General features: G+C 48.0%; 2 protein-coding genes across 5 annotated transcripts in view; both read left to right on the forward strand.

The window, feature by feature from the left end:
- Positions 1-22443: 22443 nt before the first annotated feature.
- Positions 22444-56824, forward strand: LOC123457619 (kynurenine--oxoglutarate transaminase 1). Of its 4 annotated transcripts, XM_045141517.1 has the most exons (14): positions 22502-22569; positions 39152-39345; positions 41349-41407; positions 50935-51082; positions 53251-53400; positions 53474-53560; positions 53773-53901; positions 54302-54422; positions 54722-54798; positions 55306-55395; positions 55513-55699; positions 55785-55864; positions 56180-56266; positions 56347-56824. In XM_045141517.1, exons 2-14 carry the CDS (start codon positions 39250-39252, stop codon positions 56410-56412), a joined length of 1377 nt encoding a protein of 458 aa, XP_044997452.1. In that variant the 5' UTR covers positions 22502-22569; positions 39152-39249; the 3' UTR covers positions 56413-56824. The 4 variants fall into 4 exon arrangements, with proteins under 4 accessions (XP_044997451.1, XP_044997454.1, XP_044997452.1 ...); XM_045141519.1 differs by lacking the exon at positions 39152-39345 and having other exon boundaries at positions 22473-22569; XM_045141518.1 differs by lacking the exons at positions 22502-22569; positions 39152-39345 and adding an exon at positions 41152-41226.
- Positions 56825-66063: 9239 nt separating this feature from the next.
- Positions 66064-70383, forward strand: part of LOC101612455 (putative methyltransferase C9orf114) — a 7776-nt gene continuing 3456 nt past the window's right edge. Inside the window, exons 1-7 of the mRNA XM_045130009.1 lie at positions 66064-66165; positions 66403-66448; positions 66647-66775; positions 67522-67681; positions 67960-68049; positions 68156-68205; positions 68378-68508. Of these exons, the coding sequence (XP_044985944.1) occupies positions 66064-66165; positions 66403-66448; positions 66647-66775; positions 67522-67681; positions 67960-68049; positions 68156-68205; positions 68378-68508 (708 nt within the window). The remainder of the gene's footprint in view (positions 66166-66402; positions 66449-66646; positions 66776-67521; positions 67682-67959; positions 68050-68155; positions 68206-68377; positions 68509-70383) is intronic.

The following is a 70383-nucleotide window of genomic DNA, read 5'->3' on the forward strand; positions in this document are numbered from 1 at the left end:
TATGGACATTCTTTATGCCATTGAGGCCCAGGGCAAAATTGCTGCACCCACTGCAGAAAGAATGAGGTGTGTCTGAGTCCAAACGTGTATTCGGAGGGTTTGGGTGTCCACTCGCAGTCTCTGGAGGACCATCCTGACCCGACCATGGGAGCAAGGGCAATAAAGGGGCAGAAGGGTAAGTATTGGATAATCACAGACGTGCCCCTTCTTCATTGGGTCATGTTCACAGATATCAATGGCAGACTGTAAGTACATAACACACGGTCCACTGTGAACCCAGTTAGAATCTCTTGTGGCCTTCCATGCTCCTCACAGTCATGAGAAGTTCCCATGTGACGTAGAAGAAAAAGAGCAGGCAAGTCTATGCTGTATGGTGACATTGCAGAGGACACTGCACACCAGCGTCTCCGGTTTTCCACACAGGTTCCTGCCTTTGGCACTGGAATGATATCTTGACTTGCCAGATAATGATAGCAATGTCTTTGTGTCAAATGGAAGTCACATACATATTTCTCTCTTGGATATCCCTATTGAAGTACAAACATTTAGGCCTCTTTGTATCCTTTGACCCACCTGGCATAGTGTGCATTGAATGTCCGATTTTCAATGATCAGAGCAGTTGAGTATCATCCAAAGGGGGTGCTTGAAGTAGGGCCAGGTGCCTTTACTGCCAGCAGAGATGAGAGGATGTACGTGACAAGGCAGCCACCCTGTGGCTCCATCCTGAATGCCAGCACACCCGGTCGTAGAATTCAAGCCTCGCTGGAGCAAGACAGGGCAAGGGAAACCAGCCACGGGAATAGTGGGAAACAGAAGATGGCTTAGAGGTCAGAGCCTTTGACTGTGACTGTGAAGTCAAAGGACCCCGGTTCGAATCTCTGGGATGTAGGCAAGCCCGAGACACCAGGGGGCGCTCATATGCTTTTGGTCACCTGCTGGACCCATTCCCTCAATGGGTCCTTTTCTCTTCTCAATCTCTCACTTTCTCTCTTATACTTAAATAAGTCGAATACTTTTTTCCCCCTTGCGTGGGGCAGGGTGGGTGGTGTATGTCTGCCATGAAACCGTGCTCAACACGGGTTTGTGAAGAGAGAGGGCTTCCTTGGGCGGCAGCTGTCATGTGTACTTTGCCATTTCATTCAGATACAAGTTAAGCAAATCAATTCCTATGCAAGACAGGTCAAGAAGGAATTGCAGAGCCTGTCGGAGTGGCGTTTGACCCACAAGCAACAGTCCTCGCACCTCTGTCATTGGGGGGAAGAAAACCCCGCTCCTTTGAAGTCCTGGACTTGTCAGGCTCTCTCTAAAGACACCCCGACCAGCATCCCCGCACGTTTCAGAAGAGGTGGCGCCTAATCATCACCAGTGACAAGGGTAAGTGAGCAGTCCAGGAACGTGGACTCAGACGATCTGGATGCTTTTGGAATCTCTGAACGTTTGATATGTGTGGTGGGCTCTCCTGCTCTACCAGCCGGCCTGGCGCTCGTGGAGGCCCTCCTCCTGCCGCCAATTAAAGACACTTTGCGGAGCTGTCTCATTCCCAGAGAAACACACCCTCCGCGCCCTGCTCCCTCACATTTCACACAGTCCCGTTCCACTAGGCTCCCCAGTTGTAAGTGCGTGGGTTGAACCTGCAGAAATTGCTCCCTTTCCACTAGAAGGCCTCGGGCTGGCCCATGGCCCTGCGTCGGCCATCTTTGTGAATTCTATAAATCTGACCCTTTTTCTGAAGAGAGCCGATTCTCTAACATAGGGTGATAGCGTTCGCTCTCACCCTGGATTAGAGAATCGAGAGCTTTTTGGCCAGAGAGAAGGCCAGGAAGAGGCAGGAGATCTCAGTGTGCTAGGGAAAGGAGGCCCCTGACACAATGTGACTCAAATGGTCACATCCGCATGGGACATGCAGAGCTTCCAGGTGAAGTGAGAAGCTACCAGGGAGTCCTGTGCCCCTTTCTACCAGGAGGAGCGACATCTTTTTGAGGCAGTAGACACACAGGAGTCTGTTGAAAATAGGACTGACATCAAACCCATAGGCAGTTATGGACATTCTTTATGCCTTTGAGGCCCAGGGCAAAATTGCTGAACCCATTGAAGAAAGAATGAGGTGTGTCTGGGTCCAAACTTGTATTTGGAGGGTTTGGGTGCCCATTCGCAGGCTCTGGAGGACCATCCTGACCCGACCATGGGAGCAGGGGCAATGACAGAGCAGAAGGGTAAGTATTGGATAATCACGGATGTGCCCCTCTTTCATTGGGTCACGTTCACAGATATCAAGAGAAGACGGTAAGTACGTAACACATGGTCCACTGTCAACACAGTTAGAATCTCTTGTGGCCCTCCATGCTCCTCACAGTCATGAGAAGTTCCCATGTGACATGGAAGAAAAAGAGCAGGCAAGGCTATGCTGTATGGTGACATTGCAGAGGACACTGCACACCAGCGTCTCCGGTTTTCCACACAGGTTCCTGCCTTTGGCACTGGAATGATATCTTGAATTGCCAGAAAATGATAGCAATGTCTTTGGGTCAAATGGAAGTCACGTACATATTTCTCTCTTGGATATCCCTATTGAAGGACAAACATTTAGGCCTGTTTGTATCCTTTGACCCACCTGGCATAGTTTGCATTGAATGTCCGATTTTCAATGATCAGAGCAGTTGACTATCATCAAAAGGTGGGTTTGAAGTAGGGCCAGGTGCCTTTACAACCAGCAAAGATGAGAGGATGAACGTGACAAGCAGCCACCCTGTGGCTCCATCCTGAATGCCAGCACACATGGTAGTAGAATTCAAGCCTCGTTGGAGCAAAACCCGGCAAGGGAAACCAGCCACGTGATTAGTGGGAAACAGAAGAAGACTTAGAGGTTACAGCCTTTGACTGTGACTGTGAAGTCAAAGGACTCCGGTTCGAATCTCCGAGACATAGGCAAGCCTGAAAAACCAGGGGGCGCTCGTGTGCTTTTGGTCACCTGCTGGACCCATTCCCTCAATGGGTCCTTTTCTCTTCTCAATCTCTGACTTTCTCTCTCATAGTTAAATAAGTCGAATATGTTTTTTCCCCCTTGCGAGGGGCGGTGGTTGTGGTGGTGGTGGTGGTGTGTGTCCGCGATGAAACCATACTCAACACGGGTTTCTAAAGAGAGAGGGCTTCCTTGGCCGGAAGCTGTCATGTACACTTTCCCATTTTGTTCTGATACAAGGTACGCCAATCAATTCCTATTCAAGACAGGTCAAGAAGGAATTGCAGAGCCTGTCGGGGTGTTGTTCGACCCACAAGCAACAGTCCTCGCGCCTCTGTCATTGGGGGGAAGAAAATCCCGCTCCTTTGAAGTCCTGGACTTGTCAGGCTCTCTCTCAAGACACCCCGACCAGCATCCCCGCACGTTTCAGAAGAGGTGGCGCCGAATCATCACCAGTGACAAGGGTAAGTGAGCAGTCCACGAACGTGGACTCAGACGTTCTGGACGATTTTGGAATCTCTGAACGTTTGATATGTGTGGTGGGCTCTCCTGCTCTAGCAGCCGGCCTGGCGCTCGTGGAGGCCCTCCTCCTGCCGCCAATTAAAGAACACTTTGCGGAGCTGTCTCATTCCTAGAGAAACACACCCTCCATGCCCTGCTCCCTCACATTTCACACAGTCCCATTCCACTAGGCTCCCCAGTTGTAAGTGACGGGTGAACCTGCAGAAATTGCTCCCTTTCCACAAGAAGGCCTCGGACTGGCCCATGGCAGTGCGTCGGCCATCTTTGTGAATTCTATAAATCTGACCCTTTTTCTGAAGTGAGCCGATTCTCTAACCTAGGGTGATAGCGTTTGCTCTCACCCTAGGTTAGAGAATCGAGAGCTTTTTGGCCAGAGAGAAGGCCACGAAGAGGCAGGAGATCTCTGTGTTCTAGGGAAAAGAGGCCCCTGACACAATGTGACTCAAATGGTCACAACCACATGGGACATGCAGAGCTTCCAGTTGAAGTGAGAAGCTATCAGGGAGTCCTGTGCCCCTTTCTAGCAGGAGGACTGACGTATTTTTGAGGCAGTAGACACACAGGAGTCTCTCGAAAATAGGACTGACATCAAACCCATAGGCAGGTATGGACATTCTTTATGCCTTTGAGGCCCAGCGCAAAATTGCTGAACCCATTGCAGAAAGAATGAGGTGTGTCTGGGTCCAAACGTGTATTCGGAGGGTTTGGGTGCCCACTCGCAGGCTCTGGAGGACCATCCTGACCAGACCATGGGAGCAGGGGCAATGAAGGAGCAGAAGGATAAGTATTGGATTATCACGGACGTGCCCCTCCTTCATTGGGTCACGTTCACAGATATCAAGGGAAGACGTTAAGTACATAACACATGGTCCACTGTGAACACAGTTAAAATCGCTTGTTGCCTTCCATGCTCCTCACAGTCATGAGAAGTTCCCATGTGATGTGGAAGAAAAAGAGCAGGCAAGTCTATGCTGTATGGTGACATTGCAGAGGACACTGCACACCAGCGTCTCCGGTTTTCCACACAGGTTCCTGCCTTTCGCACTGGAATGATATCTTGACTTGCCAGAAAATGATAGCAATGTCTTTGTGTCAAATGGAAGTCACGTACCTATTTCTCTCTTGGATATCCCTATTGAAGGACAAACATTTAGGCCTGTTTTTATCCTTTGACCCACCTGGCATAGTTTGCATTAAATATCTGATTTTCAATGATCAGAGCAGTTGAGTATCATCCAAAGGGGGTGCTTGAAGTAGGGCCAGGTGCCTTACTGCCAGCAGAGGTGAGAGGATGAACGTGACAAGGCAGCCACCCTGTGGCTCCATCCTGAATGCCAGCACTCCCGGTAGTAGAATTCAAGCCTCACTGGGTCAAGACAGGGCAAGGGAAACCAGCCACAGGATTAGTGGGAAACCGAAGATGACTTAGAGTTCAGAGCCTTTAACTGTGACTGTGAAGTCAAAACACCGGTTCGAATCTCCGGGACGTAGGCAGCCCGAGACACCAAGGGGCGCTCGTGTGCTTTTGGTCACCTGCTGGACGCATTCCCTCAAAAGGTCCTTTTCTCTTCTCAATCTCTAACTTTCTCTCTCATAGTTAAATAAGTCAAATACTTTTATTCCCCCTTGTGTGGGGAGGCTGGGGGGGTTTTGTTGGTGTGTGTCCGCGATGAAACCGTGTTCAACATGGGTTTCTGAAGAGAGAGGGCTTCCTTGGGCGGCAGCTGTCATGTGTACTTTGCCATTTCAGTCTGATACGAAGTAAGCCAATCAATTCCTATTCAAGACAGGTCAAGAAGGAACTACAGAGCCTGTTGCAGTGGCGTTCGACCCACAAGCAACAGTTTTTGCGCCTCTGTCATTGGGGGGGAAGAAAACCCCGCTCCTTTGAAGTCCTGGAATTGTCAGGTTCTCTCTCTAGACACCCGACCAGCATCCCCGCACGTTTCAGAGGAGGTGGCGCCTAATCATCACCAGTGACAAGGGTAAGTGAGCAGTCCATGTACCTGGTCTCAGACATTCTGGACGATTTTCGAATCTCTGAACGTTTGATATGTGAGGCAGGCTCTCCTGCTCTAGCAGCAGGCCTGGCGTTCATGGAGGCCCTCTTCCTGCCGCCAATTAAAGGACACTTTGCAGAGCTGTCTCATTCCCAGAGAAACACACCCTCTGCGCCCTTCTTCCTCACATTTCACACAGTCCTGTACCACTAGGCTCCCCAGTTGTAAGTGAGGGGGTGAACCTGCAGAAATTGCTTTCTTTCCATGAGAAGGCCTCGGGCTTGCCCATTGCCATGCGTCGGCCATCTTTGTGAATTCTATAAATCTGACCCTTTTTCTGAAGTGAGCCGATTCTCTAACCTAGGGTGATAGCGTTCGCTCTCACCCTAGGTTAGAGAATCGGGAGCTTTTTGTCCAGAGAGAAGTCCACGAGGAGGCAGGAGATCTCCGTGTGCTAGCGAAAGGAGGCTCCTGGCAGACATGTGACTCAAATGGTCACATCCGCAGGGGACATGCAGAGCTTCCAGGTGAAGTGAGAAGCTAAAAGGGAGTACTGTGCCCCTTTCTAGCAGGAGGACTGATGTCTTTTTGAGGCAGTAGACACACAGGAGTCTCTCGAAAATAGGACTGACATCAAACCCATAGGCAGGTATGGACATTCTTTATGCCTTTGAGGCCCAGCGCAAAATTGCTGAACCCATTGAAGAAAGAATGAGGTGTGTCTGGGTCCAAACGTGTATTCAGAGGGTTTGGGTGCCCACTCGCCGGCTGTGGAGAACCATCCTGACCCGACCATGGGAGCAGGCGCAACGAAGGAGCAGAAGGGTGAAGTATTGGATAATCACGGACGTGTCCCTCCTTCATTGGGTCACGTTCACAGATATCAAGGGAAGACGGCAAGTCCGTAACACACGGTCCACTGTCAACACAGTTAGAATCTCTTGTGGCTTTCCATGCTCCTCACAGTCATGAGAAGTTCCCACGTGACGTGGAAAAAAAAGAGCAGGCAAGGCTATGCTGTATGGTGACATTGCAGGGGACACTGCACACCAGCATCTCCGGTTTTCCACACAGGTTCCTGCCTTTCACACTGGAATGATATCTTGAATTGCCAGAAAATGATAGCAATGTCTTTGTGTCAAATGGAAGTACGTACATATTTCTCTCTTGGATATCCCTATTGAAGGACAAACATTTAGGCCTGTTTTTATCCTTTGACCCACCTGGCATAGTTTGCATTAAATATCTGATTTTCAATGATCAGAGCAGTTGAGTATCATCCAAAGGGGGTGCTTGAAGTAGGGCCAGGTGCCTTACTGCCAGCAGAGGTGAGAGGATGAACGTGACAAGGCAGCCACCCTGTGGCTCCATCCTGAATGCCAGCACTCCCGGTAGTAGAATTCAAGCTTCACTGGATCAAGACAGGGCAAGGGAAACCAGCCACGGGATTAGTGGGAAACGGAAGATGACTTAGAGTTCAGAGCCTTTGACTGTGACTGTGAAGTCAAAACCCCGGTTCGAATCTCTGGGACATAGGCAAGCCCGAGACACCAGGGGGCGCTCGTGTGCTTTTGGTCACCTGCTGGACCCATTCCCTCAATGGGTACTTTTCTCTTCTCAATCTCTAACTTTCTCTCTCATAGTTAAATAAGTCAAATACTTTTTTCCCCCTAGCGTGGGGCGGGGGGTGGGGTGCGGTGGTGGTGTGTGTCCGCGATGAAACCGTGCTCAACAAGGGTTTGTGAAGAGAGAGGGCTTCCTTGGCCGGAAGCTGTCATGTACACTTTCCCATTTCGTTCTGATACAAGGTACGCCAACCAATTCCTATTCAAGACAGGTCAAGAAGGAATTGCAGAGCCTGTCGGGGTGTTGTTCGACCCACAAGCAACAGTCCTCGCGCCTCTGTCATTGGGGGGAAGAAAACCCTCTCCTTTGAAGTCCTGGACTTGTCAGGCTCTCTCTCAAGACACCCCCACCAGCATCCCCGCACGTTTCAGAAGAGGTGGCGCCGAATCATCACCAGTGACAAGGGTAAGTGAGCAGTCCAGGAACGTGGACTCAGACGATCTGGATGCTTTTGGAATCTCTGAACGTTTGATATGTGAGGCAGGCTCTCCTGCTCTACCAGCCGGCTTGGCACTCGTGGAGGCCCTCCTCCTGCCGCCAATTAGACACTTTGCGGAGCTGTCTCATTCCCAGAGAAACACACCCTCCATGCCCTGCTCCCTCACATTTCACACAGTCCCATTCCAGTAGGCTCCCCACTCGTAAGTGATGGCGTGAACCCACAGAAATTGCTCAAAATCAACAAGAACGACTCAGGCTGGCCCATGGCCGTGTGTCGGCCATCTTTGTGAATTCTATAAATCTGACCCTTTTTCTGAAGAGAGCCGATTCTCTAACCTAGGGTGAGAGCTATCACCCTAGGTTAGAGAATTGGGAGCTTTTTGGCCAGAGAGAAGGCCACAAAGAGGCAGTTCATCTCCGTGTGCTACGGAAAGGAGGCCCCTGACAGACATGTGACTGAAATGGTCACATCCGCATGGGACATGCAGAGCTTCCAGGTGAAGTGAGAACCTACCAGGGAGTCCTGTACCCCTTTCTAGCAGGAGGACCGACGTCTTTTTGAGGCAGTAGACACACAGGAGTCTGTCGAAAATAGGACTGACATCAAACCCATAGGCAGGTTTCGACATTCTTTATGCCTTTGAGGCCCAGGGCAAAATTGCTGAACCCATTCCCGAAAGAGTGAGGTGTGTCTGGGTCCAAACGTGTATTTGGAGGCTTTGGGCGCCCACTCGCAGGCTCTGGAGGACCATCCTGACCCGACAATGGAAGCAGGTGGAATGAAGGAGCAGAAGGGTAAGTAATGGAAAATCACGCACGTGCCCCGCGTTCATTGAGTCACATTCACACATATCAGGGGAAAGACGGTAAGTACAAAACTCACGGTCCACTGTGAACACAGTGACAATCTGTTGTGGCCTTCCATGCTCCTCACAATCATGAGAAGTTCCCATGTGACGTGGAAGGAAAAGAGCAGGCATGACTGGGCTTTATGGTGACATTGCAGAGGACACTGCACACCACCATGTCCAGTTTTCCAAACAGCTTCCTGTCTTTGGCACTGGAATGACATCTTTCCTTTCCAGAAAACGATAGCAATGTCTTTGGGTCAAATGGAAGTCATGTACATATTTCTCTGTAGGATATCCCTGTTGAAGGACATTTAGGCCTGTTTGTAACCTTTGACCCATCTTGCATAGTTTTAATTGAATCTCCAATTTTCAATGATCAGAGCAGATGAGTATCTTCAACACACGGAGCTTGAAGTCAGGGCAGACCCCTTTACTGCCAGCAGAGATGAGAGGATGAACGTGACAAGCCGCCCTGTGGCTCCATCCTGAATCCCAGCTCACCCGGTACTAGACTTCAAGCCTCGCTGGAGCAAGCAAGGTCAAAGGACACTGGCCACAGGCCTGGCAAGAAGCAGGAAATGGCTTAGCGGTTAGAGCTTTTGACTCTGAAGTCAACAGACCCCGGTTCGAACCTCCCGGACGCAGACAATCCCGAGACACAAAGGGGGCGCTCATGTGTTCTAAGCCACCTGTTGGGCCCATTTGCTGAAGGGGTCCTTATCTCTTGTCAATCTCCCACTTTCTCTCTCATAGTTAAATAAGTCAAATAGTTTTTTTCCCTTCTTGCATGGGTGTGGGGGGACACGATGAAAACGTGCTCAACACGGGTTTGTTAAGAGAGAGGGCCTCCTTGGCCGGCACCTGTCGCGTACTTCGCAATTTTATTCTGATGGAAGGTAAGCAAATCAATTCCTATTCAAGACAGGTCAAGAAGGAATTGCAGAGCCAATGGGAGTGGCATTCAACCCACAAGCAAGAGTCCTCGCGCCTCTGTCATTGGGGGGAAAGAAAACCCCCCTCCTTTGAAGTCCTGGAGTTGTCAGGCTGTGGTGGTTTGATTCAGGTGTCCCCCATAATCTTATGTGTTCTTAATGCTAGCTCCCCAGCTGATGAATATTTGGGAATTAATGTCTCCTGGAGGGACTGTATTGTTTGGGGCAGGCTTATGGGCTTTATAACCAGGTTCCCCATGCCAATATTTGGCACACCCTCCTGTTGCTGTGGTCCACCTTATGTTGGCCAGGGGGTGATGTCGACCCTCTGCTCATGCCATCATTTTCCCCTGCCATCGTGGAGCTTCCCCTTGAGCCTGTAAGCCAAAATAAATCTCTTTTTCTCAGAAGCTGCTCTTGGTTGGGTGCTTTCTAACAGCAATGTGAACCGGACTGCAACAGTAAAGTGGTACCGAGGATTGGGATTGCTGCTAGACACCTGACTATGTGGCTTTGGCCTTTTGGAGCTGAATTTCAAGAGGAAAGTGGAAGGAGTTGAAACCTTGGCCTAAGAGATGCCTTGCGGTGCTGTAAGTACAGCTTGATGGACTAATCTGGTCAGAGCTGAAAGACCCAAAGACAATAAGAACTATTGACTGTGTGGTTTGTTTTATGAGGGTGAGAAAGAGCTTTGCCTGGACTGGGCTAGCGATTTGTGTGAGAAGCTTGCTCCTATGCCCATGTCCTGAGAAGTTGTGCATGGTTGCTTTGCGTAGAAATGAATTGGTATGAGCAGAGGGATGTGGCACAGAAAGAAAAATCTTTGGGTGAACTGTTGCCCGTTCAGCTGCAACTGAGAGATTACAACCTTTGAGACTGGGCTAGCTGACCTGCGCTGTGGCAACAAGAAGAATGTAAACTCTTTTGAAGGGGCCTGAGTACTCAAGGAATGTCCTGTTCTTCAAAGTCTGCTTTATTCCCCCCTGGATTAACAAATTGGCACCCTTCCTGGTATTGTGGAGTATAAGAAATACTGGAAAGAGGGTCATTGAGTTTGCAACACGGTCTTGTGTTTTGGAAATGGCCATGGGCTGTGTGAAGCGGGTTTGCCTGCATAGAGACCCCATGGGGCCATGAGGATGAACCGTGTCTTGCAGCGGACACCCAGTGGAGATGCTGGGACTATGAGATGGCTGCCGAGGTGCTGCCGGCCCCGATGAAGTTTTCCAGGACTGTGAGTAGCCTAGCTGGAGAGGCGGAATTGGAATGCCAGAGACTTGTTGTTGGTTAGAATTATCGGACTTGGAGATTTGTCACTGGCTAAAGTTGCTGGACTTCAAGCTACAGAGTTTGATGTTTGCCCTGGTTGTTTTAAATCTTGTAATGGTTGAATGTTTCTTTGCTATGTCCAATGCCATCTACTGCAGTGTGAATATTTATTCTGTGCCACTATGGGTTTTTTGAGTTTATTTTTTGGTATTATGGCTCAGTTAAAAGATCTTGAACTAAGGGGATGTATGAACATCATTGGAATTGATAAAAACTATGGGGACTTTTAAAGTCATACTGAATGCATTGTATTTTACATCATGTATGGATATCAGTTTATGGGAGCCAGGGGCAGAATGTGGTGGTTTGATTCAGATGTCCCCCATAAACTTAGGTGTTCTCCCCAGCTGATGGATATTTGGGAATTAATGCCTCCTGGAGGGAGTGTATTGTTGGAGGCGGGCTTATGGGCTTTATAGCCAGTTTCCCCATGCCAGTGTTTGGCACACCCTCCTGTTGCTGTGGTCCACCTTCTGTTGGCCAGGGGGTGATGTCCACCCTCTGCTCATGCCATCGTTTTCCCTGCCATCATGGAGCTTCCCCTCGAGCCTGTAAGCCAAAATAAATCTCTTTTTCCCAGAAGCTGCTCTTGGTTGGGTGCTTTCTAACAGCAACGCGAACTGGACTGCAACACAGGCTCTCTCTCAAGACACCCCAACCAGCATCCCCGCACGTTTCAGAAGAGGTGGCACATAATCATCACCAGTGACAAGGGTGAGTGAGCAGTCCACGAACGTGGACTCAGACATTCTCGACGATTTTGGAATGTCTGAACGTTTGATATGTGAGGCAGGCTCTGCTGCTCAGGCAGCCAGCTTGGCGCTCATGGAGGCCCTCCTCCTACAGACAATTAAAGGACACTTTGCGGAGCTGTCTCATTCCCAGAGAAACACACCCTCCATGCCCTGCTCCCTCACATTTCACACAGTCCCATTCCAGTAGGCTCCCCACTTGTAAGTGAGGGGGTGAACCCACAGAAATTGCTCAAAGTCAACAAGGACGACTCGGGCTGGCCCATGGCCGTGCGTCGGCCATCTTTGTGAATTCTATAAATCTGACCCTTTTTCTGAAGAGAGCCGATTCTCTTCAGAATCGGGAGCTTTTAGGCCAGAGAGAAGGCCATGAAGAGGCAGGGGATCTCCGTGTGCTAGGGAAAGGATGCCCCTGACAGACATGTGACTCAAATGGTCACATCTGCATGGGACATGCAGAGCTTCCAGGTGAAGTGAGAACCTACCAGGGAGTCCTGTACCCCTTTCTAGCAAGAGGACCGACGTCTTCTTGAGGCAGTAGACACACAGGAGTCTGTCGAAAATAGGACTGACATCAAACCCATAGGCAGGTATCAACATTCTTTATGCCTTTGAGGCCCAGGGCAAAATTGCTGAACCCATTCCAGAAAGAATGAGGTGTGTCGGGGTCCAAACGTGTATTTGGAGGCTTTGGGTGCCCACTCGCAGGCTCTAGAGGACCATCCTGACCCGACAATGGAAGCAGGTGGAATGAAGGAGCAGAAGGGTAAGTATTGGATAATCATAGACGTGCCCCTCGTTCATTGAGTCACGTTCACAGATATCAAGGGAAAAACAGTAAGTACGTAACACATGGTCCACTGTGAACACAGTTAGAATCTGTTGTGGCCTTCCATGCTCCTCACAATCATGAGAAGTTCCCATAATTCCTTCTACATCTCTCTCTCTCTCTTTTTGGTTTTGCAAGTTATGGTCTCGCTCTAGCCCAGGCTGACCTTTAATTCACTGTGTAATCTCAGGGTGGCCTCAAACTCAGGGCAATCCTAACTCTGCCTCCCACGTGCTGGGATAAAGGCATGTGCCACCACACCTGGCATAAATCTCACTTTTTAGTGGAGGAATGTATTTTGCTGTTTTGTTTTGTTTTGTTTTTCTCCCCTAGGATGCTATGCCGCCATCTTCACTGGAAGTCTCTAATTTCTTAATACAGGCACTTAAAGCTGTAAATTTCCCTTTTAGGGCTGCCTTCATTGTATCCCAAAGGTTTTGGTATGTTTTCTCATTATCATTTTAATTCTAGGAATTTAAAAAAAATTTTAATTGACAACTTCTGTAATTATAGACAATAATCTATGGTAATTCCCTCCCTCATTCTAGGAATTTTTTAATTTCCTTCTTGATTTCTTCATTACCTCATTCATCATTTAGTAGTGTATTGTTTAGTTTCCATGATTTTGTGTATCCTCTATAGCTTTTGTTTTGCTGTTGATTCGTATTTTAATCCCATTGTGATCAGATAGACTACAAGGAATTATTTCAATTTTCCCATATTTGTTACGGTTTTCTTTGCGTCCTAATATATGGTCTATTTTAGAAAGTGTTCCCTGTGCTGCTGAAAAGAATGGGTGTTGTACATTTGGATGAAATTTTCTGCAGATGTGTTAGGTCCATTTGTTCTATGACCTCATTTAATTCAGATGTTTTTTTTCTGTTTATCATTGGCCTGGAAGACCTGTCAATTGATGAGGATGGAGTGTTGAAATCACCTATTACAACTGTGTTTGGTGTTATCTATGACCTCAATTCCAATAATGTTTGTTTGATGAAATTGGGAACCCCTATGTTAAGTGCATATATTTGGAATTGTAACATCCTCTTGTTTAGTAAATATAAAGTGACCTTCCTTATCTTTCCTAACTAATATGTTGGTTTGAAGTCTACTCTATCAGATATTAGGATAGTGACACCGCTTGTTTTCTAGGCCCATTTGCTTAAAGTACTGTTTTCCAACCTTTCATCCTAGGATCATGTCCATTTTTTATGAAAAGGTGAGTTTTTTAGTGGGTTTTTTTTTTTGTTGGTGGTGGTTTTTTGTTTTTTTTGTTTGTTTGTTTGTTTTTTTTTGGTTTTTTGAGGTAGGGTTTCACTCTAGCTCAGGCTCTCCTGGAATTCACTATGGAGTCTCAGGGTGGCCTTCTACTCATGGCGATCCTACCTCTGTCTCCCGAGTGCTGGGATTAAAGGCCTGTGCCACCACACTCAGCTTAGGGTGCTACTTTTTAACCCAGTCTGCAATCCTGTGTATTTTGTTTGGGGCATTGAGGACGTTGATATTAACAGTTATTATTGAAAGGGATGTATTTGTTTTGCCATTCTTTGTGTTTTGTAGTGTTTTTTTTTTTTTAATTTATTTGAGAGCGACAGACACAGAGAGAAAGACAGATAGAGGGAGAGAGAGAGAATGGGCGCGCCAGGGCTTCCAGCCTCTGCAAACGAACTCCAGATGCGTGTGCCCCCTTGTGCATCTGGCTAACATGGGCCCTGGGGAACCGAGCCTCGAACCGGGGTCCTTAGGCTTCATAGGCAAGCGCTTAACCGCTAAGCCATCTCTCCAGCCCTGTTTTGTAGTTCTTTATTCTCTTGTATTAACTATTGTTTTGAGGATGGTTTATTTTTTCCCATTTCCTTATGTGTGTAGTTTTCTTTCTCTTCAGCATGGAGTATCCTTTCAAATACTTTCTGTAGAGCTGATTTAGGGTTCATATATTCCTTTAACCTATTTTTGTTGCAGAATGTCTTTAGTTTTTGGTCTATTTGGATGGATAGCTTTGCTGGATAAAGTAATCTTGGTTGACAGCTGTTATCTTTCAGAACTTGGAATACGTCATTCCAAGCCCTTCTGGCTTTTAAAGTTTGTGCTGAGTAATCTGTTGTGATCCTGATGGGCTTGTCTTTGCATGTCACTTGATTTTTTTCTCTTTAGTTGCTTTCAATATCTGTATTGGCATCAGTTTCCCTATTTGGGGGATGCTTTCTTATACAATTTGTGTTGAAAGTACCTGCTATGCCTTTGGAGTGAAATTCTTCTCCTTCTACCATGCCCTGAATTCTTGTTTGTTTGTTTGTTTGTTTTTCACCACCACCGCCAGCTTTTTTTTTTTTCGGGGGGTGGGGAGTGAGGTAGGGTTTTTGCTCTAGCCCAGGCTGACCTGGAATTCACAATGGCGATCCTCCTACTTCTGCCTCCCAAGGGCTGGGATTAAAGGCATGCACCACCACACCCGGCTAACTCTTCTGAGAATATTGCTATAAGACACTTTTTTTTCCGTACTTGTAACTTGTCCTGAAGTTACCCACATAAATCAATGTGATGAGGTTTCCTCTGCCTTGGTGTACCTTTGGTCTAAACAGCACAGGTGACCAATATTGACAAGCAACGTTTAGAAATGCAGACTGATCTTTAGCTGTGCTCTTTGCCCAATGTCCTCGTTGGCCTGGTTAGACTCTTGACCCAGAACACATGTTTGTCCAAGCATGTGTGAGAAGTGCTGACAACGTGGTCAGTAATGAACTGCCCCTGATCTGTTGAAGATAAGTGGCCTTAGTGCGTCTGCATCTGTCCATGGAGTGTGCGTGCGTGTGTTCTGGATCAGCAGTGTCCCATAGATCATACGGCTAAATCCCTTCCTTTGACACGTTTAAGGATTGTTCAAAGCCAAAAGTTCCTTGTCCTTTGTCCATGCAATGTTCAACTTGTTCACATATGATATTTTTGTCTGTTCAATAAAAACACCAATGAGCCGGGCATGGTGCCGTATGCCTTTAATCCCAGCACTGGGGAGGCAGAGGATCACCATGAGTTTGAGGCCACCCTGAGACTACATAGTGAATTCCAGCTCAGCCTGGGGTAGAGTGAGACCCTACCTCGAAAAACCAAACAAAAAACCAAAAACACCAACGAGAGCCTGGAAGCGAAAGCTATAGCTGCAGAACATCAGAGCTGCAGCGGCAGCAGAGGCACTGGGCTCAGCCTGGTTAGATACTCGGAGGCCGTTGTCCTCCCTTCTCCGGGCTGTGCTGTAACAAGCAGGCAGCCCACTTTTCGGTAACTCTAAAGGTTAGCTTCCTATTTATTCCTCAGGCTCTGCTCCTGGAAGCAGCTAGCCTGCTCTTAGGTAAATGACTCCAAGGGTTAGTTTCTATATCTCCAGGACTGTGCCCCCTAAGTGAGAACTCTGTTGCAAAAAATGAAAAGAAAGAAAAAAGTAAAACAGAGCTGGAGAGATGGCTTAACAGTTAAGGCGCTTACCTTCAAAGCCAAAGGACCTCGGCTCGATTCCCCAGTACCCATGTAAGCCAAATGCACAAGGTGGCGCATGCATCTGGAGTTCGTTTGCAGCCTCTCTCTCTCTCTCTCTCTCTTACTCACTCAATAAAAATAAAATATTGAAAAAAAAAGAACAAAGTAAAACAAAACAACAAAAACTACAAATATTAGACTAGGGAAATGCCTCAGTGGATAAAGTACTTTCAGATTCCCAGATCCCACAGCCAGAAGCTGTGGTGGATTTCTTTAATCCCAGTGTGCCACAGTGAGGGGCAGCAGAAAAGGGAGAATTTCGTGGACATTTATGATGGAACACTGAACAAGAGACCCTGTCTCAAATGAGGTAGACTGACCAAAAAGTTGTCCTCTGACCTCCACACTCACACACACACACACACACACACACACACACACATACACTGTGGCATGTGCACACCACCACTTATACACTTGCACACACACACATCAAGTAAAATTTAAAAACTACAAAAACCAGTTTTTCATAATTTTGGGGGTGTCTGTACATAGTGTGCATGTATGCATATTTGTATGTGTGTGGGTGCACGTGTGTGCAGGTATGCATGCATGTGGAGATCAGAGGACAACCTCCAGTGTTATCCTCAGAAATACCAAGTACCTCATTTTGAGACAGTTTTTTTTTTTTTTTTTTTTTTTAGGTAGGATCTCACTTAGTCCAGGCTGCCCTAGAACTCACTATGTAGTCTCAGGGTGGCCTTGAACTCATGGTAATCCTACCTCTGCTTCCCGAGTGCTGGGATTAAAGGCATGTGCCACCATGCCTGGCCTCTTTATTTTTATTTTTTAATTTATTTGAGAGAGAAAGAGGCAGAGAGAGAATGGGCACACCCAGACATCCAGCCACTGCAAATAAGCTCCAGATGCATGCACCACCTTGTGCATCAGGCTAACATGGGTCCTGGGGAATCAAACTGAGGTCCTGTGGCTTTGCAGGCAAATGCCTTAACAGCTAAGCCATTTCACCAGCCCCCAGACTGAGTATCTTATTGGGCTGGAGTGCACCGATGAGACCAGCAAGCCAACAAGCTCCAGAGACCCTCCTTTTTCCAACTCCCCATGTTGTTCCTATGCCTGGCATTTTTACCTGGCTACTGGGGATCAGCATCAGAGGCAAGTACTGTACCCACTGAGCTACCTTCCTAGCCCAAATGTAACCAAAGAGACTGGTGTCCCATAGACACATCTGGGGAGATGTGTTACAAGTATCTTTTTTGGCAGTATACACTGATAACATCTGAAGAGGGAAGAAGAGGGAAACCAAACAAAGGTTCTAGCTGGGTACAGTGGCTAAAGTAGGAGGATCATAGTGAGTTCAAGTATACCCTTGGCTGCAGAATGAGTTCCAAGACAGCCTTAGCTAGAGTGAGACCATGCCTCAAAAAACAAATAAACGGGCTGGAGGGATGGCTTAGCGGTTAAGGCACTTGCCTGCAAAGCCAAGGGACCCAGGTTCAACTACCCAGGACCCACGTAAGCCAGATGCACAAGGAGGCGTACATATCTGGAGTTTGTTTGCAGTTTGTTGGTACACCCATAATCTCTCTCTCTCTCTCTTTCTCTACCTGCCTATTCCTGTATCTCTCTCTCTACCTGCCTATCCCGGTATCTTTCTCTCTACCTACCTATTCCTGTATCTCTCACTCTCTCAAATAAATAAATATAAATAAAATATTTTTAAGAATAGAATATGATTGAGATGGGGAGGTAATATGATGGAGAATGGAATTTCAAAGGGGAAAGTGTCGGGGTGGAGGGAGGGAATTACCATGGGATATTTTTTTATAATCATGGAAAATGTTAATAAAAATTTAAAAATTAAAAAAAAAAAAAAAGAATAAACAGAGCCGGGTGTGGTGGCGCACGCCTTTAATCCCAGCACTTGGGAGGCAGAGGTAGAAGGATCACCATGAGTTCAAGGCCATCCTGAGACTACAGAGTGAATTCCAGGTCAGCCTGAGCTAGAGTGAGACCCTACCTTGGAAAACCAAAAAAAGAAAAAAAAAATAGAATAAACAGCCTGGTGTGGTGTCATACGCCTTTAGTCCCAACACTTGGGAGGCAGTGGTAGGAGGATCGTTATGAGTTCCAGGACACTCTGGGAGTACATAGTGAATTCCAGGTCAGCCTGGGCTACAGTGAGACCCTACCTTGAAAAACCTAAAAAGAAAGAAAGAAAGAAGAGAGAGAGAGAGAGAGAGAGAGAGAGAGAGAGAGAGAGAGAGAGAAAGAAAGAAAGAAAGAAAGAAAGAAAGAAAGAAAGAGGGAAGGAAGGAAAGAAAGAGGGAGGGAAGGAAAGAAAGAGGGAGGGAGGGAGGGAGGGAGGGAGGGAGGGAGGGAGGGAAGGAAGGAAGGAAGGAAGGAAGGAAGGAAGGAAGGAAGGAAGGAAGGAAGGAAGAAAGAAAGCAGGCAGGCAGGCAGGCAGGCAGGCAGGCAAGAAAGGCATGGTGGTACACATCTTTGATCCCAGCACTCAGAAGGGCTGGAGATGACTTAGCAGTTAAAGTGCTTACCGGTGAAGCCTAAGGACCCAGGTTTGGTTCCCCAGTACCTATATAAGTCAGCTGTACAAGGTGGCACATGAGTCTGGAGTCTGTTTGCAGCAGCTGGAGGCCCTGGTGTATACATTTTCTCTGTCTCAAAAAGAAATAAATAAAATATTTTTAAAATCAGAGGTTCCATGTAACTGCACTGGGTTTTAAAAGCACAACAATGGCTGGGCATGGAGGCTCATGCTTTTAATCCCAGCACTCGGGAAGCAGAGTATCCCACTCTGAGTTCGAGGCCAGCCTGAGACTACATAGTGAGTTCCAGGTTGAGCAAGACCCTGCCTTGAAAAAAGAAAGTACGGCAATTAGGTGCCACTCAGCTATCCACTGTATAACGGACTATATCCAGCCCCTCTTTGTTCCAGATGTCCTGGGCCTGTCATGAGGACCCAAAGGAGGTAGAGATGGAGACGGAGATGCTGCTGGCCTTTGCCCCCTGCCGCACTGTGGCAGGCAGCTGAGGGAGACAGGCGTCAGGCTCACTTCAGAGCAGCTCTGCTGGCTGTGTGCACGGGGTCCTTTTCTGCATGGCTGCTGTCACCCTAGAGGGGAGTAAGAGGTACTGTTAGTAGCCACATATGGAACTCTGAGGAGCCTGTGTGCTACCAGTGGTCACAGAAACCTGGTAGTGCGTGGGCATGGCTCTGGGGCAAAAGGAGCTACTGGGAAAGGGTGCCTGCCCCACACACCCTGGTTCTCTGAGTCTCCAAGCAGTGGGAGGTGAGGCTCTGCTGGGGATCCAAGACCAGAGTCCCAGACCAGAGCTGTCAGTAGAGGCTCCTGGAGAAGCAGGGACTCAGTGACCTCTGGGTAGGGAGGAATGGGAGGAGAGCAATTCAGGCTGGAGGCAGAGCAGGGGAGAGAAAGTGGCATCCAGAGAGTGCTGCACTCTCCTCCCTGGCCAGATCTAGTCCTGGAGGAAGAAAATGACTGAACAGGATTGACGAGAGAGTGAGCTGGGCAGGCACACACCCTCTACAGTCAGCATGCACACAGGGAGCACTGGCCATGTGCAGTCTCTTGGTGCTGTTCACCTGAAGGCAAGCTGGCACTGTGGAGAAGTATGGGCACCGCTGTAGACTTGTTGATGGGGGGAGTGTGGTGAAAGCAGCCTGAGCCTGAAGTATGGCACAGGTAGGGGAGAAGGCTGAATCACTGACAGGAGTGAGTCAGAAAGTGGGAGGACATTAGCATTTGAATGGTCTAGGAAGGATCAGGACCCAAACCAAAGCCAGTCTCTGGACTCTACATATCAGCAGGCAGTCAACATGCCACAAGGGAACCCACAGCCAGGCAAGAAAGCGCCTAGAGCCAGAAAGGTATTCAGGCCATCCAGGCCACCTCTGTGTCATCTTCTTCTTCAACCAGGAGAGGAGTGCCTTCCAAGTCTACACAGTCACTTGTTCATGGAAGAACTGGGACCAGACTGGGCTTCTGTACTCAAAGGATCTTCTCTGAGCACCCTTGTGCATTCACCCAAGCCTACCACTTTTGTCATTACAAAACCCGGCCCTGCGCTTTTGTGCCCTGCTGTCAGTCTCCTTCCAGACTGCAGCTCTGACAAGGCTGCGGACATGTTTCCTAGCCCCAGTCCCAGGAGGCAGGCCATTACTGAAGACAGTTGAGTGAATGAGTTCAGTGATGGAGAGGTAGGTAGTGTACTAGGCTCCGGGAACCCACATCCATTCCCCTGAGTTCCCATCAGTCTGGTCTTCAGTGTTCCCACGTGAGAAGCTGGGATCACCTCCAGTCTCAGGAGAGGGTGTCAATATCAGGCTGGTTCCTTCATTCTGCTTCCTCTAGGCACATTACTAAGCCCACCCACCCACCCCACTGGGACAATCCTCAGGACCCTGCTCTCTATAAAGGCCACTTAAAGTTGTAAGGGAACAGCTTTTTAACAAGTGTGCCCTTGGTGCAGTGAAGAAATTCATGTAATTGATTTCTGGATAGTAGTCACATCCTCCCCTCCAAGAGGAGGGAGGGAGAAAGGGAAGAAGAGAGGCAGGGAGAGGGAAAGAGAACACTGGCATGAAGACATGCCAGGATCTCTTGCAGCTACAAATAAAGTCCAGGTGTATGCACCACCAACTTGTGTATCTGGCTTTACCTGGGTACTGGGGAATTGAACCCAGGCTGGCAGGCTTCGCAAGCAAGCACCTTAAACCAGAAAGCCACCTCTCTAGTGTGGGAGAGGTTACATATTTCAGTCCCTTACCTATGCTCCACGGACCCAGAAAAGGGCAAGTGAGGTCCACCATGCCATTACACACCAGCCCAGACAAGCACTAGGACTAGGAAGACAGGGAATCAGGGCTGCCATCACTCCCAGCATTTCCACTGCAGGTCCTCCATTACCATTCATCTGTTCTTGCTTCCCCTGGACAGCTGTATGAGGACTTGACCTTCACCATGAGAACACTGTTATAGTCCAAGTGAGAGAATTACACCACCACAATTCTTAAGCCAATTGAGAGTCCTTTTATTAAGCTGGCAACCAAGAGGGGCTAATGCCAGAATTTTCGACTCTGAAGCTCAAGGGTATAGTTTATAAAGGCAAAAACCACATAAACCATGATATCAATGTGAGATGTAGGTTAAGGTAACCTTGGAATAGCTTTTGGTTTTTTTTCTAGGTAGAGTCTTGTTCTAGCCCAGGCTGATCTGAAATTCACTATATATCTTGGGGTGACCTTGAACTCACAACAATCCTCTTACCTATGCCTCCCTCCTGAATGCTGGGATTAAAGGCATGCGCCACCATGCCCGGCAGCCTTTACTATTATTATTATTATGACTACACATCTGTCATTATGTTGGTTATACATGTGGAGTTACTTTGGTTATACATTCTCTGGTTATTTTGGTTATACATCTGGGCCATGGTCAGAGTCATGGAAAGCCCTGAATGTGTTGTCAATGCTGACGTGGCTGTCTGGAGGACTTGTGGCTTAAAAGTGCCTGAGCAGGCACAAAATGGAGTCAGGGCCTAATCAGGACAAGATGGCATTACCTTAGTGATTTCAACACCAGTGTGACTGGTCACTGGCACCACCTTGAGCCTCTGCACACATTCCCTCACCCCTTCCTCAGCAGTTAGTATCCCCAACAGCCAACTTCCTCCCCTTTCTGCTGTGTCTGTCTGCCAGCTTGGCACGGGTTAAAGGTGTTACTAATGCCTTCCAAGGAGGATAAGGTCCTTGGAATTTACAACCCTTCTCCATGCTCTATCATTTAGCTCTTAATTTTCTTGCTCTCAGAAACTAGCTGTTATTTCCGCCTGGGAGCTACAGTTCACTCATTCCAGGGCCTCACTAGATCGGACACTCTTGTTCTTTGGATGCACGGGACAGGACACGGACAGAACCTGGGAGTTTCACGTCAAGAGCAGGTCGTCCAGGAAACCTCAGCCCACACCGGTACTGCCCCATGGCAGGGAACTGTCCAGGGTAGATTAAGAGGAGGGAGGAATCCGAGGGTAGATGGTGGCGCCAGGAAGCTGGGAGTTCAGAACTGGGAGAATCTAGGGGCTTGAGGGCAGTTGTCCCGAAAGGGCCCAAGGTGGAACCTCTGGAAGCCAGGGACTGTGTCTGGAGGGGCACGGATCACCGGGGACCGGGACGATGACCGTGGGGTCTGCGGGAGCCGGGCGGAAACTCCGGGTAAGAGGAGCACCGAGACACGGGGGTGCCCGGGAGGGGTCTGGAGCCCGGGCGCCGGCGGGAACCCGAACGTGTGGAACGGCCGCGCAGGGCCGGGGAGGACCGCGCCGGCGACCAGAGCCTGGACCGCCCAGGGCGTGCGGGGCCGGGCAGGTGGCGGGAGCGCATCGGAGCGGGTTTCGTGACGAGACAGCTCGTGTCCTCGGCCCCCACTCGTCCCACTCACCTGGGCTCGCCGCCCCCGGCCGCGGAGCAGGCAGCCCCAGCTCTCTGCTACGTCGTCTCACCACCACCAGAACACCCACTTTGGCGCTGCGTTTTGTTTTGCTTTTTTTTTCTCACTGCGCCACTTAGCACCCTCCCCGGAAGTGACGTCGCGCATGCGCGAACGCGGCCGCCGGGACGTCGCCATCTTTATGAAGGGATCGCGACTGTTTCCCGACCCCTTCCGAGGGTGTTTGGCGCCATGTTTCTTCCGGGCGGAAGTCGCGCGGCGAGGGACCGGCCTCTTTAAAGAAACAGGAGCCTCTGCAACCTTGGGGAATTCATTTGCGGTCGATGTGGTGGAGCGTCTGGGCTTGAAGTAAGTACTTGGTTGCGGGGATGTGGTTGCCCCGAGGTCGTGCGGCTTGGTTGAGACCGGCAGCTTTTCCTGAGGGTTCTGTTAGCCCCTTGATGTGTTCTGTGCTGTTCGTGGGTGTCGTGTGGCTTCTCGGCAAGATTGATCCGTCCCCTGGGAGCAGCTTGCGCGCGCCGTTGGCAGCTCTGCACTCGGGCGCGGGGACCCGTCGGGCTTGCTCCTCTCCCTCCCCACATCCACGCTCCCGGCCGAGAAGATGAAGCCCGGGTGACCGCGAGCTCGGGGCCGAGTTGCGCCTGGAACCGGAGTCCCAAGTCCTCAGTCGCCAGCCGTGTATCTATCTCCGTGGATCCTTTGGGGGCCTCCCAGCGCACGGCACACACGCTGACAGCAGTCGTGGCTGTTGATTCAATCGTAATTCACACTTTGGAAAACGATGTGAAACGGGACCGGTGTGGTGTGCATTAACATGGGACGACTTGCGAGATAACTTGGGCGGAAAACCGCTGCTTCAGAGCAGCCTTGAGCGGGGCTTCTGTTGGTGGGGGTGGAGATATCTCCCGCGTACGCACCTCGCTTCTGCTGAGATACGCGCTCACCGGAGGTTTCACAGAGGCTAACCGGGGTCCTGTGTACCCGGGAAGAGGAGGGACTTAAAGTCGCGGGCCCCGATGTAGATTAATCAAAGTAAAAGGAAGAAGTAACCTGTTGAGTTAGTACCTAGTGTCAACTCTCCTGTGTGGCGGCGACAGGCTGAGAGCAGCCGGGGAATTTAGGGAAGCACAGTCAGGATGGGAATAAGCAGGAGTTTGGGTGCTAGGGGATTTTACACTAAAGCTTGAGACCTAGCCTACCTGCCCCCTCCTAAGAAGCTCTTTCTTTGTTGTCAGACTTCCAAAAGCCATGTTCCTCTATGATAGGTGAGACTGAGACAAGGTGAAGGAGAGAGTGAAAAACAGAAAACAGGGGCAGAGCCCACGATGAAGTCCAAGGCCACACTGCCCTTTTTCCAACCGCTAAGGGTCTGTTGGTGAACAAGACACACACACTATTCCAGTCTTGGGAGGGTAGCCAGGTAACTCAGCAGTTGGCCATGTGTTGACAAACTTAGCACACAGGAGGAGAGATGGGCCCAAGTTGTCTGGAGTCAGAGAGGGCTTCTTTCAGGAGGTGACCTTTTTTTTTAGTAGTAAATATTGTTTTTCTTTTTTTCAATTTTTTTGTTATTTTTATTTATTTACTTATTTATTTATTTGAGAGAGACGGAGAGTCAGAGAGAGGAAAGAATGCGCGCGCCAGGGCCTCCAGCCACTGCAAACGAACTCCAGACGCATGTGCCCCCTTGTGCATCTGGCCAAAAATTTTTATGAACAACTTCCATGATTATAAAAAATATCCCACGCCGGGCATGGTGGTGCACGCCTTTAATCCCAGCACTCGGGAGGCAGAGGTAGGAGGATCGCAGTGAGTTCAAGGCCACGCTGAAACTACAGAGTTAATTCCAGGTCAGCCTGGACCAGAGTGAGACCCTACCTCGAAGAACCAAAAAAAAAAAAAAAATCCCATGGTAATGCCCTCCCTTCCCCCATTTTCCCCTTTGAAACTCCATTCTCCATCATATCCCCTCCCCATCTCAATCAGTCTGTCTTTTATTTTGATGTCATGATCTTTTCCTCCTATTATGATGGTCTTGTGTAGGTAGTGTCAGGCACTGTGAGGTCATGGATATCCAGGCCATTTTGTGTCTGGAGGAGCATGTTGTAAGGAGTCCTGCCCTTCCTTTGGGTCTTACATTCTTTTTTTTTTTTTTTAATTTTATTTATTTATTTGAGAGCGACAGACACAGAGAGAAAGACAGATAGAGGGAGAGAGAGAGAATGGGCGCGCCAGGGCTTCCAGCCACTGCAAACGAACTCCAGACGCGTGCGCCCCCTTGTGCATCTGGCTAACGTGGGACCTGGGGAACTGAGCCTTGAACCGGGGTCCTTAGGCTTCACAGGCAAGCGCTTTAACCACTAAGCCATCTCTCCAGCCCAGGTCTTACATTCTTTCTGCCACCTCTTCCACAATAGACCCTGAGCCTTGAAAGGTGTGATAGAGATATTGCAGTACTAAGTACTCCTGTCACTTCTTTCCAGCACCATGGTGCCTTCTGAGTCACCCCAAGGTCACTGCCATCTGAAAAGAGAAGATTTTCTACCAAAAGTGAGGATAGCATTAATATAAGGGATGAACATTAAGAGGAGTGCTTACTGAGCAGTTTGATAAGACAGCAGCAGGGACCTCCCTGGCCAACAACTCACTGGAAAGTATCCCATCCCTGGCACTGAAATTTTTTTAACAACGATCTATGGCTCCTGAGTATTCTATTAGTAAATATTTTTAAGTATATTTTATTTATTTATTTGAGAGAATGGGCATGCCAGGGCCTCCAACCACTGCAAACGAACTCCAGACATATGTGTCCTCTCGTGCATCTGGCTTACGTGGGTCCTGGAGAATCGAACCAGGGTCCTTTGGATTTGCAGGCAAGCGCCTTAACTGCTAAGCCATCTCTCCAGCCCCCCTTTCCATTTTGTCCCCAGGGCAGCACTCCTTGGTGAGTCAAGAAAGGTGCAGGTCTCAGGACAGGAGGCTCCCCCTGTCTTCCTGGCTATTTTCACTGGCTGGGGTTCTCAGAATGCCATGGTGCAGTGACACACCTAGCTACCAGAGAAGAGGCTGACCTCTGTGTCCATAGCCAGGCATATCACTGTGGCTTAGCAGGGGAGGAGTCTCTCTCATGCTTGTCCCAACAGATATGGGTCACAAACCATTCCTGGGGAAAAAAAAAATTCCATAACTGTGATTCTGCCTTCTCATTGTTCCTGAGGGCAAAAGCAGAGACTTGGACTCACTGCTGGGGACCTTGTGTGCTTTACTGGGACTTTGACTTTGGGTAAGTCATTTCCATGCTTTGAGTCTTTCTGTACCCAGAAAACTAGTCTACAGTTCCGCAAAGTTCCTGCTGGGCTCCGTATCTCTTGTGGGCTTTTCATTTGTCAAGCTGGCCTGGGGCTCTTCAAACTGTAGAAGGGAATAAACAGTGGGGTGCCTGCTGTTTGTCACACTCAGGATCGCCATTTGTCATGTGCAGGATCTCCATTAACCCCTGGTGATATCATAGCCACAGAAGTCATTTTTGTTCTCAGTCAATTCCAAGGCCTTGGGGATAGGGTCACAGTCCTTGTTAGATCTTAAGATATCCTTTTCTTCAGGGAAACGTTTTTTTCTTCTTTACATGTTTTCTTTTGGGTCTTTTTCTCTCTTGCTCTTTTTTTAAAAAAAACTTTTCTTAAAAACTTTATTTATTTATTTGAGAGAGAGAATGGACACACCAGGGCCTTTAGCCAGTACAAATGAACTCCAGACACATGCAGTACCTTGTGCATCTGGCTTATGTGGGTACTGGGGAACTGAACCTAAGTCTTTGGGCTTCCCAGGCAAGTGCCTTAACCACTAAGCCATCTCCTCCAACCCTCTCATTCTTTTTTTTGTTTTTTCAATGTAGGGTCTTGCTGTAGTGCAGGCTGACGTGGCATTCACTATGCAGTCTCAAGGTGGCCTTGAACTCACGGTAATCCTCCTGCCTCTGCCCCCCCCAAGTGCGGGGATTAAAGGCGTGCACCACCATGCCCAGCAATATATATGTGTGTGTGTGTGTGTGTGTGTGTGTGTGTGTGTGTGTGTGTGTGTGTATGTATGTATGTATGTTCTGGGCAATCAAACCAAGGCCAATAGGCCTTGCACACAAGTTCTTCAACTGCTGAGCCATCTCTCTAGTCCCTTCCCAGAAATTCTGTCTCTACCTCCTATCTCACCATCAATATGCTGGAATTACAGAAGCCTAACATGGCTCTGGCTGTTATGTGGGATCTGGGGATCTGAACATACATACTTGAGCTTCAGTGGCAAGCACCTTATCCACTGAGCCATCCCTCCAGCCCTAATGGTTGTTTTATGGGATCTCTCTCTCTCTCTCTTTTTTTTTTTTTTTTTCAAGGTAGGGTCTTAATGTAGCCTAGGCTGACCTGGAATTTACTATATAGTCTCAGGGTGGCCTCGAACATACAATAATCCTCCTACCTCTGCCTCCTGAGTGCTGGGATTAAAGGCGTGCGCCACCACACCCAGCTGCCATAGGCTTTTAATGAGGTTTTCAGTAACAGGCATGTATTCCCCCTATAACAGACATGCCACTATTGTACCTGTTAGATCATTTAGCCTAGCTGGCCAATCTTTTTTTTTTTTTTTTAACCCAATGAAGACCTTTTTTTTTTTTGGTTTTTCGAGGTAGGGTCTCACTCTGGCCCAGGTTAACCTGGAATTCACTATGTAGTCTCAGGGTGGCCTCGAACTCACACCTCTGCCTCCCAAGTGCTGGGATTAAAGGCATGCGCCACCACACCCGGCTTCAACGAAGACCTTTTTTTTTTTTTTTTTAAATATTTTTTTATTCATTTTTATTTATTTATTTGAGAGTGACAGACAGAGAGAGAAAAAGGCAGAGAGAGAGAGAGAGAGACAGGGAGAGAATGGGCACGCCAGGGCCTCCAGCCACTGCAAACGAACTCCAGACGCGTGCGCCCCCTTGTGCATCTGGCTAACGTGGGTCCTGGGGAATCGAGCCTCGAACCGGGGTCCTTAGGCTTCACAGGCAAGCGCTTAACTGCTAAGCCATCTCTCCAGCCCCCCCTTTTTTTTTTTAATTGACAACTTCCATACTTGTAAACAATATCCCATAGTAATTCCCTCCCTCCCCCCACTTTCCCCTTTGAAGCTCCACTCTCCATCATATCCCCTCCCCTTCTCAATCAATCTCTCTTTTATTTTGATGTCATCATCATTTCTTCCTATTATGATGGTCTTGTGTGGGTAGTGTCAGGCATTGCCTGCGAGGTCATGGATATCCAGGCCATTTTGTGTCTGGAGGAGCATGTTGTAAGGAGTCCTACCCTTCCTTTGGCTCTTACATTCTTTCCACCACCTCTTCCACAATGGACCCTGAGCCTTGGACGGTGTGGTAGAAATATTTCAGTGCTGAGCATTCCTCTGTCATGTCTGAAGACCTGTTTTTGTTAGGGGGAATAGGGTCTCCCTATATAGTCCAAGCTGGCCTCAAACTTGGGATCCTCCTGCCTCAGTTTTCTGGGTATAGAAATATGTTTCACCATTCCTGGTCTCCACTGAAGACAACTTGGGACTAAACCATGTGGAAAAATAAAAATAAGAGCCGGGCATGGTGGTGCACACGTTTAATCCCAGCACTTGGGAGGCAGAGGTAGGAGGATCACCTTGAGTTTGAGGCTCCCCTGAAACTACATAGTGAATTCCAGGTCAGCCTGGAATAGAGTGACACCCTACCTGAAGAAACAAACAACAACAAAAAGTTAAGAAAGCTTCCTAATAAAACTAACGGAGCTGGGTGTGGTATAAACAACTTTAATCCCACTATTCAGGAGGCAGAGGTAGGAGGACTACTTGAGTTCAAGGCCCACCTAGAACTACAGAGTGAGTTCCAGGTCAGCCTGGGCTAGAGTGAGACCCTATCTCGAGAAAAACAAAACAAAGAATGGAAATCTGGGTGTGATAGCTTACTGCTTTAGTCAAGAGGTTGAGGTAGGAGGATTTCTGTAAGGTCAAGGCCAGCCTGGGGTTACAGAGTGAGCTTGCCTCCAACAAAACATGCCTGTAATTGTTTTTTTTTTTAAAGTAGGGTCTCACTCTATCCCAGGCTGACCTGGAACTCACTGTGTAGTTTCAGGGTGGCCATGAACTCATGGGGAGCCTCGTACCTCTGCGTCCTGATTAAAGGCATGTGCCACCATGCCCAACCATGCCTATAATTTTAACACTTGGAAAGCTAAGGCAGGAGAAGATCCTGACTTCAAAGCCAGCCTGGCCTTACATAGAGAACTAGCTGACCAATCTTAAGGCTTGCAATATCCACTGCTGTTTATCACCATGGATGAGTTTTCTCTCCCATTGGGCTGCATGCAGGGCAGCTTTTTCCATCTTTCTGTCAGCTGATAAACAGAGAGGAGGTTTTCAGCTCAGTTCCGTCTTGATTTCTCAATGACCTTGCAGCCCAAGCATGTGGAATCTTCAGCAGTTGAATCTTACCATCTAGTTCTGGTTCTGATGGGATTCCTTTTATCTTCCAGTGGTTTTAAAAATGTAATCATCTGATTCCTTTAGGAGGGGCTCTATAGTGACATTTTTCACTCTTCTATACACTCTAGGCAAACCTGATGGTTGTCTTAAGGAGTTTGTAACCTGATCAAATACCTTGACTCAGTTTACCCCTTATTCTTCCTTTCAAGTGAGAAATTCTACCCTCAACCCCTGACCATCACTAATCTACTGCATGTTTATATGGAGTTTGCAGCCATATGAAGAATAGAACCCAGGGTCCCATGCATGCTAGGCAACTGCTCTACCAATGAACCATATTTTAAAAAAATCTGGGGCTACAGAGATGCCTTAGTGGTTAAGGTGCATGCCTGTGAAGCCTAAAGGCCCAGGTTCGATTCTCCAGGTCCCATGTAAGCCAGATGCACAAGGTGGCACATATGTCTGGAGTTCCTTTGCAGTGGCTAGAGGCCTTGGCATGCCCATTCTTTCTCTCTCTGTGTCTCTAATAAATAAGTAAATAAGACCCAGGTGTGTTGGCACACACCTTTAATCCCAGCATTCAGGAGGCAGAGGTAGGAGTGATCACCATGAGTTCAAGGCCACCCTGAGACTACACAGTGAATTCCAGGTCAGCCTGGGCTAGAGTGAAACCCTACCTTGAAAAACCAAAAAATAAATAAATAAAATAATAAATAACTGTAAGTTTGTAAGTCCCTAGCCCAAAGGAAGCCAGTGTTAATAATCTGACAACGTCTCTTGAAACACTTTTGCACCCACACTCATGCATGATTAAACAGCCCTTGCTTTGCCATGCTGATACAAGTGAGTTTCGGGAGCCAAGCTTTAGTTAGGTAATGCCAGCCCTCAATCACATGGTTCAAATGTCAGTAACCATGTTAATTATGGGTTGTTGTATCACTTGTGAACTTTGCAGCTCATCCTTCACCCACAGATTTGAATGGAAATGAGGCATACCTATCAGTGGTGACCAGCATGTTCCTACTTCCAGAGTCGGTTGCTGATTGGTCTCGATGAGTATTAGTTTGGGGGCAGGGCAGCAAAGCAAATTGTCCTGCCCCCTGACATTCAGTGATGAAGCCCTATGAACCCTGTAGCATTTTACAAAATGGATTGTCAGAAGAGGGAATTGGGCCAGGTGTGGTGCATGCCTTTCTTCCCAGCATTCAGGGGACAGGTAGGAGGATCACCATGAGTTCAAGGCCACCCTGAGACTACATAGTGAACTCCAGGTCAGTCTGGGCTAGAGCAAGACTGTACTGTGAAAAAAAAGGAAATTGGCTGATCAAGACATGCATGTGGCAAGCAGGAAAACTGAAGGTAACCTTTGCAAGGGCCTACAGTGCCATAAGGAAGGACATGACCAGCACTGTGGCAGTTCCTGTTTGAAAAAGTCCATTTGTAGCCAGTGATATTTCCTGAAGATGAACTTCAGATGACGTCAATGAGGAGCGTGTTCTTACGGAACTCGATGAAGATGTTCCTGTGGAAGTGATGCCACAAAAACCTCTCCTCACAGGAGCTCGCAGAGAGCTCATGACATTGAAAGCACTAAAGATAAAATGTTGACCCAGCTATAGCACTCCTAGGCATATATCCAAAGGACTCATCTCATTTCCTTAGAAGTACGTGCTCAACCATGTTTATTGCTGCTCAATTTATAATAGCTGGGAAATGGAACCAGCCTAGATGTCCCTCAACTGATGAGTGGATAATGAAGATGTGGCACATTTATACAATGGAGTTCTACTCAGCGGTAAAAAAAAAAAAAAAAAAAATGAAGTTATGAAATTTGCAGAAAAATGGATGGACCTGGAAAGGATTATACTAAGTGAGGTAACCCAGGCCCAGAAAGCCAAGTGCCACATGTTCTCTCTCATATGTGGATCCTAGCTACAGGTTACTGGGCTTCTGTGTGAGAATGAAAATACTTAGTAGCAGAGGCCAGTAAGTTGAAAAGGAGACATAAAGGGAAGAGAAAGGAAGGGAGGAGGGTACTTAATAGGTTGATATTGTATATATGTAAATACAATGATTGTGATGGGGAGGTAATATGATGGAGAATGGAATTTCAAAGGGGAAAGTGTGGGGGGGGGGAATTACCATGGTGTGGAGAGCTGCGATGTGCCGCGCCCTAAAGATGGCGTCGGCCTCCGCCTTCCGCTAGCCCGATAGCGAGCGCTCTCTGGGATAAACAAGTCCCTATTTGGCTGAGGCTGCTTAACTAATTCTGCTTCCTTAATCGTGGACCTATCTGCATGGGCCACGTGGCTCACTAGGGTTGGCTAGCGCAGGGCTACTTAGCTTGTGGGTCGGCTCTCCCCGGGGTCAGAAGATTGTTCAAGGCTCCTGAATAAATTGCTTAAAGAAGAGCTTTCGGGTCACATCATTCTTGCTGGTCGAGGTGGTGGCGACACCATGGGATATTTTTTTATAATCATGGAAAATGCTAATAAAAATAAAAAAAATTTAAATTTGAAAAAAAAAGATAAAATGTTGGAAATGAATCCAAACACAGAAAGGAATACTGTTGCCAGAGTTGGGGTCAGAGCCTGGTGCCCTTGACGAACAACTTGGCCTCACTGTCCTCCTTGATAAACCAACCTAAAAAAGAGACAAATCAGTAGTAAAAAGCAGAAAAAATAGATCTACTTACTGTGGCAGTATTGGGGAAAACATTGAGGTCCCCTTAGTCATGGGGTCACGACATGAGGTTTGGGTTTAACTAGAAGGAAGAGGTATGCATAGCTGAGCAGTTCCTGTCAGGGTGTGGGGCCTACTCATCCCTCGTCTCAACTCCAGCCTCTCTCACAAGGTCATCAGCTCTTCCCTGAGCCAGTGTGTCCTGTGGCTGGCACCAGCTTCAGCCTTGTCTTCCCACATACTTGGGGAAATTGGAGTTCATTGTCTCAGTAGTCTGATAGTCAAAGGGAAGACAAAAGGGTCTCTTTAACTGCTAAGCCACCTCTCCAGCCCTCAAGTGTCTTTAGAGAGAGTTACATTTCCTACAGTCTGGGTTTTTTCTTAAAGATTTATCTATTTGTTCATTTGTTTTTATTGTTTATGAGAGAGGGAAAGAGAATTTGTGTGCCTGGGTCTTAGCCACTGCAAATGGACTCCAGATACATGTGTAACCTGTGCATTAATTATTTAATGCATCTGGTTTATGTGGGTTCTGGGGAGTCAAACCTGGGTCCTTGGGCTTCGCAGCCATCTCTCTAGCCTCTGGATTTTTTTTTTTTTTTCACTCTAGCCCAGGCTGACTCAGAACTCACTTCGTAGTTCCAGGCTGGCCTCGAGCTCTTTGCCTCCTAAATGCTGGGATTAAAGGCGTGTACTACCCAGCCACATTTTTGTTTTAACAAGTCAGTCTTGAGGTGAAGTGAGCCTGTGTCTGAAACAAATACATAAACAATCCAAGTAGGAACTAAGAGTAGAACATTCAGTTACTATCTGGTAACCATGCATAAAAATCCCTTCTCAGAAAGTGACAGAGTACTACACTGAAATATCTCAATCACACCTTCCATGGCTCCGGGTTCATTGTGGAAGAGGTAGTGGAAAGAGTGTAAGAGCCAAAGGAAGGGTAGGACTACTTACAACGTGCTTCCTGCAGACACAAAATGGCCAGGATATCCATGACCTCGCAGTGCCTGACACTACCCACACAAGACCATCATAATAGGAAGAAAAGATCATGACATCAAAACAAAAGAGAGACTGATTGACATGGGGAAGGGATATGAGAGAGAGTGGAGTTTCAAAGGGGAAAGTGGAGGGATGGAGGGAATTACCATGGGATATCATTTATTACTATGGACGTTGTCAATAAAAAAATATTTTTAAAAATCCCTTCTCAGGCCTGGTGTGGTGCACATGCCTTTGATCCCAGCACCCTGGAGTCAGATGTAGGAGGATCACTGTCAGTTTGAGGCTAGCCTGGAGCTACAGAAGTGAGCCTGGCCTAGAATGACACCCTACCTCCCGAAAATTAATAAATAAACAAGCACTTCTTAAGTGAGCACTTGTTTACAAAGCTAGCCTGGTTAGATTTCCTAGTACCCACATAAAGCTAGATGCAAAGTGGGGCATTTATCTGCCATTCACTTGCAGCACCAAGAGACCCTGGCATGCACATACACATGCAAATAATTAATTTTTAAAAAGCACCATTTCTTCATAGCCTCTTGGCCTTAGTTACTTCTAGAAGGCCACAGCAACTCTTAATCTTGTTGGTTTAAGGTAAGGTCTCTGAAGCGGAGGCTGGCCTCAAATTTACAATCCTGCTTCAGCTTCCCAAGCACTGGGCTTACAGGAGATCACTGAGGCTACCATGCCCAGCATGGCTTCATTTTGGCTTAACCATCTATCTGGTACTTAACTTCTACTGCCCCTTATGGCCAGGATGAGAGCTGTCCAGGTTGGTTTGATTTGATGGGGAAGAGTGGTGGGTGTTATATATCAGGTAGGTAGTGCCAGTAAGCCTTTTATGGCCAATTTAAAGCAACTAAGAGGTCTAGAAGGCATGGCTGTGAAGCGAGGCATACCTCTCATATTCCCTCTGCCCTATGAATGATGTCTTAGCAGCCCAAAAATAATCTCCAGGAGCCTGCTGTGGTGGTGCATGCCTTTAATCCCAGCACCCAGGAGGCAGAGGTAGGAGGCTCCCTGTGAGTTCAAGGCAACCCTGAGACTACATAGTGAATTTCAGCTCAGCCTGAGCTAGAGTGAGACCCTACCTTGGAAAAAAAAAAAAAAAAAAGTTCCACTCTGGGCTGGAGAGATGGCTTAGTGGTCAAAGAATTTGCCTGCAAAGCCAAAGAACCCAGGTTTGATTCTTTAGGACCCATGTAAGCGAGATGCACAAGGTGGCACGTGTATGCAGTTCATTTGCAATGGCTAAAGGTCTTGGTGTGTGCCTTCTCTCTCACTCTTACTCTGACTCTCTCTGGAATAAATAAAATGTTTTTAAAAAAAGAAGCTGCACTTCTGCAGAATGTTAACAGTTTTAAAGCTTTACAAAAATGCCACCAAGAAGCCGGGCATGGTGGCACATGCCTTTAATCCCAGCGCTCGGGAGGCAGAGATAGGAGGATCACTGTGAGTTCGAAGCCACCCTGAGACTACAGAGTGAATTCCAGGTCAGCCTGGGCTAGAGTGAGACCCTACCCTTGAAAAACAAAACAAAACAAAAAAAAAAACCACCAAGAGTCGGGCATGGTGGCGCACGCCTTTAATCCCATCACTGGGGAGGTAGAGTCACTGGGGAGGTAGAGGTAGGAGGCTCTCTATGAGTTCAAGTCCACCCTGAGAGTACATAGTGTAGTGAATTCCAGGTCAGCCTGAAGCCTGAACTAGAGTGTGACTAGATCCTACCTCAAAAAAAAAAAAAAAAAAAAAAAAGCACCAACAACAGATATTTATTTTCAGCAAACTGGCTTGAAAAGTAAGTACTTGTTTATAGATGAACTCCTTAGGTGACTGAAGCCATTCCATGGCGTGGAGTACACAATGTTAGGTCATGTGGAATTATCTCTGGTTCACAAAAAGAAAGCCAGGAAAAGGTCAGTGTCATTAACAATTCTATCATATTCATCCATACATGCTTTCCTAAGCAGTGTATCTGAGAAGGGTTATATAATACACATAAGAGCCAGCATTAGGGCTAGAGAGATGGCCCAGTGGATGAAGTGCTTTCTACACGTGCTGGGGTACCTGGGTTTGGAACCCCAACACACACTTTACAAAGAAAGCCACATGTGGGGCTGGGGAGATGACTCAGTGGTTGTAGGCACTTTCTTGCAAGCCTGCCATCCCAAGTTTGGTATTCCTCAGCACCCATGTAAATAAAGCTGGACACGAAAATGGTGTACACTTCCTGTAATCCCAATGTGCCTATAGCAATGGGTGATGGAGCCAGGAGTATCTTGAAGCTCTGCAGCAGCAATGGCAAAAGAGACCCTGGCAAAAAATAAGTTAGAAAGAGGAGAAACATGCCAAGGCTGTTCTGACCTCTGTACATGTAAACACAAGTTAATGAAAACAGGGGTGGCCGGCTGGAGGGATGGCTTAGCTGTTAAGGCACTTGCCTGCAAAGCCAAAGGACCCATGTTCAATTCCCCAGGACCCACATAAGCCAGATGCACAAGGTGGCGCATGTGTCTGGAGTTTGTTTGCAGTGGCTGGAGGCCCTGGTGCGCTCATTCTCTCTGTGTTTCTCTCAAAAAAAAAAAAAAAAAAAAAAGGCCAGTACACAGAAGTCTGCTTCTATTATGAAAGTAAAATTTAGATTTTTTTTTTTTTTTTTTGCTAAGATAACAGGCCTACAGCATTGACAGGAATAGGAAACAGTGCCAGTTACTTGTTACAAGCACATTTGTTCTGTGATGTACACGTATATCTCATATATACAATGTATTTACAGGGCAAATATGTGCAAGGTCTCAAGCATGATTGCCCAGTTGCATTTAACCACATATGGCCTCTACATATGCTCTTCCTTACCCTGGCAGGATCTCTGAAGGTCCATTCCATGTATCCTAAGCAAACACCAGTGGGTCTCAGGAGTCAGAGGGTAAAGGAACTAAAGAAAAACGTTAGCATAGTCCAATACAACATGAAAAGATTCCAGGGCTGGAGAGATGGCTTAGTGTCAAGTGCTTGCTTATGAAGCCTCAGGACCCTGGTTCAAGGCCTGATTCCCCAGGACCCATGTAAGCCAGATGCACAACATGGCACATGCATCTGGAGTTCATTTGCAGTGGCTGGAGGCCCTGGCGTGCCTATTGTCTCTCTCTCTATGTGGCTCTCAAAGAAATCACTGTAAATTCGAGGCCAGCCAGCTTAGAACAACAGAATGAGTTTCAGGTCAGCCCAGGCAAAAGTGACCCCTTACCCTTGAAAAAAAAAAAAAAAGAAGAGAGTTCCTTTATGGCAAAAGGTTTTTATTTTTATTTATTTATTTACTTATTTTGAGAGAGAGAGGCAGATAGAGAGAAGGGGTGTGCCAGGGCCTCTAGCCAGTACAAATGAATTCCAGAACTCAAGATGCATGCACCACTTTATGCATCTGGTTTATGTGCGTACTGGGGAATCAAACCTGGGTCCTTGGGCTTCCCAGGCAAGTGCCTTTGACCACAAAGCCATCCCTCCAGCACTAGAAAGTTGTTTAGGTGTTTGTTTTTTCAAGGTAGACTCTTGCTCTAGCCAAGGCTGAACTGCAATTCACTATGTAGTCTCAGGGTGGTCTTAAACTCATGGCAGTCCTCCTACCTCAGCCTCCCAAGAGCTGGGATTAAAGGTGTGCACCACCAACCCCAGCTTTTTTAAAAACATTTTTTTTTATTTGATTTGATTTATTTGAGAGAGATAAAGGCAGAGAGAGAGAATGGGCACCTCAGGGCCTTCAGCCACTGCAAATGAACTCCAGACACATGCACCTCATTGTGCATCTGGCTTACGTGGATCCTGGGGAGTTGAACCTGGGTCCTTTGGCTTAGCAGGAAAACTCCTTAATCACTAAGCCATCTCTACAGCCCTTACTTTCATTTATTTATTTATTTATTTTGGTTTTTCGAGGTAGGGTCTCATTTTAGCCCAGGCTGACCTGGAATTCACTATGTCTCAGGCTGGCCTCGAATTCTCTGCAGTTCTCTCACCTCTGCCTCCCAAGTGCTGGGATTAAAGGTGTATGCAATCACACTGAAAAAAAAAAATGTTTTTATTAAACTGCCATGCAGCAGGGGATTGAAGTAGATACTCTCACCCATCAGAGAAAGCAGAGGTGTGCTTCTCAGGTTTTTCAGGGAAAGGAGGACTTTGCCCCACAGGTAAACAGACTTAGTTAATATGTGACATGGGCTGTATATCGAGGTAGGAGAGTGAGGCATAGGAGACTTGGATTGTGTTCGAAGGGTCACCCTTTCCTTAGGGTGGGAGAGCGGGGCCTAGTTAATGTGTGACCTCTATCACATGATGAGCTGCTGGGACTTGACTGTCTTAAAAAACTTTTTTTCAGGGGGCTCGAGAGATGGCTTAGCAGTTAAGCGCTTGCCTGTGAAGCCTAAGGACCCCAGTTCAAGGCTCAATTCCCCAGGTCCTATGTTAGCCAGATGCACAAGGTGGCGCATGCATCTGGAGTTCATTTGCAGTGGCTGGAGACCTTGACGCACCCATTTTCACTCTCTCTCTCTGCCTCTCTGTCTGTTGCTCTTTAATAAAATAAACATAAAAACTTTTGGGGGGGGCGTGGTTGGAAATAGGGTCTCACTCTAGCTCAGGCTGACCTGTCACTATATAGTATCGGCCTCAACCTCATGAAAAATCCTCCTACCTCTGCCTCCCAAGTGCTGGGATTAAAGTTGTGTACCACTACACCCACCATTTTATTTTCTTTTTTTATTTTTTATTTTTTGTTGTTTTTCAAGGTAAGGTCTTACTCTAGCCCAGGCTGACCTGAAATTCACTGTGTAGTCACAGGGTGACCTTGAACTCACGACAATCCTACCTCTGACTCCCAAGTGCTGGGGTTAAAGGCATGCGCCACTACGCTTGGCTATTTTATTTTTTTTTATTAGTTTTTCTTCTTCTTTTTTGTTTTCAGCAGTTTTGTTTTGTTTTGTTTTGTTTTGTTTTGTTTTGTTTTGTTTTGTTTTGTTTTGTTGAAGTAGGGTCTTGCTCTAGCCCAGGCAGGCTGACCTGGAATTCACTGTGTAGTCTCAGGCTAGCCTTGAACTCATGGTAATCCTCCTACCTCTGCAACCTGGGTGTTGGCATGATGGCATATGCCACCATGCCTGGCTTTTCTTTTTAATCTTTTTAAATTTTATTTTAATTTATTTATTAGAGACAGAAAGAGGGAGAGAAAGAGAGAGAGAGTGAGAGAGAATGGGCGCGCCAGGGCCTCAAGCCACTGCAAATGAATTCCAGACATATATGCCATCTTGTGCATCTGGCTAAAAGGGACTTGGACAATTGAACCTAGGTCCTTAGGCTTCAGAGGCAAGCGCTTAACCGCAAAGCCACCTCTCCAGCCCCCGTGACTAAATCTTTTTAAAATATAGTGCTCCCTAGCTTTTTCTTCCTTTCTTCTCCTCCCTCTCCTCTCTCTCTCTTGGATTTTTTTTAAAAGAAATTTTTTAAATTGTTATTTGAGACAGAGAGAGGGAGAGAGAGAAGGAAAGAGAGAGAATGGGTGCATCAGGGCCTCTAGCCACTGCAAACCAACTCCAGACACATGTGTGGTTCCTGGGGAATCGAACTTGGGTCCTTTGGCTTCACAGGCAAGTGCCTTAACTACTAAGCCATCCCTCCAGCCCTCCTGGATTTTTTAAGAAAGCATTTTTATTTATTTATTTGAAAGGAGAGATAGAGAGATAAGGCACACCAGGGCCTTCAGCCACTGCAAATGAGCTCCAGATATATGAACCCCTTTTGTGCATCTGGTTTTATGTGGGTACTGGGGAATCAAACTTAGGTAGTTAGGGTTTGCAGGCAAGCTCCTTAACCACTTAGTCATGTCTCCAGCCCCCTCTTAATTACAGATGTGAGCCACCCTGCCCAGTTCCCAGCTTTCTTTTCTTTGCTTTTCAGTTATGGAAGAAGCAGAGCCCCTTTCAGTAGAGTTTCCATCAGTGTGAATTGTGGTTTGCATCCCTGTGGTGTAATTTTAAAAAAAAAATTTTTTTTTAATTTAGTTGAGAGAGGGAGAGATACAGAAATAAGCAAGTAGAGAGAGAGAGAGAAAGAATGTGCATGCCAGGGCCCCAAGCCACTGCAAGCAAATTCCATATGCATGCACCCCCTTGTGCATCTGGCTTACGTGAGTCCTAGGGAAATGAAACCTGGGTCCTTTGGCTTTGCAGGCAAGCGCCTTAACTGTTAAGCCATCTCTTCAGCCCTCCTCTGGAATTTTTGAGACAATTTCATTATGTAGCCCAAGCTATCCTGGAGTTTACTATGTAGGCCAAGATGGCCTTGAACTTGTGGCCATCCTCTTGCCTCTGCCTCCTAAGTGCCTAGGATTACAGATGTGAGCCACCCTGCCCAGTTCCCAGCTTTCTTTTCCTTGCTTTTCAGTTATGGAAGAAGCAGAGCCCCTTTCGGTAGAGTTTCCATCAGTGTGAATTGTGGTTTGCATCCCTGTGGTGTTCTTTAGCAAGTCCTCCAGGCTCTCTGTATTGTAGCAGTCCAAGGGTATGACCATATGATCGTTGACAGCAGCAGTAATGGCAGGGGTACGTCTGCGAGCGTTGGAACATTGTCTCCACCTGGGATACTTTGTCACTGGAGGTGTTTGGGACTGAGGTGACTAAGTGGGATGGACATGCACTGAAACGTCTGGTGCCAGCCTGACACACAATTCTGTTGTTGTTGCTGTCGTCATCATCCTCAGAACTGTGTGGGACCCGAGTTCCTATTGGAGCCATTTTCTGGCCCAGGCCCTTCTGTGCCCCTGAGGGGAAGTCCACAGTGCCGGTGGATCTGGGAGGCATGTTCCAGAGCGCAGCAGCCATCTCAGTGCACCTGCTGGGGCCACTCTCAGGAAAGAAGGCCAGAGGCTCATTCGTCCGGTACTTGCACCAGACTGTAAGTGTCCTGCCCACCAGTCTGCCATCTTCCTGGCCAGGGGCTCCTGGGCTCCAGCTTGGGCTTGGCTTCGGGCTGTGCATGAGCCTGCCTCAGTAGGTCTCTCCTCGCTGCTGCTGGTGGTCACCCTCCCGCGGCCCTGCTTCTTCAGTCCGGAGCTTAGAGCTCTGCATGGGTCGTCGGCACGTGCTGCTGCCGCGCTGCTTCCACCAGCCCACTGCCAGCCCAGCGTTTGGGGTACAGTCAGGGGGTGCTCAGCAACTATTGGTTGGTTGATGGCGATATGTATAAGCTCAAAGATGGGCGCTGAAGCTGGGCATGGCGGTGCACGCCTTTAATCCCAGCAGTCAGGGAGGCAGAGGTAGGAGGAGTTCAAGGCCATCCTGAGACTACAGCTTGTGCTAGAGCAAGACCCTATCTTGAAAAAAAAAAAAAGAAGAAGTAAACTATTTAGCCAGGTGTAGTTCAAACCTGGAATGCAGGGCTGGGCAAACTGAGACAGGAGCCTCTCTGTGATTTCAAGGCCAGCCTGAGCTATGGAGTGAGTTCTAGGTCAGCCTGGGCCTCAAAACAAAAGAAGCAAAGAATGCTTTAGAAAATTTGAAAAGTAATTATTAGAAAGAAGTACAATTTATATGTTAACCACACTACCATAGCCAATCAATCACCCCTGACATTTGGGTCCTAACAAAGCTGTCACCCAGTGCATCACCTTTGTGCTGTGCTAGAGTGTGCCTTGAGTACTAGGCCCTGTGATACCACCACCTCAGAGACCCATTCGAGGGACAGTAGGCAGAGCTGGCAAAGACCCACCATGTTTCTCCAGGGCAGAGCCTGGTGCTGACTCTGTGATAGAGCCCTTGTCAACTTCTCTGACCTTTTGCCCATCCTGAGCCTCTGATCTTATGTCCTCACGTGCAATATCAGGATGAGCCTGTCACCTCTGGGGACTGCCTTGGGGACTGAGCAGATTGTGATTCACAGCAGGAGTTCACTACTGGCCACAGCAGGTGGTGGCAGAATGGAAGTGACCTGTCTCTGCTACCCACTGGTGCTGTGGAACCTGAATTACAACATAGTTTCAGATCAACAGGACTGAGTTTGAGTGATTTTTGTCATGTGACCTTGGACATCTCAACCCCCACAGAGCTCCCACACTCCCATCTGTAAAAGGGGCCAACCCAGCTGGGCATGGTGGCACACACCTTTAATCCCAGCACTCAGGAGGCAGAGGTAGGATCTCCATGAGCTTAAGGCCACCCTGAGACTACGTAGTGAATTCCAGGTCAGCCTGGGCTAGAGTAAGACCTTACCTCGAAAAAACAAAACAAATAAGTAAAAATTTGAAAAGAATGGAGCTGGGCGTGGTGGCGCACACCTTTAATCCCAGCACTCAGGCAGAGGTAGGAGGAGCACCGGGAGTTGGAGGCCACTCTGAGACGGCATAGTGAATTCCACGTCAACTTGGACTAGAGTGAAACCCTACCTGGAAAAACCAAAACAAACAAACAAACAAAAGGGGTAGAGAGATGGCTCAGAGGTTAAGGCACTTGTTTGCTTGTCTGCAAAAGGGAAAAAAGGGGGGAGGGGATCCAAGCCAGATCATTCTGCTACCACGCCCAACCATTCTGAGTAACCCATGGCAAGCCTAGGAAGACATCTGGCCTCAGAAGTCTTTCTCACCTCCTGCCTCTCCTTCTTAGTCCTCATCCCCTCCTGACTCATCCTGTAATCTGACCATCAGGATGCACAGAACTGGAACTGGGATGCACGGCCCTGCAAGTGGGTGGTAGAGTTTGGTGGCTGGTAGATCCCTGACAGATGCCTAGAGGGACAGGCTGGGACAGCCTGCTGCAACTTATTCACCTTCCCAGAGCCCAGGTCTCCACCTCTTTCTGGAAAATAGAGGGTGGGGTTGTGGCCTTTAAAGCCACTCTCTGGGGCTGTGGGCAGGCTCCACACCTGAATGACTCTCACACAGGCCTTCACTTCTCTGTCTCCAGTTCATCATGGCCAAACAGCTGCAGGCCCGAAGGCTGGATGGGATTGACCACAACCCCTGGTGAGCTGATGGGTTGGGAAGGTGTCTGGGCATCCCTTCTCTCACGGGCTGACCATCTCCAGTTTGTAGTAACTCAGTGATAGCCAGGATGTATAGTGACAGCCACAGCTTAAGGAGAGGCAAGACCCAAAGTCATGGGCTAGCCTCAAATCTCAAATCTCAATCTCCCCTTCTTTGATGTTTCATTGGAGCCTGTAAATATACTAGTTCAGGTTGCTCAAAGTGCTGCATGCGTCTGGAGTTCATTTGCAATTACCGGAGACCATCGTGTGCCCATTCTCTCTCTTTCTCCCCTATCTTTCTCTCTCTCTCAAATAAATAAGAGGGACAATTTGGGGGGGAGGATGTTTTGAGGTAGGGTCTCACTCTAGCCTAGGCTGACTTGGAATTCACTATGTAGTCTCAAGGTGGTCTCGAAGACATGGGGATCCCTCCTACTTCTGCTTCCTGAGTGTTGGAATTAAAGGCATGCACCAGCACACCCAGATGACAGTTCTTTTGGTTTTCAAGGTAAGGTCTCACTCTAGCCCAGGCTGACCTGGAATTCACTATGTAGTCTCAGGGTGGCCTCAAACTCATGGCGATCCTCCTACCTCTGCCCCCCGAGTGCTGGGATTAAAGGCGTGCGTCACCACACCCAGCAGATATATATATTTTGAATGCAACCTTGAACTTGGCATGGTGGTACATACCTTTAATCCCAGCATTTGGGAGGCTGAAGTCAGAGGATTGCCACACCATGAGTTTGAAGCCAATCTGGACTATAGTGTGAATTCCAGGTCGGACAGGGCTACAGTGAAACCCAGCCTCCAAAAAAAAAAAAACAAGGGCTGGAGAGATGAGAGATGACTTAGCCATTAAGGCTCTTGCCTGTGAAGCCTAAAGACTCATGGTCAACTCTGCAGGTACCACATAAGCCAGATGCACAAAGTGACGCAAGCACACAAGGTTGCACATGCACACAAGGGGACGCATGCGTCAGTGGTGCTAGAGGCCCTGGTGCACCAATTCTCTCTCTCTCTTTCTCACATAAAAAAGGGGGGAGCTAGGGCTGGAGAGATGGCTTAGCGGTTAAACACTTGCCTGTGAAGCCTAAGGACTCCGGTTCAAGGGTCGATTCCCCAAGACCCACGTTAGCCGGATGCACAAGGGGGCGCACGTGTCTGGAGTTCGTTTGCAGTGGCTGGAAGCCTTGGCACGCCCATTCTCTCTGCCTCCTTCTCTCTGTCACTCTCAAATAATAAATAAAAATAAACAAAAAAGGTGAGGAGCTAGAGAGGTGGCTTAGTGGTTAAGACATTTCCCTGAGAAGCGAAATACCCAGGTTTGATTCCCCAAGACCTACATAAGCCAGATGCACAAGGTGGCACAAACATCTAGAGGTTTACAATGGCTGAAGACTCTGGTGCACCCGTTCTCTCCCCTCCCCTCATCTACCTCTTTCTCTCTCTTTCTCAAATAAATAAAATTAAATTTTAAAAAAGAGGGATGGAAACATTTGCCTGTGAAGCCTAAGGACCCAGGCTTGATTCTCCAAGTCCCACTTAACCCAGATGCACATGGTGGCACATGAATCTGGAGTTTGTTTGAAGTGGCTAGAGACCCTGGCATTCTTTCTCTCTCTCTCTTTCTCTCTCCCTTCTCCCCCTCTCTCTGTCTCTAATAAATAAAAAAAAAAAAAAACAACTTTTGAAAAGAGATAAAAGCCCAGCACTTGGGAGGCAGAGGTAGGAGGATTGCCATGAGTTCAAGGCCACCCTGAGATGACAGAGTTAATTCCAGGTCAGCCTGGACCGGAGTGAGACCCTACCTCGAAAAACCAAAAAAAAAAAAAAAGAAAAGAAAAGAGATAAAAGGGGGCTGGAGAGATGGCTTAGTGGTTAAGAGGTTTGCTTACAAAGCCAAAGGACCCTGGTTCGGTTCCCCAGAACCCACGTAAGCCAGATGCACAAGGTGGTGCATCTGTCTGGAGTTCGTTTGCAGTGGCTGGAGGCCCTGGCACACCCATTCTCTCTCCCTCCCTCTCTCTCTCTCTCTCTCTCTCCCTGTCTCTCTCTGCATCTTTCTCTCTCTCTGAAGTAAATAAGTAAGTCTGTTGGGCTTGTCTCAAAAAAAAAAAAAGAAAGAAAAAAGAAAAGAAAGAAAGAAAAAATCCTGACTGAACTTGTTTACCTGGTCCTTATTCACGAGCAGTGCAGTGTAACAACTGTTTACATAACACTTATATTGCACTAGGTATTATTAGTAATCTGGAGATAAAGTGTGTGGGAAGGGCTGTTGACATACCATATTATTGTAGTGCTTGCTGAGCATGTGCTAGACTAGACACTATGTTTCATCCCCAGTACTGAAAAATAAAAATTTATGGGAAGATGGGCTTAGGTTATATGTAACTACTGTGCCATTTAATTAAGGGACTTGATCTTTTTCCATTTGGGTATCTGGGAGGGAAGGGGTCTTGAAGTTAACCTTCTGCAAATACCAAGGGTCAGCTTTTACTTTATTTGATAGCTACTTTGGAAGAAGATGGCTAAGGAAGTGTGATACAGGCCAATTTTTTTTATTTACTTTATTTATTTATTTATTTATTTTGGTTTTTCGAGATAGAGTCTCACTCTAGCCCAGGCTGACCTGGAATTCACTATGTAGTCTCAGGGTGGCCTTGAACTCACAGTGATCCTCCTACCTCTGCCTTTAATCCTAGTACTTGGGAGGCAGAGGTAGGAGAATTGATGTAAGTTCGAGGTCACTCTGAGACTACATAGTGAATTCCAGGTCAGCCTGAGCTAGAGTGAGACCCTACCTCAAAAAAAATAAAAAATAAAAAATGCCAGATGTGATGGCGCCTGCCTGTAATCTGTGAATTTTAGGGGCTGAGGCAAGAGGTTAACATGAGTTTGAGGTCAGCCTAGGGTATCTAGTACCAAGTCAGCCAGGGCAATGTAGCAAGACCCTAGCTCAAAATAAATAAATAGTCAGGTGTGGTGGCTCACATTCATAACCCCAGCACTTAGGGGGCAAAGACAGGTGGAACTCTGTGAGTTCAAGGCCAACATGTTCTGCATAACAAATTCTAAGCCAGCCAAGGCTATATAGTGAGACCCTGTCTCAATAGATAAGTAAGAAAATAAATAAATAATTGACCTGGTATGGTGGTGCATGGCTTATAATCTCAGCATTCCATGAGCAGGGGCAGTGCAATGATGGATCTAAGGCCAGCCTGGACTCAGTAGTGGATTCCAGGCTAGCCTGGGGTATAGAAGAGTCTTGATTCCAAAACAAGGTTGGTTTTTATCTTTAGGAAAACTGAGAATACGTTTACTTTTAAACTTTCCTCATGCATAACATTTGTGGCTTACAAAGATCCTTGGATGCTCTGTAGCATTAGGAATGAGGGAGCCAGGCCCAAAGCTGGCTGGCCTTAAGGGCCTGTCCCTTAGGGTACCTTGTGCTGTGAGTGGTCTGGTCCAGCAAATGCAGCTCCACTGCAAATAAGCACTGTAAGCCACGGGGAAAGACAAGCTCAGTGTCTCCTGATCACTCATAGTGCAGAGCACATCTCTGGCCGCAGATACAGGGGGTCCCCTACACTAAGCAGTGCCTGAGTCTCCACAGACACCCAGTGAGGCGCTTTCATTCAGTGCATTGCTGACACTGTTTGCCTGGGATCCTGTCCTATTCCACAGAGTGAGGAAGGATCCATCCCCACTTCAGATCTGCTCCTGGGACCCTACCTTGAAAAACAAAAACAACAACAAAAAAATCATGATTGTTATTTTTTGGCAGGGGTTTGAGGTAGGGTCTCTCTCTAGCCCAAGCTGACCTGGAACCCACAGTGATCCCAAGGGCTGGGACTAATGGTGTGCACCACCACACTGGCCTAATTCTATTGGTTTGTGTTGTTTTGTTTTTATGAGGTAGTGGCTCACTGTAGCCCAGGCTGGCCCAGACTCACAAGGTTCACTTCATTGCACGGATGAGGAGTGATTCCAGTCCTTATCCTTGGTTTCTAGCTCCACCTCCAGCCTCCTCCCTCCCTGGAGGTCCAGGGGTGACTCAGTGTTGTTTCAGTCGAAGTGCCAGCTCCCCCCACCCACAGCCATCTTCTCTGGGTCATCTAATTACCAGATCAGGCCTTCTCCCTTTGGGGATTCTCTGGATTTAGGAGTTGGGTGTCAAGAAATGAGTGGCAAACCAAGCTGTTTCCTAGGATCCCAGCTCAGAAGGAAGAAGCCTGCAGCTGCACGGGCTACAGGGCTCCTTCCTGACTCTGTCTAGACTCTGAAAGCCAATGCCCCCATCATGCAGGGCAGCAAGGCTGAGGGCAAGGCCAGAGAGGCTGAGGCGCGGACAAAGGCTGGGCAGAGCAGAGCTGCCCTTGAAGCGTGCCTGGAACAGGAGGACAGTGCCAGCAGGGAGTCAGAGCTAGGGACTCCTGGTGGCACAGGCCTGGGCCCAAGGTTTAACGCCTGCAGGCCCTACTTAAGGACGGTCTCTGGAGGGCCCTTGTTCCAAGCACCATGAACCTCCTTCTGCTTTGGGGTCCCAGCCCCATCATTGGCTGTATGACTACCCAGGTCAATGCCCACTTGGAGTCCTAGCACCTCTGTACATTCAGAGGCCTTGTGGAGCTCCATGGGGAATGACAGACTTTAGACATAAATATTATCCATTGTTAGGCGAATTTAAACCATTGTTGAGTCCCCACCTCCCTGCCAGCCCATGGAACCTATTTAATGGACCACCTGCCCCTGTCACATTCAGGGCCTGAAGGAAGTTTGTTGGCACCATCAATGGCAGGTCTGGAGTTGGAGTGACAGTATGGCCAAAATGAGGTCATGGGCATAAACCTTGCTTCACTTCAGACAGAATCAAAAGCAGTCTGCTACGCAGAAGAGGCAGGTGTGTGGTCAGAGCTGCCCACACCACAGCACATCACAGGCCGTCAGGATGATACAATTACTGTTGTCTATACAATAGAGGAAACTGAGGCACAGATGGGCTCAGACCTTTGCTAATGGTTACCCTATGGGTAGAAGATGGGGTGAGGATGCGTGCCAAGCCCATCTGCCTCCAGAGTCCTCCACTCCTTACTCCAGAGGGTAGAGGTGGATCTCCTTCTCCGAGCGTGTGAGGTCCAGTCCAAACCTGCAGACTCTTCTTCCTGGGGACCTGAGTTGGTGGGGAGAATACTGCTGCAACAGGAGCCAAGAGCCACAGCAGCCTGGAAAGCCCTTGTGTGTCCGCGCCGCTCTCAACAGGACGTGTTTGGGGAGGAAGGATTGAGACGGTTTCATTGCGTATTCCCAGCTATCCTTGAACGCATGGTGATGTTCCTGTGTCAGCCTCCCTAGTGATGTGTAATCACTTTGGGCTGGACAGGTGTGTCACAGAAAACCTTTTTTGTGTTTGGTTTTTGTTTTTTTCGAGGTAGGATCTCCAGGCTGACCTGGAATTCACTATGGAGTCTCAGGGTGGCCTCGAACTCACGATGATTCTCCTACCTCTGCCTCCCGAGCGCTGGGATTAAAGGCATGTGCCACCACGCCCGGCTGCAGAAAGCCTTTTTCTTGGTGTAATATGAATGTGCATCTTCTCCCCAGATTGGGCACAGACAACAGACCAAAGGACAATTACACCAAAACCAGTTTTGGTAAACCAGTGAGTTTATTAGGGTTACTTATAGAACAGGATAAGGGCTGTTCATGGGAGCAATAGAGGACTCAAAGGCAGCCACAGCACGAGAGGTCTCATGCCATCCTGGACGACTTCCCATAGCTGCTTCCACTCAAAGGCAGCTGCATTGCCAGCGTCCACCTCAGCCCTGGAGACGACTCACGACTGCTGCGTCTCTGGAGCACACAGCACACTTGCAAACTCCCTGAATCTCTGAGACTTCCTTCTGTAATCTCTCCCGCCCCCCATCACCACCAAGGAATGTTTCAGTTTCTAAGTAAAATAACTGGGCTGGAGAGATGATTTAGCCATTAAGGTGTTTGCCTGCAAAGCCAAAGGGTCCCAGTTCAGTTCTCCAAGACCCACAGGGCACATACATCTGGAGTTCTTCCACAGTGGCTGGATGCCCTGGCATGGTAGGCCTATTCTCTCTCTCTCTCCGCCTCTTTCTCTCTCTCAAATAAACATAAATAAATAAAAATATTATCTTTTTAAGGTTTTTTGTGCATCTGGCTTATGTGGGTCCTGGGGAATTGAACCGAGATCCACTTAGCTTTGCAGGCAAGTGCCTTAACTGCTAAGCCATCTCTCCATCCCCACACCCAGCATTTTAAAAACTTTTAAAAACATATTCTATTTATTTGAGAAAGGGAGAGGCAGATAGAGAGAACGGGTGCACAGGGCCTCCAGCTACTTGTCTCTGCCACCCTGTGTATCTGGCTTATGTGGGTACTGGGGAATCAAACCTGGGTCCTTAGCCTTCTCAGACAAGTGCCTTAAGTGCTAAGCCATCTCTGCAGCTCCAACATACTCAGTTTCAGGTCTCCCAGACTTGACTCCCTGAAGCAGAGCCTCCTCCTCCTCTTCAGGGGCGAGACTCTTTCAATCAGGGGGATCCTGGTACACAACTAGCTGAAGAAGCGTGGGAGCTGAGGAGGCAGCTCAGTGGATAAAGCGCTTGCCACACAAGCATGAGGACTGGAGTTTGGGTCCCTGGCAGCCATCTGTAATCCTAGCTAGTGTCCTCAGGCAAGCCATCTGGCTAGACTAACTGAATCTGAGGTCTGAGCTCAAGTGAGAAACCCTGCCTCAATGAAATAAAGAGATTTATTTAAATAAGAAAAGCAGTCAAAGACTTTGACCTCTAAGCCTCCACATGTATACACATTTGCATGCACACACACATGCAGGCAAAAAAAAAAAAAGTGGGTGGTGGTATGGCTCAGTGGTGGAGCCTTTCCTGGTACTTCATGCTGTGGGGTGTGAATATGATGGGGAGGAAAGAAAGTGAAAAACAGGGTAAGGCAAGAAAGCCATGGCGGCCAGAAAACACTATTGTTTTGTGGTTTGGGATATCAACATTATTTCTTTTGTTTTGGTTCTCACTCTAGCTCAGGCTGACCTGGAATTCACTATGTAGTCTCAGGGTGGCCTTGAACTCACAGGGATCCCCCTACCTCTGCCTCTCTAGTGCTGGGATTAAAGGTGTGCGCCACCACGCCCGGCTAACATTATTTCTTACCATAGTCATAGTCAAAGAAATTTGAAATCACGTGGGCTGGCCCATATGATAGGCACAGCGCCTGGCCACCTCATCTAAGTATGGGACCTGACTTGACCCCACACAAATTGACAGGCCTAGGACAAAAGTCTATTAACAATCTTTTTGTTTGTTTGTTTTCAAGGTAGGGTCTCGCTCTAGCTTAGGCTGACCTGGAATTCACTGTGTATTCTCAGGGTGGCCTCGAACTCACAGCTATCCTCCTACCTCTGCCTCCTGAGTGCTGGAATTAAAGGCATGGACCACCATGCCCGGCTTTTTAACCATCTTTTAAAAAATATTTTTATTTATTTATTTGAGAGAGAGATAGAAAGAGGGAGGTAGAGAGCTGGGTAGGAGGATAGTTGTGAGTTCAAGGCCACCTTGAGACTTCATAGTGAATTCCAGGTCAGCCTGGGCTAGAGTGAGACCCTACCTCGAAAAATCAAAAAAATTAAAAAAAAAAAAAAGAGGGAGGTAGAAAGGAAGAATGTGAATGCCAGGGACTCCAGCCACTGCAAACAAACTCCAGACATATGTGCCACCTTGTGCATCTGGCTTACATGGGTCCTGGGGAAACAAACCAAGGTCCTTTGGCTTTGTAGGCAAATGTCTTAACCACTAAGCAGTCTGTCCACCCATCCACCCCTTTTTGAGGTATTGTAGCCCAGGCTGACCTGGAATTCACTATGTAGTCTCAGACTGGCTTCAAACAGTGATCCTCCTACCTCTGCATCCCAAGTGCTGGGATTAAAGATTTGTGCCACTACACATGGCTCACTCTCTCTTTTCCCTCTCTCCCTCTCTTCCTTCCATCTTTCCTTCCTTCCTTTCTATTTTTTTGTTTGTTTGTTCCTTCCAGTTAGGGTCTTTCTCTAGCCCAGAACTACAAAGTGAGTTCCACGCTGGCCTCAAACTCATGGCATCTTCCTACCTCTGCCTCCCAAGGGCTGGGATTAAAGGCATGCACCATCATGCCTGGCTTTTTTCTTTAAAAAATGTGTGTGTGTGTGTGTGTGTGTGTGTGTGTGTGTGTTTATTCATTCATTTATTTATTTATTTATATTTATTTATTTATTTTTGAGAGAGAGAATGGGTGCACCAGGACCTCTAGCCACTACAAACAGACTCCAGATGCATGCGCCACCTTTTGCATCTGGCTTATGTGGGTACTGGGAAATCAAACCTGGTCCTTAGCTTCACAGGCCTGGTACCTTAACCTCTAAGCCATCTCTCCAACCTTAAAATGGCTTAGTGGTTAAGTCATATGCCTACAAACCCTAAGGACCCAGGTTTGATGCTCCAGGTCCCACATAAGCCAGATGCACATGGTGGCACATGTGACTGGAGTTCATTTGCAGTGGCTGGAGTGCCCATTCTCACTCTCCCTCTATCTCTCTCCCTCTCCCTCTCTCTGCTCCAAATAAATAAATAAAATAAATAAAATGTAAAAAAAATTTAATGCCAGGTGTGGTATTGCACACCTTTAATCCCAGCATTCTGGAGGTCAAAGTAGGAGGATCACTGTGAGTTCTAAGCAAACTTGAGATTACACAGTGAATTCTAGGTCAGCCTGGGCTACCGTAAGACCCTACCTTGAAAAACTAAAAAAGTTAAAGTTTGCCCTTTCCAAAATTTGGATTTTTATTATGAATCTAAGGCTCTTTCAATTTTTTTTTTAAACCAGGCATAGCGGTGCATGCCTTTTAAAAAAATTTTTTTTTGTTATTTTTATTTATTTATTTGAGAGTGACAGAGAAGGAGGCAGAGAGAGAGAGAGAGAAGGGATGTGCCAGGGCTTCCAGCCACTGCAAACAAACTACAGATGCGTGCGCCCCCTTGTACATCTGGCTAACATGGGTCCTAAGGAATTGAGCCTCGAACCGGTGTCCTTAGGCTTCACAAGCAAGCGCTTAACCGCTAAGCCATCTCTCCAGCCCAAGCTCTTTCAGTTTTATACTGATTAAATCAGCCCTGCAGTATTTGATTAACAAAAAAAAAAAAAAAAAAAAAAAGGATTTATTTGCAAGACACACACCATGGATGTTCCAAAGCGTTTTGTTCCTGTGAAGGAACTCCAGTCACATGTACTACTTTGTGTATCTGGCTTTATGTGGATCCTGGGGGATCGAAGCCTGAGCCATTAGGCTTTGCAAGCAAACACCTTTAACTGCTAAGCAGTCTCCCCCAAGCTCCCATTAGCCATCTTTCTAGAGTAGCTTTGTGTATGCTTACCTTGCCCAATAGCAGGTAGATGTCTTGGGGTGGGGGGGCCTTGAGTTGGCTGGTGCTAACTGTCCATTTGTTACAGGGTGGAGTTTGTCAGACTGAGCAATGAGTATGACGTCGTGAACTTGGGTCAAGGTTTCCCTGACTTCTCCCCACCAGACTTTGCTCTGAAAGCCTTCCAGCAGGCCACCAGTGGGGACTTCATGCTCAACCAGTACACCATGGCCTTCGTGAGTATCCCACCTCTACTGGAGACCCTGGGGAAAAGGAGCAGGCCTTCTGGGTACCAAGGCTACACAGATGTCAAGGCCCATGGGATTGAGTTAGTACCATTTAGGTTTACTAAACGACTCCTCTGTCCCGGGCCCTGTGTCTCAGGGCCCAGTGAAGAGGTCAAACTAAGAAACACTCATGACCAAGACAGCTGATCCCTGCTATGAGGTAGGAGGAGGGAGGACATGGGAACAGAGAGGACTGGATGACACCTGGGGTGCAAGAGGATTGGAAGAAGCTGCCAGAAGGAGGTATCATCTAAACCAAGCCCTGAAGGACAACTACATCCCAGTTTATGTAAGGGCCATTCAGAAAATATTTGCCAACCTTGGGCTAGAACAGTGGAGTTTTTTTGTTTTGTTTTTTAATATTTATTTCAGAGAGAAAGAGGGGCAGAGAGAGAGCATAGGTGTACTAGGGCCTTTAGCCACTACAACTGAACTACAAACGCATGTGCCACCTTGTGCATGTGGTTTCACATGGGTACTGGGGAATTGAACTTGGGTCTTAGGCTTTGCAGGCAAGTGCCTTAACTGCTGATCCCCACAGTGGTTGTTTTTAATATTTATTTTATTTATTTATTAGAGAGAGAGAGAGAGAATGGCTATGACAGGGCCTCTAGCTACTGCAAACAAACTCCAGGCACATGTGCCACCTTGTGCATCTGCCTTTTTTGCTTAATGGGGAATCAAACCTGGGTCCTTAGGCTTCACAGGCAAGCACCTAAATCACTAAGCCATCTTTCTAGCTCAGAACAGTTGTGGGGTTGTTTCGTTTATTTTGCTTTGGTTTTTTTGAATTTAAAAAAATGCTTTTTTTTTTACTTATTTGAGAGAGAGAGAAGAGGCAGACACAGAGAGAATGGTCACAACAGGACCTCCAGCCAGCACAAATTCCAGACACATGTGCCATCGTGTGCATCTGGCTTACATGGATACTGGGGAATTGAACCTGGGTCCTCAGGCTTCTCTGACAAGTGCCTTAAACACTAAGCCATCTTTCCAGCCCACTTTTTTGAATTTTTATTTATTTATTTTATTTTTTGGTTTTTCAAAGTAGGGTCTTGCTCTAGCCCAGGCTGACCTGGAATTCACTATGTTGTATTTATTTATTTAAGAGAGAGAGAGAAAGAGAGAATGGGTGCACCAGGCCCTTCAGACACATGTGCCCCTTGTGCATCTGGCTTATATGGGTACTAGGGAGTCAAACCTGGGACCTTGGGCTTCACAGGCAAATGCCTTAACTGCTCAGCCATTTCCCCAGTCCTATATTTTTTTTTCTTTCTGACCTGAAATTCACTATGTAGTCTTAGGGTGGCTTTGAACTCAAGGCAATTCTCCTACCTCTTGTCTCCAGAGTGCTTGGATTAAAGACATACACTACCACTCTAGGCTTAAGTACAAATATTCAGTAGCAGTTACTTTCTCATTGTCGAGATTAAAAAAAAAAAAAAAGCCCAAACATAAGCAGTTTGTGGCAAGAAAGACTTTATTTCTGGCTTAGTTTTGAGGGGAAGTGTCACTGTGTCAGGGAAAGCGTGGCTGGAGCAGACAGCCAGGCATCACATCTTCTAATCAGCGGAGAGGAGTTAGTGATGGGCAGCTGGGTGGGGCAAGTGGTACTGGGCTATAATCCTCCAAGGCCTGCCCCCAGGGAAACATCCTCCCAAATGTTCCATTGGCAGGGTATTAAGGATGGGGTTAAGTCATAAGCACAGAAGGCTGTTAGGGAAATTTTACATTCAAACCTGAGTCCAATCCTAAATTGAGGTGCTTTCAAAGCTGCTGCATACAGTGCTGTTCCTGTGCCTCATTCTTGTGTGATCTCTGCACGTCAGTTTTTTTCTCTGTGATTCTGTTTTACAACTCAACAAATCATATCTGTCTCCCAAGGCTGCCAGGAGGATCAGATCAGCACAAACTTACCTTTAAATCATACAGGGAAATGTGGGAAGTGTGGAGTTTCCATTCCTACTCCCAGGGCTTGGCTGTAATATCAGTGGAGACACACCATGTCAGGTTGCAAATGAGCTGGCTTTGTTGGGAAGGTGATAGAATTGACCTGTGCAGCTGAGCAGGAAAAGAGTCTAGGATGGTCCTCGGTGACTGAGCTGCTGTCCTGACAGGGTTACCCACCTCTGACAAAGATCCTGGCAAGTTTCTTTGGCAAGCTGCTGGGACAGGAGTTGGATCCACTCAAGAATGTGCTGGTGACGGTGGGAGCCTATGGGGCCCTGTTCACAGCCTTCCAGGCCCTGGTGGATGAAGGAGATGAGGTGAATGGTTAGGCTTGGGTGGGGTGGGTCCACCGAGCAGTGCTGACCCCAGCTGATGCGACCCTCATACCAGGTCATCATCATAGAACCTGCTTTCGACTGTTATGAGCCCATGACACTGATGGCTGGGGGTCGCCCTGTGTTTGTGTCCCTGAAGCCGGTAAGGGTGCTGGGTGGAGTGGGTGGCCTTAGGGAACCAAGGAGTGAGCCGAGATAGGCCCTGGAACATGGAACAAGGAGTCCGGTTTTCTGAGCTGGGAGTGAGGGGATAGTGTCCAGGGCCACAAAAGAAGGTGGGCCCGCATGGGAGAGGAGGGGAGGGGAGTTACTGTCAGGCAAACACTGCACCCTTCCTCCCATCTCCTCTTACAGAGCCCCACCACTGATGGACAACTGGATTCCAGAAGTGACTGGCAGCTGGACCCCACAGAACTGGCCAGCAAGTTTACATCTCGTACCAAAGCCCTCATCCTCAATACACCCAACAACCCCCTGGGAAAGGTAGCAGGGAGACATCCTCTTAGAGACTCCTGAAGACTGGGCTCCCCTCCTGACCTTGAACATGAATTGCCTCAGGCCTCATTTTCCTTAAGTGTGAAATGGGAGGGCTGCATGCCATGAACACTGAGGACCAAGCCTCCTACAGGTCCCAGGGTCAGGAGCCCCAGAAAGGTGGGAGGGCTTCGTGGCATGGGCTGGGTTTCTCGTTGCTTCCTGGTGGCCTTGGGACAGTGGCTTTGCCTCTCTGAGGATCTACACACAGGCCCGGTATTGCATATGTTCAAAGGGATAGAGTAGAGAAGCCCATGCACCTGGATTGTCCTCGTGCTCTCTCTCTGAGCACGCTCTGCACTTGGGGACAGTCTCCGTGGTACAGCTGTGCCTGCATTGGGTCCTGCAGGTATTCACCAAGATGGAGCTGGAGCTGTTGGCCAGTCTGTGCCAGCAGCATGATGTCGTGTGTATCTCTGATGAGGTCTACCAGTGGCTGGTCTACGACGGGCACCAGCATGTCAGCATCGGTGAGCCAGGCCCGCCGCAGCTTTCCTTGGACACTTAAGCCCGCCCTTGAGTCCAAGCTGGGAACAGCCCAGGCCTGGTGAAGCCGTGCATCAGTGTGGCCTCGGGGAGGGACTTTCCCTCCCTGTGGCCGCGGGGGCACAGTAACATCTGCTTTCCCAAGGCTGTCAGGAGCAGGAGAGGAGATGGGTCTTGTCAGCTGCTTAGCAGATACTAGTGCAGACTTGCGAGATTGTGCTTGTCCCCGTGCCCTGCCCTTCACTTCCCCATCTCAGCATCTGCTCTCTTTGGCCTTGGGCAGCCAGCCTCCCTGGCATGTGGGAACGGACCCTGACCATCGGCAGCGGAGGCAAAACTTTTAGTGCCACTGGCTGGAAGGTAAATTTGGCCACTTTTCCCCTGTGGGCCTTGGTAGGTGACACCAGCCAGGGGAATTTAGAAAGGTTTGACCCAAAAAATTAAATTAAATTAATAAATAAAAAATAAAGCTGGCCATGGTGGTGCACGCCTTTAATTCCAGCACTCGGAAAGCAGAGGTAGGAAGATCGCTGAGAGTTCGAGGCTACCCTGAGACTCTATAATAAATTCCAGGTCAGCCTGGACTAGAGTGAGATCCTACCTCGAAAAAACAAAATAAATAAATAAATAAATGAGTAAATTAATTAATTAAAGGTGGGCATGGTGGCACATACCTTTAATCCCAGCACTCGGGAGGTAGAGGTAGGAGGATCTCTTATCAGTTGGAGGCCAGCCTGAGACTACGGAGTGAATTCTAGGTTAGCCTGGGCTAGAGTGAGACCCTACCTCAAGAAATGAAAAGAAATTAAAAAATAGAAAGGCTTGGTATGATCTTGAGGGCCTCACCCAGTTGTGTTCCCGGTACAGGTGGGCTGGGTCCTGGGTCCAGATCACATCATGAAGCACCTTCGGACTGTACACCAGAACTCTATCTACCACTGTCCCACCCAGGGCCAGGTGAGGAGGGTGGGGAACCCTAAGGGATTGGGGCAAGGGGACAAAGGAGCAACTGAAAAGGCCAAGCTGGCCCTAGGGCCAGGACGCAGCTGACCTGCCCGCCATCTGCCCCGCCAGGCTGCAGTGGCCCAGTGCTTTGAGCGGGAGCAGGAGCACTTTGGCCAGCCTAGCAGCTACTTCATGCAGCTGCCGCAGGCCATGCAACTCAACCGCGACCACATGATCCACAGCCTACGGTCCACGGGCTTCAAGCCCGTGGTGCCCCAGGGCAGCTACTTCCTCATCGTGGACATCTCAGACCTCAGTGAGTAGGGCTTGCTTAAGCTCCTGGCAGGTTCTGGGGGTTTTGAGGTTGCAAAAAGGCTCAACCTGGCCTCTGTCCTCCCCAGAGAGCAAGATGCCAGACCTTCCTGGTGCTGCGGATGAGCCCTTTGACAGTCGCTTTGTCAAGTGGATGATCAAGAACAAGGTGGGCCGCGCCTCTGCCGAGGCCACTAGGTTCATTGGTCAAGGTGACCACCCAAGGGGCACTAGCCAAACCTTTTCTGTGGGTCCTGGCCCAGGGCTACTTCCACTTCAGCAGTGAGGGGCCTGTTTCGAATTTGCACGAAGATGCCATGCTGTCTGCAGGAGTTGGCCATGACCCCTAAGGTCACCAGCTCAGACCTCTGAAGCTTAGTCTTTGTCTGCTCCGGCTCTGCGATGGACTCCTCTTGTCCTGGCCTGATGTCCTGAGGGGCAGGCCATCCTTGTGCAGGCATAGACAGGAGCTTCTCTTCCCCAGGGCCTGGTGGCCATCCCCGTCTCCATCTTCTTCAGCCGGCCCCATCAGAAGGACTTCGACCACTATATCCGCTTCTGTTTTGTGAAGGTGAAAGCAGGTTGGGGGAACCTCTGGGCCTGGGCCACACACCAGGCCAGGAGAGGGAAGAACCAATGTGTATTGTGCAGGACGAAGCCACCCTCCAGGCCATGGACCAGAGGCTGCAGAAGTGGAAGGCAGAGATGGGGCCCTGAGGCCGCCCTCAGCCCTGACCCTCAGGAGCACCACATATGAAGATGCCTGTCTTCACACTGTAGCCACGCCCTTATGGTGGAGGATGGCATGGAAGAACCTTGCCTGAGAATCACTATGTTCCCAGGGAAGAGTCCCCTTGTTGCGGGGTGGGGTTGCAGCAGTCCCGCATCTCCTGGCTCAGGTGCTGAGGGCCCTCTCCTGCTCTTCCCTGCGGCACTTACAGGGTCTTGGGTCTTTCTAATCTCCGACTTGGCTTGGTCAGCAAGGGCAGAGTATCAGGCCCGAGTCCCAGCCTTGCCTTAGCCCGAGCGGAGGCTCAGGGCCACCTCCACCTTTTCTATGGACCTGAGGGAATTGCTTCTGACTTCAGTCTTTTTGCTCCAAATAAAGTTTTAAGTTATTGAAACCCTAGAGGCAGCTTTTTGCTTTTCTCCTGGGCTACTAGACAGAGATTGGCCCAGTTGGGGCGAACCTCAGACCCTACTCTTCCCCTTTGAAGGATATGTTGTGTGCATGGGATAAAACCAGAGTCCAAAAAGAGTGGGGCCTTGGGACTCATCTGAAATCACAGGGCTCATTAATGGGAAACCAAGCCTAGGACACACAACTACCTGCTGTGTGACACTCTCCAAGGACGTTACAGGTACTGGCTACCTAGGCTGGAGTCAGGGTGGTTTGTGTGGGAAGCGATAGGGTTTGGGGTGAGGTGGCCTGGAGGGCTGGGACGTGGTACTTCCTTGGAGGAGGCAGGGGGAGCCAACATGTATGTGCTCCCCACCTGTGCCCCACTCACATGCCGGAGACAGGACCTCTGTTCCACTTAGGAGGCCCTTTGGAAAGGACATGAGGCGTGCTTCCTGACACAAGATGGCCTGGACATCCACGACCTCACAGTGCTGGACACTACCTACACAAGGCCATCATAATAGGAAGAAAAGATCATGACATCAAAAATAAAAGAGAAGGCCGGGTGTGGTGGCACACGCCTTTAATCCCAGCACTGGGGAGGCAGACTTAGGAGGATCACCGTGAGTTCGAGGCCACCCTGAGACTACAGAGTGAATTCCAGGTCAGTCTGGGCCAGATTGAGACCCTACCTCAGAAAACAAAAATAGTAATAGTACTAATAATAAAATTTAAAAAAGGATGAGAGGGAGCATGCACTTAGCCATAGCTGACTGCAAAAGCAGGAGGGGCATTTGGGCTTTGTATTTTTTGAGATGTGTTTTTGTTGTTGTTGTTTGTTTGTTTTTCAAGGTAGGGTCTCACTCCAGATCAGTCTGACCTGGAATTCACTCTGTATTTTCAGGCTGGCCTCGAACTCACAGCGATCCTCCTCCATCTGTCTCTGGAGTACTGGGATTAAAGGCATGCGCCACCACGCCTGGCTTGGTGTGGGGGTTTGAAACAACATCTTACTATGTAGCTTTGGCTGTCCTTGAACTCACTTTATAAACCAAGATGGCTGAAACTTCTAGCAATCCTCCTGCCCCTGCCTCCTGAGTTTTGGGATTATAGGCATGTACCACCATGCACAGTTTAGGAGGTGCTGGGTGTGGTGGTGCGGGCTGAGATAGAAGGATTTTCATGAGTTCTAGACCAGCCTTGGCTATACAGTGAATTCCAGATCAGCCTGGGCTAGAGGGTTACCCTGCTTTAAAGGAAAAAAAAAAAAGTGCTGGAGAGATGGCTTAGCGATTAAGGGTGTTTGCCTGCAAAGGCAAAAGACCTATGTTCAATTCCCCAGTATCCACTTAAAGCCAGATGCACAAGGTGGCACATGTATCTGGAGATTGTTTGCAGTGACAAGAAGCCCTGGCACACCCATTCTTTTCTTTCTCTCTCGCTCTCTCACTGCGCCTTTCAAACAAATACAATATTTAAAGCCGGGAGTGGTGATGCATGCCTTTAATCCCAGCACTCAAGAGGCAGAGGTAGTAGGATCACTGAGAGTTCAAGGCCAACCTGAGACTACACTGAATTCCAGGTCAGCCTGGGCTAGAATGAGATCCTACTTTGAAAAACCAAAAAAATAATGCCGGGGGCTTGAGAGATAGCTTAGCGGTTAAGGCGCTTGCTTGCAAAGCTAAAGGACCTTGGTTAGATTCCCCAGGACCTATGTAAGCCAGATGCACAAAGTGGTGCATGTGTCTGGAGTTCGTCTGCAGTGGCTGGAGGCTCTGGCATGCCCATTCTGTCTCTCGCTTGCTCTGCCTCTTTCTCTCTCTCAAATAAATAAAAATAAGATTTTTTTTTTAATTTTTTTTTTATTTATTTGAGAGCGACAGACACAGAGAGAAAGACAGATAGAGAGAGAGAGAGAGAGAATGGGCGCGCCAGGGCTTCCAGCCTCTGCAAACGAACTCCAGACGCGTGCGCCCCCTTGTGCATCTGGCTAACGTGGGACCTGGGGAACCGAGCCTCGAACCGGGGTCCTTAGGCTTCACAGGCAAGTGCTTAACCGCTAATCCATCTCTCCAGCCCCCAAGATAAGATATTTTTAAAAATAATAATAATGCTGGGTGTGGTGGTGCAGGCCTTTAATCCCAGCACTCAGGAGGCAGAAGTAGGAGGATCACAGTAAGTTCCAGACCACCCTGAGACTTCATAGTGAATGCCAGGTCAGCCTGGGCTGGGCTGGGCTAGGATGAGACCCTACCTCGAAAAAAAAGAAAGAAAAGAAAAACCAAAATAAAAATATGGAGAACAATTCAGGAAAATACCCATTGTTAACCTCCGACCTCCAGACACATGTGCATGCATGCACATGTGTACTCATACATATGTGAACATGTACACACATATATGGAAAATGGAATGTAAAGGACACAATAGACCTGGTTAAACATCCTCCTGTGCAGCCCTTGCCTTTAGGCACCTATAATGGAGGCCACCACCCAAGTTGATCTTCCTGACAGATAAAGGCAAAGTTTCAGGTATTGTCATCACAGGCCTTATTGCAAACTGCAGGTGTTTTCTGTTACCTCAGGAATGGGATGACCCCTTTGTGCAATGTACCGCGACCTCCCTGTACCTCTCTGTTTCTGAATACCTTTGTATTTACATAGCATTAGGATGTTCCTTGCCTCAGTTCCCCGTATATGTCCTATGTAATGAATACCTTGTGACTATTTTTGTAATGACCCCCCTTTTTTAACAGTAACAGTGGAACTTTGTGGTTTCACTTCCATCCTATTTTTACAGTGAACATCTTTGGGTTTTCTCCAATAAAAGATGACACTCCTGGGGTGCAGTCCTGTGCAGCAGTTTCTTTCTTTTTTCTTTTTCACCCAATAAAACGTTGCCTCACATTCCGTGAGTCAGTGGTCTTATTTGTGCAACACCAGACCCCATAACAATATACACATGAAATATATACTTGCTCGTACATATATGGCCCAGAATTCCTGAAGAAGCAAGGAGTTCCTTGAGTGATTGCCACTGGAGCTGCAACTGTAACAAGCTACTGTCAGCCAATAGGCCAATTAAAAACACAAATTATGTACAAGCACATTGGGAAGATGAAGAAATATAAAGATGTCCGGTGAGGGGCTGGAGAGAAGGCTTAGTGGCTAAGTGCTTGCCTGTGAAGCCTAAGGACCCCGCTTCAAGGCTTGTTTCCTCAGGACCCACGTAAGCCAGATGCACAAGGTGGCACATGCATCTGGAGTTCGTTTGCAGTGGCTGGAAGCCCTGGCATGCCCATTCTCTCTGTCGCGCTCAAATACGTAAATAAAAATTAAAAAAATTAAAAAAAGATGTCCAGTGACTCCCACCTCCAGGCTCTCTTCAGTGTTCTGATAAGAGGTTTAATAAGGTATATATAACCAAGCAGACCTGGTCAAGGTGTGGTCCCTCCCATCAGCATGATCTGGGCTGCAGTCTCTCCTAGGAGATGGTCTGATACGTTGTCAGAATGATGGAAAATTGTCTTTCCTAAGAAGATGAATTTTGCCTTTGGCTAGAAGGAGAGGCATCAGCCTTTTGACCTTATTTTTTTCTAGCACAGGATTCTTGGGGAAATTCCAATTCCTTGGGGACCATTATTTTTAAAATATTTTTATTTATTTATTTGACAGAGCTATCAGCCACTGCAAATGAACTCCATATACATGCACCACTTTGTACATTTGGATTTACATGGATACTGGGGAATCGAACTTGTGTCATTAGGCTTTACAGGCAGCACCTTAACCACTGAGCCTTCTCTTCAGCCTGTGACCAATGTTTTAATAGTCTGATAACCGAAGAAAGGGGCTGTTGCAGTCCGGTTCGCATTGCTGGTAGAAATCACCCAACCAAGAACAGCTTCTTGGAAAAAGAGATTTATTTTGGCTTACAGGCTCGAGGGGAAGCTCCACGATGGCAGGGGAAAACGATGGCATGAGCAGAGGGTGGACATCACCCCCTGGCCAACATAAGGTGGACTACAGCAACAGGAGGGTATGCCAAACACTGGCATGGGGAAATTGGCTATAAAGACCATAAGCCCACCCCCAACAATACACTCCCTCCAGGAGGTATTAATTCTCAAATATCCATCAGCTGGGAACCTAGCATTCAGAATACCTAAGTTTATGGGGGACACCTGAATCAAACCACCACAGGGGCATAAATGTGTCTTTAGATTTTCTTCATTCCCACCAGGATGGTTACATGATGATCATGTATTTATTAGTTATTATTATTATTATTTTCTTTTTTAGTTTTTCAAGGTAAGTTCTCGCTTGCTGTAACCCAGGGTGACCTGGAATTCACTATGTAGTCTCAGGGTGGCCTCATACTCTCAGTGATCCTCCTATCTCTGCCTCCGGAGTGCTGGGATTAAAGGCGTGTACCACCACGCCTGGCTATGACCACATATTTTTATTTTTATTTATTTATTTAATTTATTTATTTTTATTTATTTATTTATTTATTTATTTTGGTTTTCCGAGGTAGGGTCTCACTCTGGCCCAGGCTGACCTGGAACTCACTATGGAGTCTCAGGGTGGCCTTGAACTCACGGTGATCCTCCTACCTCTGCCTCCCGAGTGCTGGGATTAAAGGGGTGCGCCACCACGCCTGGCTCACATATTTTTATTTTTAAAAAAGTACTTTTACTTATTTACTTATTTGACAGAGAAAGAGGGAGAGAGGGAGAGAGAATGGGCACACCAGGGCCTCCAGCCACTGCAAACAAACTCCAGACACATGCACCCCCTTGTGCATCTGGCTAACGTGGGTCCTGGAGAATCAAACCTGGGTCCTTTGGTTTTGTAGACAAACACCTTAACTGCTAAGCCATTCCTCCAGCACATAACCATGTATTTTTATTTTTTTAAATTTATTTAGTTATTTGACAGAGAAAGAATGGGCATACCAGGTCCACTAGCCACTGCAAACTCCAGACGTGTGCACCCCCTTGAGCATCTGGCTAACATGGGTCCTGGGGAATCGAACCTGAGTCCTTTGCTTTACAGGCAAGTGCCTTAACTGCTAAGCCACCCCTCCAGCCTGACCATGTATTTTTAAAATTTTAGTTCGGAAGCCAGGCACGGTAGCGCACACCTTTAATCTCAGCACTTGGGAGGCAGAGGTAGGAGGATCACCATGAGTTCGAGGCCACCCATGAGTACATAGTGAATTCCAGGTCAGCCTGGGCTAGAGCGAGACCCTACCTCGAAAAACCAAAGTAATAATAATGATAACTATTATTATTATTATTGAGAGGGCCGTGGTGGCACACACCTTTAATGCCAGCACTTGGCAGGTAGTGGTAGGATGATTGCTGAGAGTAGCAGCCACCCTGAGGCTACATAGTGAATTCCAGGTCATCTTGAGTTAGAGGGAGACCCCACCTTGAAAAGATAGAAAAAAATATATATTTTTTTTTGCAAGAGAGAGAGGGAGAATATTAGCATGCCATGCCCTCTTGACACTGCCAACAAACTCCAGGTGTATTCACCCCTTTATGCATCTGATTTTACCATATACTGGTAAATCAAACCCAGGTTGTCAGGCTTGGCAAACAAACACCTTTAACCACTGAGCAATCCTCTCAGGTCTGCTTAAAAAAAAAAAATTGGAGGACTGGAGAGGAACTGTGAAGCCTAAGGATCCTGGTTCGAGGCTTGATTCCCCAGGCCCCACATAAGCCAGATGCGCAAAGGGGTGCACGCATCTGGAGTTAGTTTGCAGTGGCTAGAGACCCTGTTGTGCCCATTCTCTATCTTTCTCTCTCTGCTTCTTTCTGTCTGTCACTCTCAAATAAATAAATAAAAATAAACTATATATATATATAATTTTTTAATTTTTAATTTTTTTTTTCCAGGTAAGCTTTCGCTCTAGCCCAGGCTGACCTGGAATTTACTATGTGATCTCAGGGTGGCCTCAAACTCACAGCAATAATCCTACCTCTGCCTCCCAAGATTAAAGGCGTGGACCACCATGCCTGGCTAAAAAAATTTTCACGTAAGTAATAAACTAAATGTTGAGCATGATGCTTGCCATTTTCTCCCACTTACCCTTTGTCTTCCCTTTAGTTCCCCATCAGTTTTATGTCACATATATATAATTGATTTTTATGTATCTATATAAAATCTGGGCTGGGAGTGGTGGCACACGGCATTAATCCCAGCACTTGAGAGGCAGAGGCAAAGGTAGAAGGATCACTGTGAGGACAAGGCCACTCTGAAAAATGAAAAAATAAAATAAAATAAAGCCGGGTGTGATGGCGCATGCCTTTTATCCAAGCACTCAGCAGGCAGAGGTAGGAGGATTCCTGTGAGTTCAAGGCCACCCTGAGACTACATAGTGAATTCCAGGTCAGCGTGGACTAGAGTGAAACCCTACCTCAAAAAAACAAAAAAATTAAAAATAATAAAATCTGAGGCCCACAAATGAGACAACATATGATATTTGTTTTTCTGTGACAGACTCAGTTTGCTTATTTTGCTTTTTTGATTATCTCTAATTGCATCCATTTTCCTGCAACTTTCTTTCTTTCTTTCTTTCTTTTTTTTTTTTCTTTCGAGGTAGGGTCTCACTCTAGCTCAGGCTAACCTGGAATTCACTATGTAGTCTCAGGGTGGCCTCGAACTCTCTGTAGTCCTCCTACCTCTGCCTCCCGAGTGATGGGATTAAAGGTGTTATGCCCAGATCATGGAGTCCCCAAAGACCACCAGGAGAGTCGGACACATATGCAACAGCAAAGAGCTTTATTTCCGGCTGAAGCTCAGACTCTTGACTTCACCAGGGCAGTGGATCCGTACAAGAGCCCTGAGCAGCAAGGGGCAGGTTTTTTATAGGGATTTGAACAAAGAAGTAGGGGAGTGGTTACATGATTGGTTGATTTAAGCAGTAACTGCACTTGTTTTTGTCTGATAGGCTTAGGATACTGGTGGGCAAAGCTGGTGGGCAGGGGTCTAGGGGGATTCCAAGCAGATTAGGTAACCTTTATTGTGATTGGCTATGTGTATTTGAGGAACTTTAAGCAAATTTATTTTAAGCAAACTTTATCTATGACCACTGGAATGCATGGTGCAGATAGTCTGTTCCCCCTTATCAGGAAACTGACCTTGCTGGGAAGCAGTAACTTAGGCCTATTTATGATTCTGAGGATTATTATGGCTTCCCGAGTCCTTCAAAGGCATGTGCTACCATGTGCGGATAAGATTTTACTTTATTTTATTTATTGGAGAGAAAGAGAGAGAGAATGGGCATGCCAGGGACTCATTGCAAATGAACTCCAGACGCATGTGCCACCATGTACATGTGGTTTACGTGGGACCTGGAGAATCGAACCTGGGTCCTTAGGCTTTGGAGGCAAGCACCTTAACTGCTAAGCCATCTCTCCAGCGCCCCCTCCTTTTTTTGAGGTAGGTTCTCACTCACCCAGGCTGACCTGGAACTCAATGTGATCCTACCTCAGTCTCCCAACTGCTGGGGATATAAAGGCATGGGCCACCACCACTCCCAGGTTACTTCATTCTTCTTTATGGTTGATAATGTTGTTTCTATTGCTCACAACTGTAACAAAGCACTCTGTCAATGCAAATGGTAATGAAAAACTATGAGGCAGGGAAAGGGGTCCATGGAAACTGTTATCTTCTCATCCTTTTTTATTTTTAGCTCAGGCTGTCCTGAAATTCACTATGTAGTCTCAGGGTGGCCAACAACTGTCTTTTTTTTTTTTTAATAAATTATTTATTTATTTGAGAGCGACAGACACAGAGAGAAAGACAGAGGGAGAGAGAGAGAATGGGCGCGCCAGCGCCTCCAGCCACTGCAAAGGAACTCCAGACGCGTGCGCCCCCTTGTGCATCTGGCTAACGTGGGACCTGGGGAACCGAGCCTCGAACCGGGGTCCTTGGGCTTCACAGGCAAGCGCTTAACCGCTAAGCCATCTCTCCAGCCCCAACAACTGTCTTTTTACCTCTACCTCCTGAATGCTGGGATTAAAGACATGTGTCACCACGCTAGGCTGGTGTTCCCCCCAACCTCCCAGGTAGGGTCTCACTCTAGCCCAGGCTGATCTGGCTTTCAACTCACAGAGATCCTCCTCCTTCTGCCTCCCTGAGTGCTGGAATTCAAGGTGTGCGGCACCACGCCCGGCTCAAAACTACTTTAAAGTGGGGCTGGGAATTTAGCTCAGTGGTAGATAATTTGCATGCTCAAGGCATTGAGTTTGATCCTCAGCACTACCGAAGAATAAATAAATAAACGTTAAAAGAACAAAGTCTAAACCAGGAATGATAGATAGCAAGGAGGCTGATGCAGATGGGTGGTAAAAGTTCGAAGTATGCAAAACATTTAAATGAATGAACTAACTTAATAAAATTAAAAATAAACCGGCTGTGGTGGTGCACGTCTTTAATCCCAGTACTCGGGAGGCAGAGGTAGGAGGACAGCTGTGAGTTCGAGGCCACCCTGATAATACAGACTAAATCCCAGGTCGGCCTGGGTTAGAGTAAGACCCTACCTTGAAGACCCACCCCCCCAAAAAATAAAAATATTTAAATGAAGTGTTAGGGATGTATCTCAATAGTAGAACCCTTGCTTTAGCGTGCGCCAGGCTCTGGGATGGATCCCCAGCAAAAATAAATGAATGAAGCCAGGTGTGGATAAATAAATGAATGAAAACAAATGGATGAATTTATTGAAAGAATGAATCAAGTAATTCCTCAAGACATTCTCATTTCAGCAGAGTCACATTCGGTTCTGGCAGTGAGGGTCCCCAGCAGGGCGGCTCACGAGCCACCTTAAGGGTGTGGGCAGTACTGAATTGCTGGGGACACGCGGCGCACGTGGCTCCGGAATGCTCCATGCCCACGTGCTCGAGAGGGAGCGCTGCAGGAGACCACGCCCCCGCTGGCCTCCGATTGGACAGCTCCTCGGGGGTGTGGCCGGAAGACCTGGGTCTGATTGGCAGGAAGGTGGCTCTTGGTGGAACATGGCGGAACTGAAGAGGAAGAGACCCTGCGGTCCGGTAGGTGATCGCAGGTGGCATTTCGGCCTGGGCCGGGCTGTATGGGGAGAACGAGCGGCCACGGGGCTTGTGGCGGGTGGGTTCGAGTCTCGTGCTCCGGACCGCTCTCTGGCCTGAGGTCTGATGGCCCGAGGTTGCCATTCGCTCCTGGCCGCGCGTGCCCCGCGGGGATGGGGGCCCCATGCCCGATCCCCTCATCTTCTCTGCGGTGGCTGGATTCCGGAGGTGGAACTGCGCTCACGGTCCCGAGTCCCAAGGCGACTGCGGACAGATCCCGTCGCCTGCGCCTCAGTTTCTCCTCTGTCCCTTAAGAGCTTAGGCAACAGGTCATTGCACCGTGCCAGACCTGAGCCCAGCACTGGGGGCCCAGCGGGCCTCGGCTGTGCTTGCGGCAATGTGGAGTGGCTCCCTGGCTTTCTCACCACCCGGCGTAAGAGGGACAGGATGACTGGAGCACCTCTGCGAGGTGTGACCGTTGCGCCTCTCGCTCTTGCGTCTTAACGCTCCCATTCCTCTGCAGGGTGAGCATGGACGAAGGGTTGAGTGGCGAAAATGGAAGCAGCAGAGTAAGTAAGGCCCGGGACTGGGCTGGGGAGGAGCATCGTGCCCTCCTGTCCCTGAGACCATTCTAGGACTGCACAGCCTTTGGCCTCTCTCAGTCTCAATGTTTCTGACCTAGAGCCTAGGATGGCCCAGTGAGCGGGAACTATATCCTCATTGCTCCCGGCCCCCTTCTCCTACCAACCAGAATACTGTCTTCACAGAGAAAGAGGAGAAGAAGAAGTGGAAAGACATGAAGATCAGGAAAAAACTGGAGCGGCAGCTGGCAAAAGAGGAGCAGGCAAAGCAGCAGCAGGAGGAGGAGGAGGGGGCTGCCCAGAGGACAGACCAGGGTGAGGCTGCTGGGTCATGGGGATGGGTATAGGTTATGGCCTGCAGGGCTGTCCTGAGGGTAGAGCAAAGGATGTCATATTGGGAAGGGCCTGTAGTGACCAGTAGGTCCAAACAACTTGTGCTGATGGAGAAACAGGCCCATAAAAGAGGAGGGAGCTAGACCATTGAATCCTCACCTACTTAAGACTCTAGCCTGTGGAGGCTTTGCCTCATGCCCCTTGATACTTCCTTTCTTACCTCTGTTTTTCTCGATATTTTTCAAGGTAGGGTCTTGCTCTAGCTCAGGCTGACCTGGAATTCACTGTGTTGTATCAGGGTGGCCTTGAACTCACAGCAATTCTCCTACCTCTGCCTCTTTAGTACTGGGATCAAAGGTGTGTGCCACTATGCCTGGCTTTTTTGTTTGGTTGGTTTTTCAAGGTAGGGTTTCACAATGGCCCAGGCTGACCTAGAATTTACTATGTAGTCTCAGGGTGGTCTTGAAGTCACAGCAATCCTCCTACCTCTGCCTCCCAATTGCTGAGATTAAAGGTGTGTACCACCACCCCTGGATGCCTACCTCTTTTAATAAAAGAGGGGATGGAAAAAAATGGGTCAGTGGTTAAAGGGATTGGCTTGCAAACCCTGATGACCCAGGTTCAATTTCCCAGAACCAGCGTAAAGCCAGATGCACAAAGAGGAAGGGAAGAGAGGGTCTTGGCCTCTTAGCTTAACCAGGAATCCAAACTTCTCTGCCTCCATGTAGGACGACCCTATACCCTGAGTGTGGCTCTGCCAGGCTCCATCCTGGACAATGCCCAGTCACCACAGCTTCGCACCTACCTGGCTGGCCAGATTGCCAGAGCCTGCACCATCTTCTGTGTGGATGAGATTGTGGTCTTTGATGAGAATGGCCAAGATGCCAAGTGAGGATCCATTCACCAGGACCCCAGGAGGGAGGGGCTATTAGGGTTGGCTGTGGCTTCTCCTTGCCCCTTGTCACCTGCCTGGCTCTTCCTGCATGCTGTGTTTGAAATACTTCACTTATAATCCTTGGTGGGTATGGGGCAGTGTTAAAGGTCAGATTGGGTGGGAGGAGCTCTCGAACAGAACTGAACTTGGTGCTTGCACATGCTCTGCCACTGACGGAGCTGCATTCCAGCCAGCACTTGCATCTGAAGCCCTGATTTATGTCTCTCTCCAGGACTGTGGAGGGGGATTTCAAGGGAGTCGGCAAGAAGGGGCAGGCCTGTGTGCAGCTGGCTCGCATCCTGCAGTACCTGGAGTGCCCACAGTAAGGCAGTGACTTCTTTGAATGTATGTGGGGTTAGGGAGTCACTTTGAAAGTAGCTTGGAGATGGCCTCCCTGGGAACCTCCTGAGAGCCGTATTCTTCCCCAGGTACCTGAGAAAGGCATTCTTTCCCAAGCACCAGGACCTGCAGTTTGCAGGTATGGACCATCCCCAGGCACTGAGAAGGGTCACCCAGTTCCACCTTTATCCAGGGGAAAAGCAGGCTCAGGAATGGAGTCCTAAGCCAGATGTCAAGCAATAGGTCTGTGGCAGACTGGGGGATTTGAAGTGGGGTCTCCACATCACCCACCCTCTTCCCCCTCCCCCCAGGGATCCTAAACCCCTTGGACAGCCCTCACCACATGCGCCAGGATGAGGAGTCTGAGTATCGAGAGGGCATTGTGGTAGAACGGCCCACTAAGCCAAACCAGGGCTCCTTTGTCAACTGTGGCTTGAAGAAGGTAGGAACAGGAAGGGCTGGGACATACTTGGAACCCAAGGCAAGGATGTGTGGGAAGCAACATGGACCTGCCTGTGAAGCCTCATGTTAATTGTGGCCAAAGTGTCCAAAACGGCTCAAAAGATGAGACCAGGACCAAGTCACTGATTTTTTTTTTTTTTTTTTTTGAGTAGGGTCTCTCTCTCTCTGTAGCATAGGCTGATCTGGAATTCACTATATAGTCTCAGGGTCTCCTTGAACTGACAGTGATCCTCCTACCTCTACCTCCCAAGTGCTGGGATTAAGGGCATGCAACACCATGCCAGGCTCTGATTTTTTTTTTTTTTCCCCAGGTAGGGTCTCACTGTAGCCTCGGCTGACCTGAAATTTCACTATGTAGTCTCAGACTGGCCTTGAACTCACAGTGATCCTTCTACTTTGGCCTCCTGAGTGCTGGGATTACAGGAGTGTGCCATCACACCTGCTGATTACTTATTATAATTTTTTTTCCCCAGGGTAAGGTCTTACTCTAACTCAGGTGACCTGGAATTCACTATGTAGTATCAGACCTTCGTACTCACCATGATCCTCCTACCTCTGCCTCCCAAATGCTGGGATTAAAAGCATGTGCCACCACTTCTACCTACTATTTATTTTTGGATTTTCAAGGTAGGGTCTCTAGCCCAGTCCTTGTTCTAGCCCAGGCTGACGTGGAATTCACTATGTAATCTCAGGGTGGTCTTGAACTCACAGTGATCCTCTTACCTCTGCCTCCCAAGTGCTGGGATTAAAGGTGTGTGCCACCACACTGGGCCCTGTTTTTCTTTTCAAAAGCACAGTAAGGGGGCTAGACAGATGACTTAGTGGTTAAGCTCTTGCCTGCAAAGTCTAATGACCCAGGTTCAATTTCTCAGTACCCACGTAAGCCAGATGCACAAGGTGGAGCCTTGGCGCCTTTGGACCTCGTTTGCAGTGACTGGAGGCCCTGACGTGCCTATTCTCTATCTCTACCTGTTTCTTGCTCTCAAATAAATACATAAATAAAAAAAATTTAAAAGCACAGTAAGGGGCTGGGGAAATGGCACAATGGTTAAAGGCATTTGTATACAAAGCCTAACAGCCTTGGTTTGATTCCCCAGCCCCCAAATAAAGCCAGATGCTTTATATAAAAAGGACATAAAGTGATGTGCCTGGTGCACCCTGTCTCTGCCTGCAAATAATAAAGGAACTAAAAAAAATTATTTTTGTTTATTTTTATTTGAGAGCAACCGACAAAGAGAGAGAATGAATGGGCACGCCAGGGCCTCCAGCCACTGCAAACGAACTCCAGACACATGTGCCCCTTGTGCACCTGGCTAACATGGGTCCTGGGGAATCGAGCCTCAAACTGGGGTCCTTAGGCTTCACAGGCAAGCGCTTAACCACTAAGTCATCTCTCCAGCCCATAATAAAGGAATTTTTAAAAACTTAAAAAAAATAAAGCAGTTAAGTGCTTGCCTGTGAAGCCTGAGGACCCTGGTTTGAGGCTCGATTCCCCAGGGCCCACATTAGCCAGATACACAAGGGGGTGCATGCATCTGGAGTTTGTTTGCTGTGGCTGGAGACCCTGGCGTGCCCATTCTCTCTCTCCCTCTTTCTCTCTCTGTCAGTTGTTCGCAAATAAATAAAAGATAATTTAAAATAAAAAGCACTCGGGAGGCAGATGTAGGAGGATCACCATGAGTTCAAGGCCACCCTGAGACTACACAGTGAATTCCAGGTCAGAGACCCTACCTCAAAAATAAAAATAAATAGGTGGGCTGGAGAGGTTAAAGGCATTTGTTTGTGGCAGCAAGAGACCCTGGTGTACCAGTACATACACACACAGGCAAATGCTTTTTTTAAAAAATATTTTACT

Source organism: Jaculus jaculus, chromosome 1 (assembly GCF_020740685.1).
Source record: "Jaculus jaculus isolate mJacJac1 chromosome 1, mJacJac1.mat.Y.cur, whole genome shotgun sequence".
In the NCBI taxonomy this organism is placed as follows: Eukaryota; Metazoa; Chordata; class Mammalia; order Rodentia; family Dipodidae; genus Jaculus; species Jaculus jaculus.

Coding starts and splice junctions, on each gene's coding strand:
- LOC123457619 (XM_045141517.1), top strand. CDS start 39,250: ATGTTCCAGAGCGCAGCAGCCATCTCAGTGCACCTGCTGGGGCCACTC. Junction 53,401..53,473: donor TGGTGGATGAAGGAGATGAG/GTGAATGGTTAG, acceptor CCCTCATACCAG/GTCATCATCATAGAACCTGC. Junction 53,561..53,772: donor TGTTTGTGTCCCTGAAGCCG/GTAAGGGTGCTG, acceptor CTCCTCTTACAG/AGCCCCACCACTGATGGACA.